The sequence below is a fragment of the Scyliorhinus torazame genome, chromosome 20, assembly GCF_047496885.1.
Source record: "Scyliorhinus torazame isolate Kashiwa2021f chromosome 20, sScyTor2.1, whole genome shotgun sequence".
Taxonomy (NCBI): domain Eukaryota; kingdom Metazoa; phylum Chordata; class Chondrichthyes; order Carcharhiniformes; family Scyliorhinidae; genus Scyliorhinus; species Scyliorhinus torazame.
Window position 1 is genome coordinate 39867030 of NC_092726.1, and position 66673 is coordinate 39933702.

Genomic DNA, 66673 nt, shown 5'->3' on the forward strand with positions numbered 1-66673 from the left:
GGAGGCAGATTGGGTGAGAGAAAGGGAAGCAGAGAGTGGAGACTGAGCGGGTGTGGGTGAGGGAGGCAGATTGGGTGAAAGAAAGGGAAGCAGAGAATGGAGAGCGAGCGGGTGTGGGTGGGGAATGCAGATTGGGTGAGAAAAAGGTAAGCAGAGAGTGGAGAGCGAGCGTTTGTAGGTGATGGAGGCAGATTGTCTGAGAGAAATGGAAGCAGAGAGTGGAGAGCGAGCGGGTGTAGGCGAGGGATGCAGATTGGGTGAGAGAAAGGGAAGCAGAGAGTCGAGACCGAGCGGGTATGTGTGAAGGAGGCAGATTGGGTGAGAGAATCGGAAGCAGATAGTGGAGAGCGAGCGGGTGTGGGTGAGGGAGGCAGATTGTCGGAGAGAAAGGGAAGCAGAGAGTGGATTCCGAGCGGGTGTGGGTGTGGGAGGCAGATTGGGTGAGAGAAAGGGAAGAAGAGAGTGGAGAGCGAGCGGGTGTGGGTGAGGGAGGCAGATTGTCTGAGATAAAGGGAAGCAGAGAGTGGAGAGCGAGCGGGTGTGAGTGAGGGAGGTAGATTGTGTGAGAGAAAGCGAAGCAGGTAGAGGAGTCGGAGCGGGTGTGTGTGAGGGATGCAGATTGGGTGAGAGAAAGGGAAGCAGAGAGTGGAGAGCGAGCGGGTGAGGGTGAGGGAGGCAGATTGTCTGAGAGAAAGGGAAGCAGAGTGTGGAGAGCGAGCGGGTGTGGGTGAGGGAGGCAGATTGGGTGAGAGAAAGCGAAGCAGAGAGTGGAGTCCGAGCTGGTGTGTGAGGGATGCAGATTGGGTGAGAGAAAGGGAAGCAGAGAGTGGAGAACGAGCGGGTGAGGGTGAGGGAGGCAGATTGTCTGAGAGAAAGGGAAGCAGAGTGTGGAGAGCGAGCGGGTGTGGGTGAGGGAGGCAGATGGTCTGAGATAAAGGGAAGCAGAGAGTGGCGACGGAACGGTTGTGGGTGAGGGAGGCAGATTGTCTGAGGGAAAGGGAAGCAGAGAGTGCTGTCCGAGCGGGTCTGGGTGAGGGATGCAGATTGTCTGAGGGAATGGGAAGCAGAGAGTGCTGTCCGAGCGGGTGTGGGTGAGGGATGCAGATTTTCTGAGTGAAAGGGAAGCAGAGAGTGGAGAGCGAGCGGGTGTGGGTGAGGGAGGCAGATTGGGTGAGAGAAAGGGAAGAAGAGAGTGGAGAGCGAGCGGGTATGGGTGAGGGATGCAGATTGGTTGAGAGAAAGGGAAGCAGAGAGTGGAGAGCGAGCGGGTGAGGGTGAGGGAGGCAGATTGTCTGAGAGAAAGGGAAGAAGAGAGTGGAGAGCGAGCGGGTGTGGGTGAGGGAGGCAGATTGTCTGAGATAAAGGGAAGCAGAGAGGAGCGACCGAGCAGGTGTGAGTGAGGGAGGCAGATTGTCTGAAGAAAGGGAAGCGGAGAGTGGAGAGCGAGCGGGTGTGGGTGGGGGATGCAGATTGGGTGAGAAAAAGGTAAGCAGAGAGTGGAGAGCGAGCGGGTGTAGGTGAGGGAGGCAGATTGTCTGAGGGAAAGGGAAGCAGAGAGTGCTGTCCGAGCGGGTGTGGGTGAGGGATGCAGATTGTCTGAGGGAAAGGGAAGCAGAGAGTGCTGTCCGAGCGGGTGTGGGTGAGGGATGCAGATTTTCTGAGTGAAAGGGAAGCAGAGAGTGGAGAGCGAGCGGGTGTGGGTGAGGGAGGCAGATTGGGTGAGAGAAAGGGAAGAAGAGAGTGGAGAGCGAGCGGGTATGGGTGAGGGATGCAGATTGGTTCAGAGAAAGGGAAGCAGAGAGTGGAGAGCGAGCGGGTGAGGGTGAGGGAGGCAGATTGTCTGAGAGAAAGGGAAGAAGAGAGTGGAGAGCGAGCGGGTGTGGGTGAGGGAGGCAGATTGTCTGAGATAAAGGGAAGCAGAGAGGAGCGACCGAGCAGGTGTGAGTGAGGGAGGCAGATTGTCTGAAGAAAGGGAAGCGGAGAGTGGAGAGCGAGCGGGTGTGGGTGGGGGATGCAGATTGGGTGAGAAAAAGGTAAGCAGAGAGTGGAGAGCGAGCGGGTGTAGGTGAGGGAGGCAGATTGTCTGAGAGAAAGGGAAGAAGAGGGTGGTGTCCGAGCGGGTGTGGGTGAGGGAGGCAGATTGTCTGAGATAAAGGAAAGCAGAGAGTGGCGACCGAACGGGTGTGGGTGAGGGAGGCTGCTTGTCTGAGATAAAGGGAAGCAGAGAGTGGCGACCGAACGGATGTGGGTGAGGGATGCAGATTGGGTGAGGGAAAGGGAAGCAGAGAGTGGAGAGCGAGCTGGTGTGGGTGAGGGAGGCAGATTGGATGACAGAAAGGGAAGCAGAGAGTGGAGACCGAACGATTGGGGGTGAGGGGGTGGCAGATTGGGTGACAGAAAGGGAAGCAGAGACTGGAGAGCGAACCCGTGTGGGTGAGGGAGGCAGATTGACTGAGAGAAAGGGAAGCAGAGAGAGGAGTCCGAGCGGGTGTGGGTGGGGGGATGCAGGTTGGGTGAGAGAAAGGGAAGCAGAGAGTGGAGAGCGAGCGGGTGTGAGTGAGGGAGGTAGATTATGTGAGAGAAAGGGAAGCAGAGAGTGCAGACCGAGCGGGTGTGGGTGAGGGAGGCAGATTGGGTGAGAGAAAGGGAAGCAGAGAGTGGAGAGCGAGCGGGTGTGGGTGAGGGAGGCAGATTGTCTGAGAGATAGGGAAGCAGAGAGTGGAGTCCGAGCGGGTATGTGAGGGATGCAGATTGGGTGAGAGAAAGGGAAGCAGAGAGTGGGGAGCGAGTGGGTGTGGGTGAGGGAGGCAGATAGTCTGAGAGAACGGGAAGCAGAGAGTGGCGACCGAGCGGGTATGTGAGGGATGCAGATTGTCTGAGAGAAAGGGAAGCAGAGAGTGGAGTCCGAGCGGGTGTGGGTGAGGGATGCAGATTGGGGGAGCGAAAGAAAAGCAGAGAGTGGAGCCCGAGCGGGTGTGGGTGAAGGAGGCAGATTGGGTGAGAGAAAGGGAAGCAGAGAGTGGAGAGCGAGCGGGTGTGAGTGAGGGAGGTAGATTATGTGAGAGAAAGGGAAGCAGAGAGTGTAGACCGAGCGGGTGTATGTGAGGGAGGCAGATTGGGTGAGAGAAAGGGAAGCAGAGAGTGGAGAGCGAGCGGGTGAGGGTGAGGGAGGCAGATTGTCTGAGAGAAAGGGAAGCAGAGAGTGGCGACCGAGCGGGTGTGAGTGAGGGAGGCAGATTGTCTGAGAGAAATGGAAGCAGAGAGTGGAGTCCGGCGGGTGTGGGTGAGGGATGCAGATTGGGTGAGGGAAAGGGAAGCAGAGAGTGGAGAGCGAACGGGTGTGGGTGAGGGAGGAAGTTTGGATAACAGAAAGGGAAGCAGAGAGTGGAGACTGAGCGGGTGTGGGTGAGGGAGGCAGATTGGGTGAGAAAAAGGTAAGCAGAGAGTGGAGAGCGAGCGTTTGTAGGTGATGGAGGCAGATTGTCTGAGAGAAATGGAAGCAGAGAGTGGAGAGCGAGCGGGTGTAGGCGAGGGATGCAGATTGGGTGAGAGAAAGGGAAGCAGAGAGTCGAGACCGAGCGGGTGTGTGTGAAGGAGGCAGATTGGGTGAGAGAATCGGAAGCAGATAGTGGAGAGCGAGTGGGTGATGGTGAGGGAGGCAGATTGTCTGAGAGATAGGAAAGCAGAGTGTGGAGAGCGAGCGGGTGTGGGTGAGGGAGGCAGATTGGGTGAGAGAAAGCGAAGCAGAGAGTGGAGTCCGAGCTGGTGTGTGAGGGATGCAGATTGGGTGAGAGAAAGGGAAGCAGAGAGTGGAGAACGAGTGGGTGAGGGTGAGGGAGGCAGATTGTCTGGGAGAAAGGGAAGCAGAGTGTGGAGAGCGAGCGGGTGTGGGTGAGGGAGGCAGATGGCCTGAGATAAAGGGAAACAGAGAGTGGCGACGGAACGGTTGTGGGTGAGGGAGGCAGATTGTCTGAGGGAAAGGGAAGCAGAGAGTGCTGTCCGAGCGGGTGTGGGTGAGGGATGCAGATTGTCTGAGGGAAAGGGAAGCAGAGAGTGCTGTCCGAGCGGGTGAGGGTGAGGGATGCAGATTTTCTGAGTGAAAGGGAAGAAGAGAGTGGAGAGCGAGCGGGTGTGGGTGAGGGAGGCAGGTTGTCTGAGATAAAGGGAAGCAGAGAGTAGCGACCGAGCGGGTGTGAGTGAGGGAGGCAGATTGTCTGAGAGAAAGGGAAGCGGAGAGTGGAGAGCGAGCGGGTGTGGGTGGGAGATGCAGATTGGGTGAGAAAAAGATAAGCAGAGAGTGGAGAGCGAGCGGGTGAAGGTGAGGGACGCAGATTGTCTGAGAGAACGGCAAGCAGAGAGTGGAGAGCGAGCGGGTGTGGTTGAGGGAGGCAGATTGTCTGAGAGAAAGGGAAGCAGAGGGTGGAGTCCGAGAGGGTGTGGGTTAGGGAGGCAGATTTGGTGAGAGAAAGGGAAGCAGAGAGTGGTGAGTGGGCGCGTGTGGGTGAGGGAGGCAGATTGTCTGAGAGAAAGGTAAGCAGAGAGTGCTGTCCGAGCGGGTGTGTGTGAGGGAGGCAGATTGGGTGAGAGAAAGGGAAGCAGAGAGTGGAGAGCGATCGGGTGTAGGTGAGGGAGGCAGATTGTCTGAGAGAAAGGGAAGCAGAGAGTGGGGTCCGAGCGGGTGTGGGTGGGGGGATGCAGATTGGGTGAGAAAAAGTGAAGCAGAGAGTGGGGAGCGAGCGGGTGTGGGTGAGGGAGGCAGATTGTCTGAGAGAACGGGAAGCAGAGAGTGGAGAGCGAGCGGGTGTGGGTGAGGGAGGCAGATTGTCTGAGATAAAGGGAAGCAGAGAGTGGCGAACGAGCGGGTGTAGGTGAGGGATGCAGATTGGGTGTGAGAAAGGGAAGGAGAGAGTCGAGAGCGAGCGGGTGTGGGTGAGGGAGGCAGATTGGGTGAGAGAAATGGAAGCAGAGAGTGGAGTCCGAGCGGGTGTGGGTGGAGGAGGCAGATTGGGTGAGAGAATCGGAAGCAGAGAGTGGAGTGCGAGCGGGTGTGGGTGAGGGAGGCAGATTGTCAGAGAGAAAGGGAAGCAGAGAGTGGAATCCGAGCGGGTGTGGGTGAGGGAGGCAGATTGGGTGAGAGAAAGGGAAGAAGAGAGAGGAGAGCAAGCGGGTGTGGGTGAGGGAGGCAGATTGTCTGAGATAAAGGGAAGAAGAGAGTGGAGAGCGAGCGGGTGTGAGTGAGGGAGGCAGATTGTGTGAGAAAAAGGGAAGCAGAGAGTGGAGTCCGAGCGGGTGTGGGTGAAGGAGGCAGATTGGGTGAGAGAATCGGAAGCAGATAGTGGAGAGCGAGCGGGTGTGGGTGAGGGAGGCAGATTGGAAGAGAGAAAGGGAAGCAGATAGTGGAGAGCGAGCGGGTGTGGGTGAGGGAGGCAGATTGGATGAGAGAAAGGGAAGCAGAGAGTGGAGACCGAGCGGGGGTGGGTGAGGGAGGCAGATTGGGTGAGAGAAAGGGAAGAAGAGAGTGGAGAACGAGCGGGTGTGGGTGAGGGATGCAGATTGGTTGAGAGAAAGGGAAGCAGAGAGTGGAGAGCGAGCGGGTGAGGGTGAGGGAGGCAGATTGTCTGAGAGAAAGGGAAGAAGAGAGTGGAGAGCGAGCGTGTGTGGGTGAGGGAGGCAGATTGTCTGAGATAAAGGGAAGCAGAGAGTAGCGACCGAGCAGGTGTGAGTGAGGGAGGCAGATTGTCTGAAGAAAGGGAAGCGGAGAGTGGAGAGCGAGCGGGTGTGGGTGGGGGATGCAGATTGGGTGAGAAAAAGGTAAGCAGAGAGTGGAGTCCGAGCGTGTGTGGGTGAGGGAGGCAGATTGGGTGAGAGAAAGGGAAGCAGAGAGTGGAGAGCGAGCGGGTGTAGGTGAGGAAGGCAGATTGTCTGAGAGAAAGGGAAGCAGAGAGTGGCGACCGAACGGGTGTGGGTGAGGGAGGCTGCTTGTCTGAGATAAAGGGAAGCAGAGAGTGGCGACCGAACGGGTGTGGGTGAGGGATGCAGATTGGGTGAGGGAAAGGGAAGCCGAGAGTGGAGAGCGAGCGGGTGTGGGTGAGGGAGGCAGATTGGATGACAGAAAGGGAAGCAGAGAGTGGAGACCGAACGATTGTGGGTGAGGGGGTGGCAGATTGGGTGACAGAAAGGGAAGCAGAGACTGGAGAGCGAACCCGTGTGGGTGAGGGAGGCAGATTGACTGAGAGAAAGGGAAGCAGAGAGAGGAGTCCGAGCGGGTGTGGGTGGGGGGATGCAGGTTGGGTGAGAGAAAGGGAAGCAGAGAGTGGAGAGCGAGCGGGTGTGAGTGATGGAGGTAGATTATGTGAGAGAAAGGGAAGCAGAGAGTGCAAACCGAGCGGGTGTGGGTGAGGGAGGCAGATTGGGTGAGAGAAAGGGAAGCAGAGAGTGGAGAGCGAGCGGGTGTGGGTGAGGAAGGCAGATTGTCTGAGAGAAAGGGAAGCAGAGAGTGGAGTCCGAGCGGGTATGTGAGGGATGCAGATTGGGTGAGAGAAAGGGAAGCAGAGAGTGGGGAGCGAGTGGGTGTGGGTGAGGGAGGCAGATAGTCTGAGAGAACGGGAAGCAGAGAGTGGAGAGCGAGCGGGTGTGGGTGAGGGAGGCAGATTGTCTGAGATAAAGGGAAGCAGAGAGTGGCGACCGAGCGGGTGTTGGAGAGGGAGGCAGATTGTCTGAGAGAAAGGGAAGCAGAGAGTGGAGTCCGAGCGGGTGTGGGTGAGGGATGCAGATTGGGGGAGCGAAAGGGAAGCAGAGAGTGGAGCCCGAGCGGGTGTGGGTGAAGGAGGCAGGTTGGGTGAGAGAAAGGGAAGCAGAGAGTGGAGAGCGAGCGGGTGTGAGTGAGGGAGGTAGATTATGTGAGAGAAAGGGAAGCAGAGAGTGGAGAGCGAGCGGGTGAGGGTGAGGGAGGCAGATTGTCTGAGAGAAAGGGAAGAAGAGAGTGGAGAGCGAGCGGGTGTGGGTGAGGGAGGCAGATTGTCTGAGATAAAGGGAAGCAGAGAGGAGCGACCGAGCAGGTGTGAGTGAGGGAGGCAGATTGTCTGAAGAAAGGGAAGCGGAGAGTGGAGAGCGAGCGGGTGTGGGTGGGGGATGCAGATTGGGTGAGAAAAAGGTAAGCAGAGAGTGGAGAGCGAGCGGGTGTAGGTGAGGGAGGCAGATTGTCTGAGAGAAAGGGAAGAAGAGGGTGGTGTCCGAGCGGGTGTGGGTGAGGGAGGCAGATTGTCTGAGATAAAGGAAAGCAGAGAGTGGCGACCGAACGGGTGTGGGTGAGGGAGGCTGCTTGTCTGAGATAAAGGGAAGCAGAGAGTGGCGACCGAACGGGTGTGGGTGAGGGATGCAGATTGGGTGAGGGAAAGGGAAGCAGAGAGTGGAGAGCGAGCTGGTGTGGGTGAGGGAGGCAGATTGGATGACAGAAAGGGAAGCAGAGAGTGGAGACCGAACGATTGGGGGTGAGGGGGTGGCAGATTGGGTGACAGAAAGGGAAGCAGAGACTGGAGAGCGAACCCGTGTGGGTGAGGGAGGCAGATTGACTGAGAGAAAGGGAAGCAGAGAGAGGAGTCCGAGCGGGTGTGGGTGGGGGGATGCAGGTTGGGTGAGAGAAAGGGAAGCAGAGAGTGGAGAGCGAGCGGGTGTGAGTGAGGGAGGTAGATTATGTGAGAGAAAGGGAAGCAGAGAGTGCAGACCGAGCGGGTGTGGGTGAGGGAGGCAGATTGGGTGAGAGAAAGGGAAGCAGAGAGTGGAGAGCGAGCGGGTGTGGGTGAGGGAGGCAGATTGTCTGAGAGATAGGGAAGCAGAGAGTGGAGTCCGAGCGGGTATGTGAGGGATGCAGATTGGGTGAGAGAAAGGGAAGCAGAGAGTGGGGAGCGAGTGGGTGTGGGTGAGGGAGGCAGATAGTCTGAGAGAACGGGAAGCAGAGAGTGGCGACCGAGCGGGTGTTGGAGAGGGAGGCAGATTGTCTGAGAGAAAGGGAAGCAGAGAGTGGAGTCCGAGCGGGTGTGGGTGAGGGATGCAGATTGGGGGAGCGAAAGAAAAGCAGAGAGTGGAGCCCGAGCGGGTGTGGGTGAAGGAGGCAGATTGGGTGAGAGAAAGGGAAGCAGAGAGTGGAGAGCGAGCGGGTGTGAGTGAGGGAGGTAGATTATGTGAGAGAAAGGGAAGCAGAGAGTGGCGACCGAGCGGGTGTGAGTGAGGGAGGCAGATTGTCTGAGAGAAATGGAAGCAGAGAGTGGAGTCCGGCGGGTGTGGGTGAGGGATGCAGATTGGGTGAGGGAAAGGGAAGCAGAGAGTGGAGAGCGAACGGGTGTGGGTGAGGGAGGAAGTTTGGAGAACAGAAAGGGAAGCAGAGAGTGGAGACTGAGCGGGTGTGGGTGAGGGAGGCAGATTGGGTGAGAAAAAGGTAAGCAGAGAGTGGAGAGCGAGCGTTTGTAGGTGATGGAGGCAGATTGTCTGAGAGAAATGGAAGCAGAGAGTGGAGAGCGAGCGGGTGTAGGCGAGGGATGCAGATTGGGTGAGAGAAAGGGAAGCAGAGAGTCGAGACCGAGCGGGTGTGTGTGAAGGAGGCAGATTGGGTGAGAGAATCGGAAGCAGATAGTGGAGAGCGAGTGGGTGATGGTGAGGGAGGCAGATTGTCTGAGAGAAAGGGAAGCAGAGTGTGGAGAGCGAGCGGGTGTGGGTGAGGGAGGCAGATTGGGTGAGAGAAAGCGAAGCAGAGAGTGGAGTCCGAGCTGGTGTGTGAGGGATGCAGATTGGGTGAGAGAAAGGGAAGCAGAGAGTGGAGAACGAGTGGGTGAGGGTGAGGGAGGCAGATTGTCTGGGAGAAAGGGAAGCAGAGTGTGGAGAGCGAGCGGGTGTGGGTGAGGGAGGCAGATGGCCTGAGATAATGGGAAACAGAGAGTGGCGACGGAACGGTTGTGGGTGAGGGAGGCAGATTGTCTGAGGGAAAGGGAAGCAGAGAGTGCTGTCCGAGCGGGTGTGGGTGAGGGATGCAGATTGTCTGAGGGAAAGGGAAGCAGAGAGTGCTGTCCGAGCGGGTGAGGGTGAGGGATGCAGATTTTCTGAGTGAAAGGGAAGAAGAGAGTGGAGAGCGAGCGGGTGTGGGTGAGGGAGGCAGGTTGTCTGAGATAAAGGGAAGCAGAGAGTAGCGACCGAGCGGGTGTGAGTGAGGGAGGCAGATTGTCTGAGAGAAAGGGAAGCGGAGAGTGGAGAGCGAGCGGGTGTGGGTGGGAGATGCAGATTGGGTGAGAAAAAGATAAGCAGAGAGTGGAGAGCGAGCGGGTGAAGGTGAGGGAGGCAGATTGTCTGAGAGAACGGCAAGCAGAGAGTGGAGAGCGAGCGGGTGTGGTTGAGGGAGGCAGATTGTCTGAGAGAAAGGGAAGCAGAGGGTGGAGTCCGAGAGGGTGTGGGTTAGGGAGGCAGATTGGGTGAGAGAAAGGGAAGCAGAGAGTGGTGAGTGGGCGCGTGTGGGTGAGGGAGGCAGATTGTCTGAGAGAAAGGTAAGCAGAGAGTGCTGTCCGAACGGGTGTGTGTGAGGGAGGCAGATTGGGTGAGAGAAAGGGAAGCAGAGAGTGGAGAGCGAGCGGGTGTAGGTGAGGGAGGCAGATTGTCTGAGAGAAAGGGAAGCAGAGAGTGGAGTCCGAGCGGGTGTGGGTGGGGGGATGCAGATTGTGTGAGAAAAAGTGAAGCAGAGAGTGGGGAGCGAGCGGGTGTGGGTGAGGGAGGCAGATTGTCTGAGAGAACGGGAAGCAGAGAGTGGAGAGCGAGCGGGTGTGGGTGAGGGAGGCAGATTGTCTGAGATAAAGGGAAGCAGAGAGTGGCGAACGAGCGGGTGTAGGTGAGGGATGCAGATTGGGTGTGAGAAAGGGAAGGAGAGAGTCGAGAGCGAGCGGGTGTGGGTGAGGGAGGCAGATTGGGTGAGAGAAAGGGAAGCAGAGAGTGGAGTCCGAGCGGGTGTGGGTGGAGGAGGCAGATTGGGTGAGAGAATCGGAAGCAGAGAGTGGAGTGCGAGCGGGTGTGGGTGAGGGAGGCAGATTGTCAGAGAGAAAGGGAAGCAGAGAGTGGAATCCGAGCGGGTGTGGGTGAGGGAGGCAGATTGGGTGAGAGAAAGGGAAGAAGAGAGAGGAGAGCAAGCGGGTGTGGGTGAGGGAGGCAGATTGTCTGAGATAAAGGGAAGAAGAGAGTGGAGAGCGAGCGGGTGTGAGTGAGGGAGGCAGATTGGGTGAGAGAATCGGAAGCAGATAGTGGAGAGCGAGCGGGTGTGGGTGAGGGAGGCAGATTGGAAGAGAGAAAGGGAAGCAGATAGTGGAGAGCGAGCGGGTGTGGGTGAGGGAGGCAGATTGGATGAGAGAAAGGGAAGCAGAGAGTGGAGACCGAGCGGGTGTGGGTGAGGGAGGCAGATTGGGTGAGAGAATCGGAAGCAGATAGTGGAGAGCGAGCGGGTGTGGGTGAGGGAGGCAGATTGGAAGAGAGAAAGGGAAGCAGATAGTGGAGAGCGAGCGGGTGTGGGTGAGGGAGGCAGATTGGATGAGAGAAAGGGAAGCAGAGAGTGGAGACCGAGCGGGTGTGGGTGAGGGAGGCAGATTGGGTGAGAGAAAGGGAAGAAGAGAGTGGAGAACGAGCGGGTGTGGGTGAGGGATGCAGATTGGTTGAGAGAAAGGGAAGCAGAGAGTGGAGAGCGAGCGGGTGAGGGTGAGGGAGGCAGATTGTCTGAGAGAAAGGGAAGAAGAGAGTGGAGAGCGAGCGTGTGTGGGTGAGGGAGGCAGATTGTCTGAGATAAAGGGAAGCAGAGAGTAGCGACCGAGCAGGTGTGAGTGAGGGAGGCAGATTGTCTGAAGAAAGGGAAGCGGAGAGTGGAGAGCGAGCGGGTGTGGGTGGGGGATGCAGATTGGGTGAGAAAAAGGTAAGCAGAGAGTGGAGTCCGAGCGTGTGTGGGTGAGGGAGGCAGATTGGGTGAGAGAAAGGGAAGCAGAGAGTGGAGAGCGAGCGGGTGTAGGTGAGGGAGGCAGATTGTCTGAGAGAAAGGGAAGAAGAGAGTGGAGTCCGAGCGGGTGTGGGTGAGGGAGGCAGATTGTGTGAGATAAAGGGAAGCAGAGAGTGGCGACCGAACGGGTGTGGGTGAGGGAGGCTGCTTGTCTGAGATAAAGGGAAGCAGAGAGTGGCGACCGAACGGGTGTGGGTGAGGGATGCAGATTGGGTGAGGGAAAGGGAAGCCGAGAGTGGAGAGCGAGCGGGTGTGGGTGAGGGAGGCAGATTGGATGACAGAAAGGGAAGCAGAGAGTGGAGACCGAACGATTGTGGGTGAGGGGGTGGCAGATTGGGTGACAGAAAGGGAAGCAGAGACTGGAGAGCGAACCCGTGTGGGTGAGGGAGGCAGATTGACTGAGAGAAAGGGAAGCAGAGAGAGGAGTCCGAGCGGGTGTGGGTGGGGGGATGCAGGTTGGGTGAGAGAAAGGGAAGCAGAGAGTGGAGAGCGAGCGGGTGTGAGTGATGGAGGTAGATTATGTGAGAGAAAGGGAAGCAGAGAGTGCAAACCGAGCGGGTGTGGGTGAGGGAGGCAGATTGGGTGAGAGAAAGGGAAGCAGAGAGTGGAGAGCGAGCGGGTGTGGGTGAGGAAGGCAGATTGTCTGAGAGAAAGGGAAGCAGAGAGTGGAGTCCGAGCGGGTATGTGAGGGATGCAGATTGGGTGAGAGAAAGGGAAGCAGAGAGTGGGGAGCGAGTGGGTGTGAGTGAGGGAGGCAGATAGGCTGAGAGAAAAGGAAGCAGAGAGTGGAGCCCGAGCGGGTATGTGAGGGATGCAGATTGGGTGAGAGAAAGGGAAGCAGAGAGTGGAGTCCGAGCGGGTGTGGGTGAGGGATGCAGATTGGGGGAGCGAAAGGGAAGCAGAGAGTGGAGCCCGAGCGGGTGTGGGTGAAGGAGGCAGGTTGGGTGAGAGAAAGGGAAGCAGAGAGTGGAGAGCGAGCGGGTGTGAGTGAGGGAGGTAGATTATGTGAGAGAAAGGGAAGCAGAGAGAGTAGACCGAGCGGGTGTATGTGAGGGAGGCAGATTGGGTGAGAGAAAGGGAAGCAGAGAGTGGAGAGCGAGCGGGTGAGGGTGAGGGAGGCAGATTGTCTGAGAGAAAGGGAAGCAGAGAGTGGCGACCGAGCGGGTGTGAGTGAGGGAGGCAGATTGTCTGAGAGAAATGGAAGCAGAGAGTGGAGAGCGAGCGGGTGAGGGTGTGGGAGGCAGATTGTCTGAGGGAAAGGGAAGCAGAGAGTGGAGAGCGAACGGGTGTGGGTGAGGGAGGAAGTTTGGATAACAGAAAGGGAAGCAGAGAGTGGAGACTGAGCGGGCGTGGGTGAGGGAGGCAGATTGGGTGAGAGAAAGGGAAGCAGAGAATGGAGAGCGAGCGGGTGTGGGTGGGGAATGCAGATTGTCTGAGAGAAATGGAAGCAGAGAGTGGAGAGCGAGCGGGTGTAGGCGAGGGATGCAGATTGGGTGAGAGAAAGGGAAGCAGAGAGTCGAGACCGAGCGGGTGTGTGTGAAGGAGGCAGATTGGGTGAGAGAATCGGAAGCAGTTAGTGGAGAGCGAGCGGGTGTGGGTGAGGGAGGCAGATTGTCGGAGAGAAAGGGAAGCAGAGAGTGGATTCCGAGCGGGTGTGGGTGAGGGAGGCAGATTGGGTGAGAGAAAGGGAAGAAGAGAGTGGAGAGCGAGCGGGTGTGGGTGAGGGAGGCAGATTGTCTGAGATAAAGGGAAGCAGAGAGTGGAGAGCGAGCGGGTGTGAGTGAGGGAGGCAGATTGGGTGAGAGAAAGCGAAGCAGAGAGTGGAGTCCGAGCTGGTGTGTGAGGGATGCAGATTGGGTGAGAGAAAGGGAAGCAGAGAGTGGAGAACGAGCGGGTGAGGGTGAGGGAGGCAGATTGTCTGAGAGAAAGGGAAGCAGAGTGTGGAGAGCGAGCGGGTGTGGGTGAGGGAGGCAGATGGTCTGAGATAAAGGGAAGCAGAGAGTGGCGACGGAACGGTTGTGGGTGAGGGAGGCAGATTGTCTGAGGGAAAGGGAAGCAGAGAGTGCTGTCCGAGCGGGTGTGGGTGAGGGATGCAGATTGTCTGAGGGAAAGGGAAGCAGAGAGTGCTGTCCGAGCGGGTGTGGGTGAGGGATGCAGATTTTCTGAGTGAAAGGGAAGCAGAGAGTGGAGAGCGAGCGGGTGTGGGTGAGGGAGGCAGATTGGGTGAGAGAAAGGGAAGAAGAGAGTGGAGAGCGAGCGGGTGTGGGTGAGGGATGCAGATTGGTTGAGAGAAAGGGAAGCAGAGAGTGGAGAGCGAGCGGGTGTGGGTGAGGGAGGCAGATTGTCTGAGAGAACGGGAAGCAGAGAGTGGAGAGCGAGCGGGTGTGGGTGAGGGAGGCAGATTGTCTGAGGTAAAGGGACGCAGAGAGTGGCGAACGAGCGGGTGTAGGTGAGGGATGCAGATTGGGTGAGAGAAAGGGAAGGAGAGAGTCGAGAGCGAGCGGGTGTGGGTGAGGGAGGCAGATTGTCTGAGAGAAAGGGAAGCAGAGAGTCGAGTTAGAGCGGATGTAGGTGAGGGATGCTGATTGGGTGAGAGAAAGGGAAGCAGAGAGTGGAGTCCGAGCGGGTGTGGGTGGAGGAGGCAGATTGGGTGAGAGAATCGGAAGCAGAGAGTGGAGTGCGAGCGGGTGTGGGTGAGGGAGGCAGATTGTCAGAGAGAAAGGGAAGAAGAGAGTGGAGAGCGAGCGGGTGTTCGTGAGGGAGGCAGATTGTCTGAGATAAAGGGAAGCAGAGAGTGGAGTAGGAGCGGGTGTGTATGAGGGATGCAGATTGGGTGAGAGAAAGGGAAGCAGAGAGTGGAGAGCGAGCGGGTGAGGGTGAGGGAGGCAGATTGTCTGAGAGAAAGGGAAGCAGAGAGTGAAGAGCGAGCGGGTGTGGGTGAGGGAGGCAGATTGGGTGAGAGAAAGCGAAGCAGAGAGTGGAGTCCGAGCGGGTGTGTGAGGGATGCAGATTGGGTGAGAGAAAGGGAAGCAGAGAGTGGAGAGCGAGCGGGTGAGGGTGAGGGAGGCAGATTGCCTGAGAGAAAGGGAAGCAGAGTGTAGAGAGCGAGCGGGTGTGGGTGAGGGAGGCAGATTGTCTGAGATAAAGGGAAGCAGAGAGTGGCGACGGAACGGTTGTGGGTGAGGGAGGCAGATTGTCTGAGAGAAAGGGAAGAAGAGAGTGCTGTCCGAGCGGGTGTGGGTGAGGGATGCAGATTTTTTGATTGAAAGGGAAGAAGAGAGTGGAGAGCGAGCGGGTGTGGGTGAAGGAGGCAGATTGTCTGAGATAACGGGAAGCAGAGAGTAGCGACCGAGCGGGTGTGAGTGAGGGAGGCAGATTGTCTGAGAGAAAGGGAAGCGGAGATTGGAGAGCGAGCGGGTGTGGGTGGGGGATGCAGATTGAGTGAGAAAAAGATAAGCAGAGAGTGGAGAGCGAGCGGGTGTAGGTGAGGGAGGCAGATTGTCTGAGATAAAAGGAAGCGGAGAGTGGAAAGCGTGCGGGTGTGGGTGGGGGAGGCAGATTGTCTGAGAGAACGGCAAGCAGAGAGTGGAGTCCGAGCGGGTGTGGGTGAGGGAGGCAGATTGGGTGAGAGAAAGGGAAGCAGAGAGTGGTGAGCGAGCGCGTGTGAGTGAGGGAGGTAGGTTGGGTGAGAGAATGTGAAGCAGAGAGTGGAGAGCGAGCGGGTGTGGGTGAGGGAGGCAGATTGTCTGAGAGAAAGGGAAGCAGACAGTGGAGACTGGGCGGGTGTGGCTGTGGGAGGCAGATTGTCTGAGAGAAAGGGAAGCAGAGAGTGGAGACTGAGCGGGTGTGGGCGAGGGAGGCAGATTGGATGAGAGAAAGGGAAGCAGAGAGTGGAGAGCGAGCGGGTGTGGGTGGGGGATGCAGATTGGGTGAGAGAAAGGGAAGCAGAGACTGGAGAGCGAACGCGTGTGGGTGAGGGAGGCAGATTGGGCAAGAGAAAGGGAGGCAGGGAGTGGAGACCGAGCGGGTGAGGGTGAGGGAGGCAGATTGTCTGAGAGAAAGGGAAGCAGACAGTGGAGACTGAGCGGGTATGGGTGTGGGAGGCAGATTGTCTGAGATAAAGGGAAGCAGAGAGAGGCGACCGAACGGGTGTGGGTGAGGGAGGCAGATTGTCTGAGAGAAAGGAAGCAGAGAGTGCTGTCCGAGCGGGTGTGGGCGAGGGAGGCAGATTGGGTGAGGGAAAGGGAAGCAGAGAGTGGAGAGCGAACGGGTGTGGGTGAGGGAGGCAGAGTGGATAACAGAAAGGGAAGCAGAGAGTGGAGCCTGAGCGGGTGTGGGCGAGGGAGGCAGATTGGGTGAGAGAAAGGGAAGCAGAGAGTGGAGAGCGAGCGGGTGTGGGTGGGGGATGCAGATTGGGTGAGAGAAAAGGAAGCAGAGAGTGGAGAGCGAGCGTGTGTGGGTGAAGGATGCAGATTGGGTGAGAGAAAGGGAAGCAGAGAGTGGTGACCGAGCGATTGTGGGTGAGAGGGGCAGATCAGGTGAGAGAAAGGGAAGCAGAGACTGGAGAGCGAACGCGTGTGGGTGAGGGAGGCAGATTGGGCAAGAGAAAGGGAAGCAGAGAGTGGAGACCGAGCGGGTGTGGGTGAGGGAGGCAGATAGTCTGAGAGAAAGGGAAGCAGAGAGTGGAGGGCGAGCGGGTGTGGGTGAGGAAGGCAGATTGGGTGAGAGAAAGGGAAGCAGAGAGTGGAGGGCGAGCGGGTGTGGGTGAGGGAGGCAGATTGGGTGAGAGAAAGGGAAGCAGAGAGTGGAGAGCGAGCGGGTGTGGGTGAGGGAGGCAGATTGTCTGAGAGAAAGGGAAGCAGAGGGTGGAGTCCGAGCGGGTGTGGGTGGGGAATGCAGATTGGGTGAGAAAAAGTGAGGCAGAGAATGGAGAGCGAGCGGGTGTAGGTGTCGGAAGCAGATTGTCTGACAGAACGGGATGCAGAGAGTGGAGAGCGAGCGGGTGTGGGTGAGGGAGGCAGATTGTCTGAGAGAAAGGGAAGCAGAGGATGGAGTCCGAGCGGGTGGGGGTGAGGGAGGCAGATTGTGTGAGAGAAAGGGAAGCAGAGAGTGGAGAGCGAGCGGGTGTGGGTGAGGGAAGCAGATTGGGTGAGAGAAAGGGAAGCAGAGATTGGAGAGCGAGCGGGTGTGGGTGAGGGAGGCACATTGTCTGAGAGAAAGGGAAGCAGATAGTGGAGTCCGTGCGGGTGAGGGAGGCAGATTGGGTGAGAGAGAGGGAAGCAGAGAGAGGAGTCCGAGCGAGTGTGGGTGAGGGAGGTATATTGGGTGAGAGAAAGGGAAGCAGAGAGTGGAGACCGAGCGGATGTGGGTGAGGGATGCAGATTGTCTGAGAAAAAGGGAAGGAGAGAGAGACGACTGAGCTTGTGTGGGTGAGGGAGGCAGATTGTCTGAGATAAAGGGAAGCAGAGAGTGGAGTGTGTGCGGGTGTGGGTGAGGAAGGCAGATTGTCTGAGAGAATGGGATGCAGAGAGTAGAGACCTAGCGGGTGTGGGGGAGGGAGGAAGATTGGGTGAGAGAAAGAGAAGCAGAGAGTGTAGTCCGAGCGGGAGTGGGTGAGGGAGTCAGATTGGGTGAGAGAAAGGGAAGCAGAGAGTGGAGAGCGAGCGGGTGTGGGTGAGGGAGGCAGATTGTCTGAGATAAACGGAAGCAGAGAGTGGCGACCGAGTGGGTGTGGGTGAGGGAGGCAGATTGGACAACAGAAAGGGAAGCAGAGAGTGGAGAGCGAGCGGGTGTGGGTGAGGGAGGCAGATTGTCTGAGAGAAAGTGAAGCAGAGATGGAGTCCGAGCGGGTGTGGGTGAGGGAGGCAGATTGGGTGAGAGAAAGCGAAGCAGAGAGTGGAGTCCGAGCGGGTGTGTGTGAGGGATGCAGATTGGGTGAGAGAAAGGGAAGCAGAGAGTGGAGAGCGAGCGGGTGAGGGTGAGGGAGGCAGATTGCCTGAGAGAAAGGGAAGCAGAGAGTGGATGGCGAGCGGGTGTGGGTGAGGGAGGCAGATTGTCTGAGATCAAGGGAAGCAGAGAGTGGCGAACGAACGGGTATGGGTGAGGGAGGCAGATTGTCTGAGAGAAAGTGAAGCAGAGATGGAGTCCGAGCGGGTGTGGGTGAGGGAGGCAGATTGGGTGAGAGAAAGGGAAGCAGAGAGTGGAGTCCGAGCGGGTGTGTGTGAGGGAGGCAGATTGGGTGAGAGAAAGCGAAGCAGAGAGTGGAGTCCGAGCGGGTGTGTGTGAGGGATGCAGATTGGGTGAGAGAAAGGGAAGCAGAGAGTGGAGAGCGAGCGGGTGAGGGTGAGGGAGGCAGATTGCCTGAGAGAAATGGAAGCAGAGAGTGGATGGCGAGCGGGTGTGGGTGAGGGAGGCAGATTGTCTGAGATCAAGGGAAGCAGAGAGTGGCGAACGAACGGGTGTGGGTGAGGGAGGCAGATTGTCTGAGAGAAAGGGAAGCAGAGAGTGGAGTCCGAGCGGGTGTGGGTGAGGGATGCAGATTGGGTGAGGGAAAGGGAAGCAGAGAGTGGAGAGCGAGCGGGTGTGGGTGAGGGAGGCAGATTGGTGACAGAAAGGGAAGCAGAGAGTGGAGACCGAGCGATTGTGGGTGAGGGGGGCAGATTGGGTGAGAGAAAGGGAAGCAGATACTGGAGAGCGAACGGTTGTGGGTGAGGGAGGCAGATTGTCTGAGAGAAAGGGAAGCAGAGAGTGGGGAGCGAGCGGGTGTGGGTGAGGGAGGCAGATTGTCTGAGAGAACGGGAAGCAGAGAGTGTAGAGCGAGCGGGTGTGGGTGACAGAGGCAGATTGTCTGAGAGAAAGGGAAGCAGAGAGTGGAGTCCGAGCGGGTGTGGGTGAGGGATGCAGATAGGGGGAGAGAAAGGGAAGCAGAGAGTGGAGAGCGAGCGGGTGTAGGTGAGGGAGGCAGATTGTCTGAGAGAAAGGGAAGCAGAGAGTGGAGTCCGAGCGGGTGTGGGTGGGGGGATGCAGATTGGGTGAGAAAAAGTGAAGCAGAGAGTGGGGAGCGAGCGGGTGTGGGTGAGGGAGGCAGATTGTCTGAGAGAACGGGAAGCAGAGAGTGGAGAGCGAGCGGGTGTGGGTGAGGGAGGCAGATTGGGTGAGATAAAGGGAAGGAGAGAGTCGAGAGCGAGCGGGTGTGGGTGAGGGAGGCAGATTGTCTGAGAGAAAGGGAAGCAGAGAGTCGAGTTAGAGCGGATGTAGGTGAGGGATGCTGATTGGGTGAGACAAAGGGAAGCAGAGAGTGGAGTCCGAGCGGGTGTGGGTGGAGGAGGCAGATTGGGTGAGAGAATCGGAAGCAGAGAGTGGAGTGCGAGCGGTTGTGGGTGAGGGAGGCAGATTGTCAGAGAGAAAGGGAAGCAGAGAGTGGAGTCCGAGCGGGTGTGGGTGAGGGATGCAGATTGGGTGAGGGAAAGGGAAGCAGAGAGTGGAGAGCGAGCGGGTGTGGGTGAGGGAGGCAGATTGGTGACAGAAAGGGAAGCAGAGAGTGGAGACCGAGCGATTGTGGGTGAGGGGGGCAGATTGGGTGAGAGAAAGGGAAGCAGATACTGGAGAGCGAACGGTTGTGGGTGAGGGAGGCAGATTGTCTGAGAGAAAGGGAAGCAGAGAGTGGGGAGCGAGCGGGTGTGGGTGAGGGAGGCAGATTGTCTGAGAGAACGGGAAGCAGAGAGTGTAGAGCGAGCGGGTGTGGGTGACAGAGGCAGATTGTCTGAGAGAAAGGGAAGCAGAGAGTGGAATCCGAGCGGGTGTGGGTGAGGGATGCAGATAGGGGGAGAGAAAGGGAAGCAGAGAGTGGAGAGCGAGCGGGTGTAGGTGAGGGAGGCAGATTGTCTGAGAGGAAGGGAAGCAGACAGTGGAGTCCGAGCGGGTGTGGGTGGGGGGATGCAGATTGGGTGAGAAAAAGTGAAGCAGAGAATGGGGAGCCAGCGGGTGTGGGTGAGGGAGGCAGATTGTCTGAGAGAACGGGAAGCAGAGAGTGGAGAGCGAGCGGGTGTGGGTGAGGGAGGCAGATTGGGTGAGATAAAGGGAAGGAGAGAGTCGAGAGCGAGCGGGTGTGGGTGAGGGAGGCAGATTGTCTGAGAGAAAGGGAAGCAGAGAGTCGAGTTAGAGCGGATGTAGGTGAGGGATGCTGATTGGGTGAGAGAAAGGGAAGCAGAGAGTGGAGTCCGAGCGGGTGTGGGTGGAGGAGGCAGATTGGGTGAGAGAATCGGAAGCAGAGAGTGGAGTGCGAGCGGTTGTGGGTGAGGGAGGCAGATTGTCAGAGAGAAAGGGAAGCAGAGAGTGGAGTCCGAGCGGGTGTGGGTGAGGGAGGCAGATTGGGTGAGAGATAGGGAAGAAGAGAGAGGAGAGCAAGCGGGTGTGGGTGAGGGAGGCAGATTGTCTGAGATAAAGGGAAGAAGAGAGTGGAGAGCGAGCGGGTGTTCGTGAGGGAGGCAGATTGTCTGAGATAAAGGGAAGCAGAGAGTGGAGTGCGAGCGGGTGTGTGTGAGGGAGGCAGATTGTGTGAGAAAAAGCGAAGCAGAGAGTGGAGTCGGAGCGGGTGTGTGTGAGGGATGCAGATTGGGTGAGAGAATGGGAAGCAGAGAGTGGAGAGCGAGCGGGTGAGGGTGAGGGAGGCAGATTGTCTGCGAGAAAGTGAAGCAGAGAATGAAGAGCGAGCGGGTGTGGGTGAGGGAGGCAGATTGGGTGAGAGAAAGCGAAGCAGAGAGTGGAGTCCGAGCGGGTGTGTGAGGGATGCAGATTGGGTGAGAGAAAGGGAAGCAGAGAGTGGAGAGCGAGCGGGTGAGGGTGAGGGAGGCAGATTGCCTGAGAGAAAGGGAAGCAGAGAGTGGCGACGGAACGGTTGTGGGTGAGGGAGGCAGATTGTCTGAGAGAAAGGGAAGAAGAGAGTGCTGTCCGAGCGGGTGTGGGTGAGGGATGCAGATTATTTTGATTGAAAGGGAAGAAGAGAGTGGAGAGCGAGCGGGTGTGGGTGAAGGAGGCAGATTGTCTGAGATAAAGGGAAGCAGAGAGTGGCGACGGAACGGTTGTGGGTGAGGGAGGCAGATTGTCTGAGAGAAAGGGAAGAAGAGAGTGCTGTCCGAGCGGGTGTGGGTGAGGGATGCAGATGTTTTGATTGAAAGGGAAGAAGAGAGTGGAGAGCGAGCGGGTGTGGGTGAAGGAGGCAGATTGTCTGAGATAACGGGAAGCAGAGATTAGCGACCGAGCGGGTGTGGGTGAGGGAGGCAGATTGAGTGAGAAAAAGATAAGCAGAGAGTGGAGAGCGAGCGGGTGTAGGTGAGGGAGGCAGATTGTCTGAGATAAAGGGAAGCAGAGAGTAGCGACCGAGCGGGTGTGAGTGAGGGAGGCAGATTGTCTGAGAGAAAGGGAAGCGGAGAGTGGAAAGCGTGCGGGTGTGGGTGGGGGAGGCAGATTGTCTGAGAGAACGGCAAGCAGAGAGTGGAGTCCGAGCGTGTGTGGGTGAGGGAGGCAGATTGGGTGAGAGAAAGGGAAGCAGAGAGTGGAGAGCGAACGGGTGTGGGTGAGGGAGGCAGAGTGGATAACAGAAAGGGAAGCAGAGAGTGGAGCCTGAGCGGGTGTGGGCGAGGGAGGCAGATTGGATGAGAGAAAGGGAAGCAGAGAGTGGAGAGCGAGCGGGTGTGGGTGGGGGATGCAGATTGGGTGAGAGAAAAGGAAGTAGAGAGTGGAGAGCGAGCGTGTGTGGGTGAAGGATGCAGATTGGGTGAGAGAAAGGGAAGCAGAGAGTGGTGACCGAGCGATTGTGGGTGAGAGGGGCAGATCTGGTGAGAGAAAGGGAAGCAGAGACTGGAGGACGAACGCGTGTGGGTGAGGGAGGCAGATTGGGCAAGAGAAAGGGAAGCAGGGAGTGGAGACCGAGCGGGTGGGGTTGAGGGAGGCTGATTGGGTGAGATAAAGGGAAGCAGACAGTGGAGAGCGAGCTGGTGTGGGTGAGGGAGGCAGATAGTCTGAGAGAAAGGGAAGCAGAGAGTGTAGAGCGAGCGGGTGTGGGGGAGGGAGGCAGATTGTCTGAGAGAAAGGGAAGCAGAGAGTGGAGGGCGAGCGGGTGTGGGTGAGGGAGGCAGATTGTCTGATAGAACGGGAAGCAGAGAGTGGAGAGCGAGCGGGTGTGGGTGAGGGAGGCAGATTGTCTGAGAGAAAGGGAAGCAGAGGGTGGAGTCCGAGCGGGTGTGGGTGGGGAATGCAGATTGGGTGAGAAAAAGTGAGGCAGAGAATGGAGAGCGAGCGGGTGTAGGTGTCGGAAGCAGATTGTCTGACAGAACGGGATGCAGAGAGTGGAGAGCGAGCGGGTGTGGGTGAGGGAGGCAGATTGTCTGAGAGAAAGGGAAGCAGAGGGTGGAGTCCGAGCGGGTGGGGGTGAGGGAGGCAGATTGTGTAAGAGAAAGGGAAGCAGAGAGTGGAGAGCGAGCGGGTGTGGGTGAGGGAAGCAGATTGGGTGAGAGAAAGGGAAGCAGAGAGTGGAGAGCGAGCGGGTGTGGGTGAGGGAGGCACATTGTCTGAGAGAAAGGGAAGCAGAGAGTGGAGTCCGTGCGGGTGAGGGAGGCAGATTGGGTGAGAGTGAGGGAAGCAGAGAGAGGAGTCCGAGCGAGTGTGGGTGAGGGAGGTATATTGGGTGAGAGAAAGGGAAGCAGAGAGTGGAGACTGAGCGGATGTGGGTGAGGGATGCAGATTGTCTGAGAAAAAGGGAAGGAGAGAGAGACGACTGAGCTTGTGTGGGTGAGGGAGGCAGATTGTCTGAGATAAAGGGAAGCAGAGAGTGGAGTGTGTGCGGGTGTGGGTGAGGAAGGCAGATTGTCTGAGAGAATGGGATGCAGAGAGTAGAGACCTAGCGGGTGTGGGGGAGGGAGGAAGATTGGGTGAGAGAAAGAGAAGCAGAGAGTGTCGTCCGAGCGGGAGTGGGTGAGGGAGGCAGATTGTCTGAGATAAACGGAAGCAGAGAGTGGCGACCGAGTGGGTGTGGGTGAGGGAGGCAGATTGGACAACAGAAAGGGAAGCAGAGAGTGGAGAGCGAGCGGGTGTGGGTGAGGGAGGCAGATTGTCTGAGATCAAGGGAAGCAGAGAGTGGCGAACGAACGGGTGTGGGTGAGGGAGGCAGATTGTCTGAGAGAAAGGGAAGCAGAGAGTGGAGTCCGAGCGGGTGTGGGTGAGGGATGCAGATTGGGTGAGGGAAAGGGAAGCAGAGAGTGGAGAGCGAGCGGGTGTGGGTGAGGGAGGCAGATTGGTGACAGAAAGGGAAGCAGAGAGTGGAGACCGAGCGATTGTGGGTGAGGGGGGCAGATTGGGTGAGAGAAAGGGAAGCAGATACTGGAGAGCGAACGGGTGTGGGTGAGGGAGGCAGATTGTCTGAGAGAAAGGGAAGCAGAGAATGGGGAGCGAGCGGGTGTGGGTGAGGGAGGTAGATTGTCTGAGAGAAAGGGAAGCAGAGTGGAGTCCGAGCGGGTGTGGGTGAGGGATGCAGATAGGGGGAGAGAAAGGGATGCAGAGAGTGGAGCCCGAGCGGGTGTTGGTGCGGGAGGCAGATTGTCTGAGAGAAAGGGAAGCAGAGAGTGGAGTCCGAGCGGGTGTGGGTGAGGGATTCAGATAGGGTGAGAGAAAGGGATGCAGAGAGTGGAGCCCGAGCGGGTGTGGGTGAAGGAGGCAGATTGGGTGAGAGAAAGGGAAGCAGAGAGTGGAGAGCGAGCGGGTGTGAGTGAGGGAGGTAGATTGGGAGAGAGAAAGGGAAGCAGAGAGTGGAGTCCGAGTGGGTGTGGGTGGGGGAGGCAGATTGGACAACAGAAAGGGAAGCAGAGACTGGAGAGCGAGCGGGTGTGGGTGAGGGAGGCAGATTGTCTGAGAGAAAGTGAAGCAGAGATGGAGTCCGAGCGGGTGAGGGTGAGGGAGGCAGATTGCCTGAGAGAAATGGAAGCAGAGAGTGGATGGCGAGCGGGTGTGGGTGAGGGAGGCAGATTGTCTGAGATCAAGGGAAGCAGAGAGTGGCGAACGAACGGGTGTGGGTAAGGGAGGCAGATTGTCTGAGAGAAAGGGAAGCAGAGAGTGGAGTCCGAGCGGGTGTGGGTAAGGGATGCAGATTGTCTGAGAGAAAGGGAAGCAGAGAGTGGAGTCCGAGCGGGTGTGGGTGAGGGAGGCAGATTGTCTGAGAGAAAGGGAAGCAGAGAGTGGGGAGCGAGCGGGTGTGGGTGAGGGAGGCAGATTGTCTGAGAGAACGGGAAGCAGAGAGTGTAGAGCGAGCGGGTGTGGGTGACAGAGGCAGATTGTCTGAGAGAAAGGGAAGCAGAGAGTGGAGAGCGAGCGGGTGTAGGTGAGGGAGGCAGATTGTCTGAGAGAAAGGGAAGCAGAGAGTGGAGTCCGAGCGGGTGTGGGTGGGGGGATGCAGATTGGGTGAGAAAAAGTGAAGGAGAGAGTGGGGAGCGAGCGGGTGTGGGTGAGGGAGGCAGATTGTCTGAGAGAACGGGAAGCAGAGAGTGGAGAGCGAGCGGGTTTGGGTGAGGGAGGCAGATTGTCTGAGATAAAGGGAAGCAGAGAGTGGCGAACGAGCGGGTGTAGGTGAGGGTGGAGATTGGGTGAGAGAAAGGGGAGGAGAGAGTCGAGAGCGAGCGGGTGTGGGTGAGGGAGGCAGATTGTCTGAGAGAAAGGGAAGCAGAGAGTCGAGTTAGAGCGGATGTAGGTGAGGGATGCTGATTGGGTGAGAAAAAGGGAAGCAGAGAGTGGAGTCCGAGCGGGTGTGGGTGGAGGAGGCAGATTGGGTGAGAGAATCGGAAGCAGAGAGTGGAGTGCGAGCGGGTGTGGGTGAGACAGGCAGATTGTCAGAGAGAAAGGGAAGCAGAGAGTGGAGTCCGAGCGGGTGTGGGTGAGGGAGGCAGATTGGGTGAGAGAAAGGGAAGAAGAGAGAGGAGAGCAAGCGGGTGTGGGTGAGGGACGCAGATTGTCTGAGATAAAGGGAAGCAGAGAGTGGAGTGCGAGCGGGTGTGAGTGAGGGAGGCAGATTGTGTGAGAAAAAGCGAAGCAGAGAGTGGAGTCGGAGCGGGTGTGTGTGAGGGATGCAGATTGGGTGAGAGAAAGGGAAGCAGAGAGTGGAGAGTGAGCGGGTGAGGGTGAGGGAGGCAGATTGTCTGAGAGAAAGGGAAGCAGAGAGTGAAGAGCGAGCGGGTGTGGGTGAGGGAGGCAGATTGGGTGAGAGAAAGCGAAGCAGAGAGTGGAGTCCGAGCGGGTGTGTGAGGGATGCAGATTGGGTGAGAGAAAGGGAAGCAGAGAGTGGAGAGCGAGCGAGTGAGGGTGAGGGAGGCAGATTGCCTGAGAGAAAGGGAAGCAGAGTGTAGAGAGCGAGCGGGTGTGGGTGAGGGAGGCAGATTGTCTGAGATAAAGGGAAGCAGAGAGTGGCGACGGAACGGTTGTGGGTGAGGGAGGCAGATTGTCTGAGAGAAAGGGAAGAAGAGAGTGCTGTCCGAGCGGGTGTGGGTGAGGGATGCAGATTTTTTGATTGAAAGGGAAGAAGAGAGTGGAGAGCGAGCGGGTGTGGGTGAAGGAGGCAGATTGTCTGAGATAACGGGAAGCAGAGAGTAGCGACCGAGCGGGTGTGAGTGAGGGAGGCAGATTGTCTGAGAGAAAGGGAAGCGGAGATTGGAGAGCGAGCGGGTGTGGGTGGGGGATGCAGATTGAGTGAGAAAAAGATAAGCAGAGAGTGGAGAGCGAGCGGGTGTAGGTGAGGGAGGCAGATTGTCTGAGATAAAGGGAAGCAGAGAGTAGCGACCGAGCGGGTGTGAGTGAGGGAGGCAGATTGTCTGAGAGAAAGGGAAGCGGAGAGTGGAAAGCGTGCGGGTGTGGGTGGGGGAGGCAGATTGTCTGAGAGAACGGCAAGCAGAGAGTGGAGTCCGAGCGGGTGTGGGTGAGGGAGGCAGATTGTGTGAGAGAAAGGGGAGCAGAGAGTGGTGAGCGAGCGCGTGTGAGTGAGGGAGGCAGATTGTCTGAGAGAAAGGGAAGCAAAGAGTGGAGAGCGACAGGGTGTGAGTGAGGGAGGCAGATTGGGTGAGAGAATGTGAAGCAGAGAGTGGAGAGCGAGGGGGTGTGGGTGAGGGAGGCAGATTGTCTGAGAGAAAGGGAAGCAGACAGTGGAGACTGGGCGGGTGTGGCTGTGGGAGGCAGATTGTCTGAGAGAAAGGAAGCAGAGAGTCCTCTCCGAGCGTATGTGGGCGAGGGAGGCAGATTGGGTGAGGGAAAGGGAAGCAGAGAGTGGAGATCGAACGGGTGTGGTTGAGGGAGGCAGAGTGGATAACAGAAAGGGAAGCAGAGAGTGGAGACTGAGCGGGTGTGGGCGAGGGAGGCAGATTGGATGAGAGAAAGGGAAGCAGAGAGTGGAGAGCGAGCGGGTGTGGGTGGGGGATGCAGATTGGGTGAGAGAAAGGGAAGCAGAGAGTGGTGACCGAGCGATTGTGGGTGAGAGGGGCAGATTTGGTGAGAGAAAGGGAAGCAGAGACTGGAGAGCGAACGGGTGTGGGTGAGGGAGGCAGAGTGGATAACAGAAAGGGAAGCAGAGAGTGGAGCCTGAGCGGGTGTGGGCGAGGGAGGCAGATTGGATGAGAGAAAGGGAAGCAGAGAGTGGTGACCGAGCGATTGTGGGTGAGAGGGGCAGATCTGGTGAGAGAAAGGGAAGCAGAGACTGGAGAGCGAACGCGTGTGGGTGAGGGAGGCAGATTGGGCAAGAGAAAGGGAAGCAGGGAGTGGAGACCGAGCGGGTGGGGTTGAGGGAGGCTGATTGGGTGAGATAAAGGGAAGCAGACAGTGGAGAGCGAGCTGGTGTGGGTGAGGGAGGCAGTTTGTCTGATAGAAAGGGAAGCAGAGAGTGGAGACCGAGCGGGTGTGGGTGAGGGAGGCAGATAGTCTGAGAGAAAGGGAAGCAGAGAGTGTAGAGCGAGCGGGTGTGGGGGAGGGAGGCAGATTGTCTGAGAGAAAGGGAAGCAGAGAGTGGAGGGCGAGCGGGTGCGGGTGAGGGAGGCAGATTGTCTGAGAGAACGGGAAGCAGAGAGTGGAGAGCGAGCGGGTGTGGATGAGGGAGGCAGATTGTCTGAGAGAAAGGGAAGCAGAGGGTGGAGTCCGAGCGGGTGTGGGTGGGGAATGCAGATTGGGTGAGAAAAAGTGAGGCAGAGAATGGAGAGCGAGCGGATGTAGGTGTCGGAAGCAGATTGTCTGACAGAACGGGATGCAGAGAGTGGAGAGCGAGCGGGTGTGGGTGAGGGAGGCAGATTGTCTGAGAGAAAGGGAAGCAGAGGGTGGAGTCCGAGCGGGTGGGGGTGAGGGAGGCAGATTGTGTGAGAGAAAGGGAAGCAGAGAGTGGAGAGCGAGCGGGTGTGGGTGAGGGAAGCAGATTGGGTGAGAGAAAGGGAAGCAGAGAGTGGAGAGCGAGCGGGTGTGGGTGAGGGAGGCACATTGTCTGAGAGAAAGGGAAGCAGAGAGTGGAGTCCGTGCGGGTGAGGGAGGCAGATTGGGTGAGAGAGAGGGAAGCAGAGAGAGGAGTCCGAGCGAGTGTGGGTGAGGGAGGTATATTGGGTGAGAGAAAGGGAAGCAGAGAGTGGAGACCGAGCGGATGTGGGTGAGGGATGCAGATTGTTTGAGAAAAAGGGAAGGAGAGAGAGACGACTGAGCTTGTGTGGGTGAGGGAGGCAGATTGTCTGAGATAAAGGGAAGCAGAGAGTGGAGTGTGTGCGGGTGTGGGTGAGGAAGGCAGATTGTCTGAGAGAATGGGATGCAGAGAGTAGAGACCTAGCGGGTGTGGGGGAGGGAGGAAGATTGGGTGAGAGAAAGAGAAGCAGAGAGTGTAGTCCGAGCGGGAGTGGGTGAGGGAGTCAGATTGGGTGAGAGAAAGGGAAGCAGAGAGTGGAGAGCGAGCGGGTGTGGGTGAGGGAGGCAGATTGTCTGAGATAAACGGAAGCAGAGAGTGGCGACCGAGTGGGTGTGGGTGAGGGAGGCAGATTGGACAACAGAAAGGGAAGCAGAGAGTGGAGAGCGAGCGGGTGTGGGTGAGGGAGGCAGATTGTCTGAGAGAAAGTGAAGCAGAGATGGCGTCCGAGCGGGTGTGGGTGAGGGAGGCAGATTGGGTGAGAGAAACGGAAGCAGAGAGTGGTCAGCGAGCGCGTGTGGGTGAGGGACGCAGATTGTCTGAGAGAAAGGGAAGCAGAGAGTGGAGAGCGAGCGGGTGTGAGAGAGGGAGGCAGATTGGGTGAGAGAAAGCGAAGCAGAGAGTGGAGTCCGAGCGGGTGTGTGTGAGGGATGCAGATTGGGTGAGAGAAAGGGAAGCAGAGAGTGGAGAGCGAGCGGGTGAGGGTGAGGGAGGCAGATTGTCTGAGATAAACGGAAGCAGAGAGTGGAGTGTGTGCGGGTGTGGGTGAGGAAGGCAGATTGTCTGAGAGAATGGGATGCAGAGAGTAGAGACCTAGCGGGTGTGGGGGAGGGAGGAAGATTGGGTGAGAGAAAGAGAAGCAGAGAGTGTAGTCCGAGCGCGTGTGAGTGAGGGAGGCAGATTGTCTGAGAGAAAGGGAAGCAAAGAGTGGAGAGCGACAGGGTGTGAGTGAGGGAGGCAGATTGGGTGAGAGAATGTGAAGCAGAGAGTGGAGAGCGAGGGGGTGTGGGTGAGGGAGGCAGATTGTCTGAGAGAAAGGGAAGCAGACAGTGGAGACTGGGCGGGTGTGGCTGTGGGAGGCAGATTGTCTGAGAGAAAGGAAGCAGAGAGTCCTCTCCGAGCGTATGTGGGCGAGGGAGGCAGATTGGGTGAGGGAAAGGGAAGCAGAGAGTGGAGATCGAACGGGTGTGGTTGAGGGAGGCAGAGTGGATAACAGAAAGGGAAGCAGAGAGTGGAGACTGAGCGGGTGTGGGCGAGGGAGGCAGATTGGATGAGAGAAAGGGAAGCAGAGAGTGGAGAGCGAGCGGGTGTGGGTGGGGGATGCAGATTGGGTGAGAGAAAGGGAAGCAGAGAGTGGTGACCGAGCGATTGTGGGTGAGAGGGGCAGATTTGGTGAGAGAAAGGGAAGCAGAGACTGGAGAGCGAACGGGTGTGGGTGAGGGAGGCAGAGTGGATAACAGAAAGGGAAGCAGAGAGTGGAGCCTGAGCGGGTGTGGGCGAGGGAGGCAGATTGGATGAGAGAAAGGGAAGCAGAGAGTGGTGACCGAGCGATTGTGGGTGAGAGGGGCAGATCTGGTGAGAGAAAGGGAAGCAGAGACTGGAGAGCGAACGCGTGTGGGTGAGGGAGGCAGATTGGGCAAGAGAAAGGGAAGCAGGGAGTGGAGACCGAGCGGGTGGGGTTGAGGGAGGCTGATTGGGTGAGATAAAGGGAAGCAGACAGTGGAGAGCGAGCTGGTGTGGGTGAGGGAGGCAGTTTGTCTGATAGAAAGGGAAGCAGAGAGTGGAGACCGAGCGGGTGTGGGTGAGGGAGGCAGATAGTCTGAGAGAAAGGGAAGCAGAGAGTGTAGAGCGAGCGGGTGTGGGGGAGGGAGGCAGATTGTCTGAGAGAAAGGGAAGCAGAGAGTGGAGGGCGAGCGGGTGCGGGTGAGGGAGGCAGATTGTCTGAGAGAACGGGAAGCAGAGAGTGGAGAGCGAGCGGGTGTGGATGAGGGAGGCAGATTGTCTGAGAGAAAGGGAAGCAGAGGGTGGAGTCCGAGCGGGTGTGGGTGGGGAATGCAGATTGGGTGAGAAAAAGTGAGGCAGAGAATGGAGAGCGAGCGGGTGTAGGTGTCGGAAGCAGATTGTCTGACAGAACGGGATGCAGAGAGTGGAGAGCGAGCGGGTGTGGGTGAGGGAGGCAGATTGTCTGAGAGAAAGGGAAGCAGAGGGTGGAGTCCGAGCGGGTGGGGGTGAGGGAGGCAGATTGTGTGAGAGAAAGGGAAGCAGAGAGTGGAGAGCGAGCGGCTGTGGGTGAGGGAAGCAGATTGGGTGAGAGAAAGGGAAGCAGAGAGTGGAGAGCGAGCGGGTGTGGGTGAGGGAGGCACATTGTCTGAGAGAAAGGGAAGCAGAGAGTGGAGTCCGTGCGGGTGAGGGAGGCAGATTGGGTGAGAGAGAGGGAAGCAGAGAGAGGAGTCCGAGCGAGTGTGGGTGAGGGAGGTATATTGGGTGAGAGAAAGGGAAGCAGAGAGTGGAGACCGAGCGGATGTGGGTGAGGGATGCAGATTGTTTGAGAAAAAGGGAAGGAGAGAGAGACGACTGAGCTTGTGTGGGTGAGGGAGGCAGATTGTCTGAGATAAAGGGAAGCAGAGAGTGGAGTGTGTGCGGGTGTGGGTGAGGAAGGCAGATTGTCTGAGAGAATGGGATGCAGAGAGTAGAGACCTAGCGGGTGTGGGGGAGGGAGGAAGATTGGGTGAGAGAAAGAGAAGCAGAGAGTGTAGTCCGAGCGGGAGTGGGTGAGGGAGTCAGATTGGGTGAGAGAAAGGGAAGCAGAGAGTGGAGAGCGAGCGGGTGTGGGTGAGGGAGGCAGATTGTCTGAGATAAACGGAAGCAGAGAGTGGCGACCGAGTGGGTGTGGGTGAGGGAGGCAGATTGGACAACAGAAAGGGAAGCAGAGAGTGGAGAGCGAGCGGGTGTGGGTGAGGGAGGCAGATTGTCTGAGAGAAAGTGAAGCAGAGATGGCGTCCGAGCGGGTGTGGGTGAGGGAGGCAGATTGGGTGAGAGAAACGGAAGCAGAGAGTGGTCAGCGAGCGCGTGTGGGTGAGGGACGCAGATTGTCTGAGAGAAAGGGAAGCAGAGAGTGGAGAGCGAGCGGGTGTGAGAGAGGGAGGCAGATTGGGTGAGAGAAAGCGAAGCAGAGAGTGGAGTCCGAGCGGGTGTGTGTGAGGGATGCAGATTGGGTGAGAGAAAGGGAAGCAGAGAGTGGAGAGCGAGCGGGTGAGGGTGAGGGAGGCAGATTGTCTGAGATAAACGGAAGCAGAGAGTGGAGTGTGTGCGGGTGTGGGTGAGGAAGGCAGATTGTCTGAGAGAATGGGATGCAGAGAGTAGAGACCTAGCGGGTGTGGGGGAGGGAGGAAGATTGGGTGAGAGAAAGAGAAGCAGAGAGTGTAGTCCGAGCGGGAGTGGGTGAGGGAGTCAGATTGGGTGAGAGAAAGGGAAGCAGAGAGTGGAGAGCGAGCGGGTGTGGGTGAGGGAGGCAGATTGTCTGAGATAAACGGAAGCAGAGAGTGGCGACCGAGTGGGTGTGGGTGAGGGAGGCAGATTGGACAACAGAAAGGGAAGCAGAGAGTGGAGAGCGAGCGGGTGTGGGTGAGGGAGGCAGATTGTCTGAGAGAAAGTGAAGCAGAGATGGCGTCCGAGCGGGTGTGGGTGAGGGAGGCAGATTGGGTGAGAGAAACGGAAGCAGAGAGTGGTCAGCGAGCGCGTGTGGGTGAGGGACGCAGATTGTCTGAGAGAAAGGGAAGCAGAGAGTGGAGAGCGAGCGGGTGTGAGAGAGGGAGGCAGATTGTCTGAGATAAACGGAAGCAGAGAGTGGCGACCGAGTGGGTGTGGCTGAGGGAGGCAGATTGGACAACAGAAAGGGAAGCAGAGAGTGGAGAGCGAGCGGGTGTGGGTGAGGGAGGCAGATTGTCTGAGAGAAAGTGAAGCAGAGATGGCGTCCGAGCGGGTGTGGGTGAGGGAGGCAGATTGGGTGAGAGAAACGGAAGCAGAGAGTGGTCAGCGAGCGCGTGTGGGTGAGGGACGCAGATTGTCTGAGAGAAAGGGAAGCAGAGAGTGGAGAGCGAGCGGGTATGAGAGAGGGAGGCAGATTGGGTGAGAGAAAGCGAAGCAGAGAGTGGAGTCCGAGCGGGTGTGTGTGAGGGATGCAGATTGGGTGAGAGAAAGGGAAGCAGAGAGTGGAGAGCGAGCGGGTGAGGGTGAGGGAGGCAGATTGTCTGAGATAAACGGAAGCAGAGAGTGGAGTGTGTGCGGGTGTGGGTGAGGAAGGCAGATTGTCTGAGAGAATGGGATGCAGAGAGTAGAGACCTAGCGGGTGTGGGGGAGGGAGGAAGATTGGGTGAGAGAAAGAGAAGCAGAGAGTGTAGTCCGAGCGGGAGTGGGTGAGGGAGTCAGATTGGGTGAGAGAAAGGGAAGCAGAGAGTGGAGAGCGAGCGGGTGTGGGTGAGGGAGGCAGATTGTCTGAGATAAACGGAAGCAGAGAGTGGCGACCGAGTGGGTGTGGGTGAGGGAGGCAGATTGGACAACAGAAAGGGAAGCAGAGAGTGGAGAGCGAGCGGGTGTGGGTGAGGGAGGCAGATTGTCTGAGAGAAAGTGAAGCAGAGATGGCGTCCGAGCGGGTGTGGGTGAGGGAGGCAGATTGGGTGAGAGAAACGGAAGCAGAGAGTGGTCAGCGAGCGCGTGTGGGTGAGGGACGCAGATTGTCTGAGAGAAAGGGAAGCAGAGAGTGGAGAGCGAGCGGGTGTGAGAGAGGGAGGCAGATTGGGTGAGAGAAAGCGAAGCAGAGAGTGGAGTCCGAGCGGGTGTGTATGAGGGATGCAGATTGGGTGAGGGAAAGGGAAGCAGAGAGTGGAGAGCGAGCGGGTGTGGGTGAGGGAGGCAGATTGTCTGAGAGAAAGTGAAGCAGAGATGGCGTCCGAGCGGGTGTGGGTGAGGGAGGCAGATTGGGTGAGAGAAAGGGAAGCAGAGAGTGGAGAGCGAGCGGGTGAGGGTGAGGGAGGCAGATTGCCTGAGAGAAAGGGAAGCAGAGAGTGGATGGCGAGCGGGTGTGGGTGAGGGAGGCAGATTGTCTGAGAGAAAGGGAAGCAGAGAGTGGAGTCCGAGCGGGTGTGGGTGAGGGATGCAGATTGGGTGAGGGAAAGGGAAGCAGAGAGTGGAGAGCGAGCGGGTGTGGGTGAGGGAGGCAGATTGGTGACAGAAAGGGAAGCAGAGAGTGGAGACCGAGCGATTGTGGGTTAGGGGGGCAGATTGGGTGAGAGAAAGGGAAGCAGATACTGGAGAGCGAACGGGTGTGGGTGAGGGAGGCAGATTGAGAGAAAGGGAAGCAGAGAGTGGGGAGCGAGCGGGTGTGGGTGACAGAGGCAGATTGTCTGAGAGAAAGGGAAGCAGAGTGGAGTCCGAGCGGGTGTGGGTGAAGGAGGCAGATTGGGTGAGAGAAAGGGAAGCAGAGAGTGGAGAGCGAGTGGGTGTGGGTGAGGGAGGCAGATTGGACAACAGAAAGGGAAGCAGAGAGTGGAGAGCGAGCGGGTGTGGGTGAGGGAGGCAGATTGTCTGAGAGAAAGTGAAGCAGAGATGGAGTCCGAGCGGGTGTGGGTGAGGGAGGCAGATTGTCTGAGAGAAAGGGAAGCAGAGAGTGGAGAGCGAGCGGGTGTGGATGAGGGAGGCAGATTGTCTGAGAGAAAGGGAAGCAGAGGGTGGAGTCCGAGCGGGTATGGGTGGGGAATGCAGATTGGGTGAGAAAAAGTGAGGCAGAGAATGGAGAGCGAGCGGGTGTGGGTGAGGGAGGCAGATTGTCTGAGAGAAAGGGAAGCAGAGAGTGGAGTCCGAGCGGGTGGGGGTGAGGGAGGCAGATTGGATGAGAGAAAGGGAAGCAGAGAGTGGAGAGCGAGCGGGTGTGGGTGGGGGATGCAGATTGGGTGAGAGAAAGGGAAGCAGAGAGTGGAAACCGAGCGATTGTGGGTGAGAGGGGCAGATTTGGTGAGAGAAAGGGAAGCAGAGACTGGAGAGCGAACCCGTGTGGGTGAGGGAGGCAGATTGTCTGAGATAAAGGGAAGCAGAGAGTAGCGACCGAGCGGGTGTGGGTGAGGGAGGCAGATAGTCTGAGAGAAAGGGAAGCAGGGAGTGGAGACCGAGCGGGTGAGGGTGAGGGAGGCAGATTGTCTGAGAGAAAGGGAAGCAGACAGTGGAGACTGAGCGGGTGTGGGTGTGGGAGGCAGATTGTCTGAGATAAAGGGAAGCAGAGAGAGGCGACCGAACGGGTGTGGGAGAGGGAGGCAGATTGTCTGAGAGAAAGGAAGCAGAGAGTGCTGTCCGAGCGGGTGTGGGCGAGGGAGGCAGATTGGGTGAGGGAAAGGGAAGCAGAGAGTGGAGAGCGAACGGGTGTGGGTGAGGGAGGCAGAGTGGATAACAGAAAGGGAAGCAGAGAGTGGAGCCTGAGCGGGTGTGGGCGAGGGAGGCAGATTGGATGAGAGAAAGGGAAGCAGAGAGTGGTGACCGAGCGATTGTGGGTGAGAGGGGCAGATCTGGTGAGAGAAAGGGAAGCAGAGACTGGAGAGCGAACGCGTGTGGGTGATGGAGGCAGATTGTCTGAGAGAAAGGGAAGCAGAGAGTGGAGTCCGAGCGGGTGTGGGTGAGGGATGCAGATTGGGTGAGGGAAAGGGAAGCAGAGAGTGGAGAGCGAGCGGGTGTTGGTGAGGGAGGCAGATTGTCTGAGAGAAAGGGAAGCAGAGAGTGGGGAGCGAGCGGGTGTGGGTGAGGGAGGCAGATTGTCTGAGAGAACTTGAAGCAGAGAGTGTAGAGCGAGCGGGTGTGGGTGACAGAGGCAGATTGTCTGAGAGAAAGGGAAGCAGAGTGGTGTCCGAGCGGGTGTGGGTGAGGGATGCAGATAGGGGGAGAGAAAGGGAAGCAGAGAGTGGAGTCGGAGCGGGTGTGGGTGAGGGATTCAGATAGGGTGAGAGAAAGGGATGCAGAGAGTGGAGCCCGAGCGTGTGTGGGTGAGGGAGGCAGATTGGACAACAGAAAGGGAAGCAGAGAGTGGAGAGCGAGCGGGTGTGGGTGAGGGAGGCAGATTGTCTGAGAGAAAGGGAAGCAGAGAGTGGACAGCGAGCGGGTGTGAGTGAGGGAGGCAGATTGGGTGAGAGAAAGCGAAGCAGAGAGTGGAGTCCGAGCGGGTGTGAGTGAGGGAGGCAGATTGGGTGAGAGAAAGGGAAGCAGAGAGTGGAGGGCGAGCGGGTGCGGGTGAGGGAGGCAGATTGTCTGAGGGAACGGGAAGCAGAGGGTGGAGTCCGAGCGGGTGTGGGTGGGGAATGCAGATTGGGTGAGAAAAAGTGAGGCAGAGAATGGAGAGCGAGCGGGTGTAGGTGTCGGAAGCAGATTGTCTGACAGAACGGGATGCAGAGAGTGGAGAGCGAGCGGGTGTGGGTGAGGGAGGCAGATTGTCTGAGAGAAAGGGAAGCAGAGGGTGGAGTCCGAGCGGGTGGGGGTGAGGGAGGCAGATTGTGTGAGAGAAAGGGAAGCAGAGAGTGGAGAGCGAGCGGGTGTGGGTGAGGGAAGCAGATTGGGTGAGAGAAAGGGAAGCAGAGAGTGGAGAGCGAGCGGGTGTGGGTGAGGGAGGCACATTGTCTGAGAGAAAGGGAAGCAGAGAGTGGAGTCCGTGCGGGTGAGGGAGGCAGATTGGGTGAGAGAGAGGGAAGCAGAGAGAGGAGTCCGAGCGAGTGTGGGTGAGGGAAGTATATTGGTTGAGAGAAAGGGAAGCAGAGAGTGGAGACCGAGCGGATGTGGGTGAGGGATGCAGATTGTCTGAGAAAAAGGGAAGGAGAGAGAGACGACTGAGCTTGTGTGGGTGAGGGAGGCAGATTGTCTGAGATAAAGGGAAGCAGAGAGTGGAGTGTGTGCGGGTGTGGGTGAGGAAGGCAGATTGTCTGAGAGAATGGGATGCAGAGAGTAGAGACCTAGCGGGTGTGGGGGAGGGAGGAAGATTGGGTGAGAGAAAGAGAAGCAGAGAGTGTAGTCCGAGCGGGAGTGGGTGAGGGAGTCAGATTTGGTGAGAGAAAGGGAAGCAGAGAGTGGAGAGCGAGCGGGTGTGGGTGAGGGAGGCAGATTGTCTGAGATAAACGGAAGCAGAGAGTGGCGACCGAGTGGGTGTGGGTGAGGGAGGCAGATTGGACAACAGAAAGGGAAGCAGAGAGTGGAGAGCGAGCGGGTGTGGGTGAGGGAGGCAGATTGTCTGAGAGAAAGTGAAGCAGAGATGGCGTCCGAGCGGGTGTGGGTGAGGGAGGCAGATTGGGTGAGAGAAAGGGAAGCAGAGAGTGGAGTCCGAGCGGGTGTGTGTGAGGGATGCAGATTGGGTGAGAGAAAGGGAAGCAGAGAGTGGAGAGCGAGCGGGTGAGGGTGAGGGAGGCAGAATGCCTGAGAGAAAGGGAAGCAGAGAGTGGATGGCGAGCGGGTGTGGGTGAGGGAGGCAGATTGTCTGACATCAAGGGAAGCAGAGAGTGGCGAACGAACGGGTGTGGGTGACGGAGGCAGATTGTCTGAGAGAAAGGGAAGCAGAGAGTGGAGTCCGAGCGGGTGTGGGTGAGGGATGCAGATTGGGTGAGGGAAAGGGAAGCAGAGAGTGGAGAGCGAGCGGGTGTGGGTGAGGGAGGCAGATTGGTGACAGAAAGGGAAGCAGAGAGTGGAGACCGAGCGATTGTGGGTGAGGGGGGCAGATTGGGTGAGAGAAAGGGAAGCAGATACTGGAGAGCGAACGGGTGTGGGTGAGGGAGGCAGATTGTCTGAGAGAAAGGGAAGCAGAGAGTGGGGAGCGAGCGGGTGTGGGTGAGGGAGGCAGATTGTCTGAGAGAACTTGAAGCAGAGAGTGTAGAGCGAGCGGGTGTGGGTGACAGAGGCAGACTGTCTGAGAGAAAGGGAAGCAGAGTGGAGTCCGAGCGGGTGTGGGTGAGGGATGCAGATAGGGGGAGAGAAAGGGATGCAGAGAGTGGAGCCCGAGCGGGTGTTGGTGCGGGAGGCAGATTGTCTGAGAGAAAGGGAAGCAGAGAGTGGAGTCCGAGCGGGTGTGGGTGAGGGATTCAGATAGGGTGAGAGAAAGGGATGCAGAGAGTGGAGCCCGAGCGGGTGTGGGTGAAGGAGGCAGATTGGGTGAGAGAAAGGGAAGCAGAGAGTGGAGAGCGAGCGGGTGTGGGTGAGGGAGGCAGATTGTCTGAGAGAAAGTGAAGCAGAGATGGAGTCCGAGCGGGTGTGGGTGAGGGAGGCAGATTGGGTGAGAGAAACGGAAGCAGAGAGTGGTCAGCGAGCGCGTGTGGGTGAGGGAGGCAGATTGTCTGAGAGAAAGGGAAGCAGAGAGTGGAGAGCGAGCGGGTGTGAGTGAGGGAGGCAGATTGGGTGAGAGAAAGCGAAGCAGAGAGTGGAGTCCGAGCGGGTGTGAGTGAGGGAGGCAGATTGGGTGAGAGAAAGGGAAGCAGAGAGTGGAGAGCGAGCGGGTGAGGGTGAGGGAGGCAGATTGCCTGAGAGAAATGGAAGCAGAGAGTGGATGGCGAGCGGGTGTGGGTGAGGGAGGCAGATTGTCTGGGAGAAAGGGAAGCAGAGAGTGGCGAACGAACGGGTGTGGGTGAGGGAGGCAGATTGTCTGAGAGAAAGGGAAGCAGAGAGTGGAGAGCGAGCGGGTGTGGGTGAGGGAGGCAGATTGTCTGAGAGAAAGGGAAGCAGAGAGTGGGGAGCGAGCGGGTGTGGGTGAGGGAGGCAGATTGTCTGAGAGAAAGGGAAGCAGAGAGCGGAGTCCGAGCGGGTGTGGGTGAAGATGGCAGATTGGGTGAGGGAAAGGGAAGCAGAGAGTGGAGAGCGAGCGGGTGTGGGTGAGGGAGGCAGATTGGTGACAGAAAGGGAAGCAGAGAGTGGAGACCGAGCGATTGTGGGTGAGGGGGGCAGATTGGGTGGGAGAAAGGGAAGCAGATACTGGAGAGCGAACGGGTGTGGGTGAGGGAGGCAGATTGTCTGAGAGAAAGGGAAGCAGAGAGTGGGGAGCGAGCGGGTGTGGGTGAGGGAGGCAGATTGTCTGAGAGAACGGGAAGCAGAGAGTGTAGAGCGAGCGGGTGTGGGTGACAGAGGCAGATTGTCTGAGAGAAAGGGAAGCAGAGAGTGGAGTCCGATCGGGTGTGGGTGAGGGATGCAGATAGGGGGAGAGAAAGGGATGCAGAGAGTGGAGCCCGAGCGGGTGTTGGTGCGGGAGGCAGATTGTCTGATAGAAAGGGAAGCAGAGAGTGGAGTCCGAGCGGGTGTGGGTGAGGGATTCAGATAGGGTGAGAGAAAGGGATGCAGAGAGTGGAGCCCGAGCGGGTGTGGGTGAAGGAGGCAGATTGGGTGAGAGAAAGGGAAGCAGAGAGTGGAGAGCGAGCGGGTGTGAGTGAGGGAGGTAGATTGGGTGAGACAAAGGGAAGCAGAGAGTGGAGTCCGAGTGGGTGTGGGTGAGGGATGCAGATTGTCTGAGAGAAAGGGAAGCAGGGAGTGGTGACGAGCGGGTGTGGGTGAGGGAGGCAGATTGTCTGAGAGAAAGTGAAGCAGAGAGTGGAGGGCGAGCGGGTGCGGGTGAGGGAGGCAGATTGTCTGAGAGAACGGGAAGCAGAGAGTGGAGAGCGAGCGGGTGTGGTTGAGGGAGGCAGATTGTCTGAGAGAACGGGAAGCAGAGAGTGGAGAGCGAGCGGGTGTGGTTGAGGGAGGCAGATTGTCTGAGAGAAAGGGAAGCAGAGAGTGGAGTCCGAGCGGGTGTGGGTGAGGGAGGCAGATTGGGTGAGAGAAAGGGAAGCAGAGAGTGGAGGGCGAGCGGGTGCGGGTGAGGGAGGCAGATTGTCTGAGAGAACGGGAAGCAGAGAGTGGAGAGCGAGCGGGTGTGGTTGAGGGAGGCAGATTGTCTGAGAGAAAGGGAAGCAGAGGGTGGAGTCCGAGCGGGTGTGGGTGGGGAATGCAGATTGGGTGAGAAAAAGTGAGGCAGGGAATGGAGAGCGAGCGGGTGTAGGTGTCGGAAGCAGATTGTCTGACAGAACGGGATGCAGAGAGTGGAGAGCGAGCGGTTGTGGGTGAGGGAGGCAGATTGTCTGAGAGAAAGGGAAGCAGAGGGTGGAGTCCGAGCGGGTGCAGCTGTATAGAACCTTAGTTAGGCCACACTTGGAGTATAGTGTTCAATTCTGGTCGCCACACTACCAGAAGGATGTGGAGGCTTTAGAGAGGGTGCAGAAGAGATTTACCAGAATGTTGCCTGGTATGGAGGGCATAAGCTATGAGGAGCGATTGAATAAACTCGGTTTGTTCTCTCTGGAACGAAGGAGGTTGAGGGGCGACCTGATAGAGGTCTACAAAATTATGAGGGGCATAGACAGAGTGGATAGTCAGAGGCTTTTCCCCAGGGTAGAGGGGTCAATTACTAGGGGGCATAGGTTTAAGGTGAGAGGGGCAAGGTTTAGAGTAGATGTACGAGGCAAGTTTTTTACGCAGAGGGTAGTGGGTGCCTGGAACTCGCTACCGGAGGAGGTAGTGGAAGCAGGGACGATAGGGACATTTAAGGGGCATCTTGACAAATATATGAATAGGATGGGAATAGAAGGATACGGATCCAGGAAGTGTAGAAGATTGTAGTTTAGTCGGGCAGTATGGTCGGCGCGGGCTTGGAGGGCCGAAGGGCCTGTTCCTGTGCTGTACATTTCTTTGTTCTTTGTTCTTTGTGGGTGAGGAAGGCAGATTGTCTGAGAGAATGGGATGCAGAGAGTAGAGACCGAGCGGGTGTGGGGGAGGGAGGAAGATTGGGTGAGAGAAAGAGAAGCAGAGAGTGTAGTCCGAGCGGGAGTGGGTGAGGGAGTCAGATTGGGTGAGAGAAAGGGAAGCAGAGAGTGGAGAGCGAGCGGGTGTGGGTGAGGGAGGCAGATTGTCTGAGATAAACGGAAGCAGAGAGTGGCGACCGAGTGGGTGTGGGTGAGGGAGGCAGATTGGACAACAGAAAGGGAAGCAGAGAGTGGAGAGCGAGCGGGTGTGGGTGAGGGAGGCAGATTGTCTGAGAGAAAGTGAAGCAGAGATGGCGTCCGAGCGGGTGTGGGTGAGGGAGGCAGATTGGGTGAGAGAAAGGGAAGCAGAGAGTGGAGTCCGAGCGGGTGTGTGTGAGGGATGCAGATTGGGTGAGAGAAAGGGAAGCAGAGAGTGGAGAGCGAGCGGGTGAGGGTGAGGGAGGCAGAATGCCTGAGAGAAAGGGAAGCAGAGAGTGGATGGCGAGCGGGTGTGGGTGAGGGAGGCAGATTGTCTGACATCAAGGGAAGCAGAGAGTGGCGAACGAACGGGTGTGGGTGACGGAGGCAGATTGTCTGAGAGAAAGGGAAGCAGAGAGTGGAGTCCGAGCGGGTGTGGGTGAGGGATGCAGATTGGGTGAGGGAAAGGGAAGCAGAGAGTGGAGAGCGAGCGGGTGTGGGTGAGGGAGGCAGATTGGTGACAGAAAGGGAAGCAGAGAGTGGAGACCGAGCGATTGTGGGTGAGGGGGGCAGATTGGGTGAGAGAAAGGAAAGCAGATACTGGAGAGCGAACGGGTGTGGGTGAGGGAGGCAGATTGTCTGAGAGAAAGGGAAGCAGAGAGTGGGGAGCGAGCGGGTGTGGGTGAGGGAGGCAGATTGTCTGAGAGAAATTGAAGCAGAGAGTGTAGAGCGAGCGGGTGTGGGTGACAGAGGCAGATTGTCTGAGAGAAAGGGAAGCAGAGTGGAGTCCGAGCGGGTGTGGGTGAGGGATGCAGATAGGGGGAGAGAAAGGGATGCAGAGAGTGGAGCCCGAGCGGGTGTTGGTGCGGGAGGCAGATTGTCTGAGAGAAAGGGAAGCAGAGAGTGGAGTCCGAGCGGGTGTGGGTGAGGGATTCAGATAGGGTGAGAGAAAGGGATGCAGAGAGTGGAGCCCGAGCGGGTGTGGGTGAAGGAGGCAGATTGGGTGAGAGAAAGGGAAGCAGAGAGTGGAGAGCGAGCGGGTGTGAGTGAGGGAGGTAGATTGGGTGAGAGAAAGGGAAGCAGAGAGTGGAGTCCGAGTGGGTATGGGTGAGGGAGGCAGATTGGACAACAGAAAGGGAAGCAGAGAGTGGAGAGCGAGCGGGTGTGGGTGAGGGAGGCAGATTGTCTGAGAGAAAGTGAAGCAGAGATGGAGTCCGAGCGGGTGTGGGTGAGGGAGGCAGATTGGGTGAGAGAAACGGAAGCAGAGAGTGGTCAGCGAGCGCGTGTGGGTGAGGGAGGCAGATTGTCTGAGAGAAAGGGAAGCAGAGAGTGGAGAGCGAGCGGGTGTGAGTGAGGGAGGCAGATTGGGTGAGAGAAAGCGAAGCAGAGAGTGGAGTCCGAGCGGGTGTGAGTGAAGGAGGCAGATTGGGTGAGAGAAAGGGAAGCAGAGAGTGGAGAGCGAGCGGGTGAGGGTGAGGGAGGCAGATTGCCTGAGAGAAATGGAAGCAGAGAGTGGATGGCGAGCGGGTGTGGGTGAGGGAGGCAGATTGTCTGGGAGAAAGGGAAGCAGAGAGTGGCGAACGAACGGGTGTGGGTGAGGGAGGCAGATTGTCTGAGAGAAAGGAAGCAGAGAGTGCTGCCCGAGCGGGTGTGGGCGAGGGAGGCAGATTGGGTGAGGGAAAGGGAAGCAGAGAGTGGAGAGCGAACGGGTGTGGTTGAGGGAGGCAGAGTGGATAACAGAAAGGGAAGCAGAGAGTGGAGACTGAGCGGGTGTGGGTGAGGGAGGCAGATTGGATGAGAGAAAGGGAAGCAGAGAGTGGAGAGCGAGCGGGTGTGGGTGGGGGATGCAGATTGGGTGAGAGAAAGGGAAGCAGAGAGTGGAGAGCGACCGTGTGTGGGTGAGGGATGCAGATTGGGTGAGAGCAAGGGAAGCAGAGAGTGGTGACCGAGCGATTGTGGGTGAGAGGGGCAGATTTGGTGAGAGAAAGGGAAGCAGATACTGGAGAGCGAACGCGTGTGGGTGAGGGAGGCAGATTGGGCAAGAGAAAGGGAAGCAGGGAGTGGAGACCGAGCGGGTGAGGGTGAGGGAGGCAGATTGTCTGAGAGAAAGGGAAGCAGACAGTGGAGACTGAGCGGGTGTGGGTGTGGGAGGCAGATTGCCTGAGATAAAGGGAAGCAGAGAGAGACGACCGAACGGGTGTGGGTGAGGGAGGCAGATTGTCTGAGAGAAAGGAAGCAGAGAGTGCTGTCCGAGCGGGTGTGGGCGAGGGAGGCAGATTGGGTGAGGGAAAGGGAAGCAGAGAGTGGAGAGCGAACGGGTGTGGGTGAGGGAGGCAGAGTGGATAACAGAAAGGGAAGCAGAGAGTGGAGCCTGAGCGGGTGTGGGTGAGGGAGGCAGATTGTCTGAGAGAAAGGGAAGCAGAGAGTGGAGAGCGAGCGGGTGTGGGTGGGGGATGCAGATTGGGTGAGAGAAAGGGAAGCAGAGAGTGGAGAGCGAGCGTGTGTGGGTGAAGGATGCAGATTGGGTGAGAGAAAGGGAAGCAGAGACTGGAGAGCGAGCGGGTGGGGTTGAGGAAGGCGGATTGGGTGAGATAAAGGGAAGCAGACAGTGGAGAGCGAGCTGGTGTGGGTGAGGGAGGCAGTTTGTCTGAGAGAAAGGGAAGCAGAGAGTGGAGACCGAGCGGGTGTGGGTGAGGGAGGCAGATAGTCAGAGAGAAAGGGAAGCAGAGAGTGTAGAGCGTGCGGGTGTGGGTGAGGGAGGCAGATTGTCTGAGAGAATGGGATGCAGAGAGTAGAGACCTAGCGGGTGTGGGGGAGGGAGGAAGATTGGGTGAGAGAAAGAGAAGCAGAGAGTGTAGTCCGAGCGCGTGTGAGTGAGGGAGGCAGATTGTCTGAGAGAAAGGGAAGCAAAGAGTGGAGAGCGACAGGGTGTGAGTGAGGGAGGCAGATTGGGTGAGAGAATGTGAAGCAGAGAGTGGAGAGCGAGGGGGTGTGGGTGAGGGAGGCAGATTGTCTGAGAGAAAGGGAAGCAGACAGTGGAGACTGGGCGGGTGTGGCTGTGGGAGGCAGATTGTCTGAGAGAAAGGAAGCAGAGAGTCCTCTCCGAGCGTATGTGGGCGAGGGAGGCAGATTGGGTGAGGGAAAGGGAAGCAGAGAGTGGAGATCGAACGGGTGTGGTTGAGGGAGGCAGAGTGGATAACAGAAAGGGAAGCAGAGAGTGGAGACTGAGCGGGTGTGGGCGAGGGAGGCAGATTGGATGAGAGAAAGGGAAGCAGAGAGTGGAGAGCGAGCGGGTGTGGGTGGGGGATGCAGATTGGGTGAGAGAAAGGGAAGCAGAGAGTGGTGACCGAGCGATTGTGGGTGAGAGGGGCAGATTTGGTGAGAGAAAGGGAAGCAGAGACTGGAGAGCGAACGGGTGTGGGTGAGGGAGGCAGAGTGGATAACAGAAAGGGAAGCAGAGAGTGGAGCCTGAGCGGGTGTGGGCGAGGGAGGCAGATTGGATGAGAGAAAGGGAAGCAGAGAGTGGTGACCGAGCGATTGTGGGTGAGAGGGGCAGATCTGGTGAGAGAAAGGGAAGCAGAGACTGGAGAGCGAACGCGTGTGGGTGAGGGAGGCAGATTGGGCAAGAGAAAGGGAAGCAGGGAGTGGAGACCGAGCGGGTGGGGTTGAGGGAGGCTGATTGGGTGAGATAAAGGGAAGCAGACAGTGGAGAGCGAGCTGGTGTGGGTGAGGGAGGCAGTTTGTCTGATAGAAAGGGAAGCAGAGAGTGGAGACCGAGCGGGTGTGGGTGAGGGAGGCAGATAGTCTGAGAGAAAGGGAAGCAGAGAGTGTAGAGCGAGCGGGTGTGGGGGAGGGAGGCAGATTGTCTGAGAGAAAGGGAAGCAGAGAGTGGAGGGCGAGCGGGTGCGGGTGAGGGAGGCAGATTGTCTGAGAGAACGGGAAGCAGAGAGTGGAGAGCGAGCGGGTGTGGATGAGGGAGGCAGATTGTCTGAGAGAAAGGGAAGCAGAGGGTGGAGTCCGAGCGGGTGTGGGTGGGGAATGCAGATTGGGTGAGAAAAAGTGAGGCAGAGAATGGAGAGCGAGCGGGTGTAGGTGTCGGAAGCAGATTGTCTGACAGAACGGGATGCAGAGAGTGGAGAGCGAGCGGGTGTGGGTGAGGGAGGCAGATTGTCTGAGAGAAAGGGAAGCAGAGGGTGGAGTCCGAGCGGGTGGGGGTGAGGGAGGCAGATTGTGTGAGAGAAAGGGAAGCAGAGAGTGGAGAGCGAGCGGGTGTGGGTGAGGGAAGCAGATTGGGTGAGAGAAAGGGAAGCAGAGAGTGGAGAGCGAGCGGGTGTGGGTGAGGGAGGCACATTGTCTGAGAGAAAGGGAAGCAGAGAGTGGAGTCCGTGCGGGTGAGGGAGGCAGATTGGGTGAGAGAGAGGGAAGCAGAGAGAGGAGTCCGAGCGAGTGTGGGTGAGGGAGGTATATTGGGTGAGAGAAAGGGAAGCAGAGAGTGGAGACCGAGCGGATGTGGGTGAGGGATGCAGATTGTTTGAGAAAAAGGGAAGGAGAGAGAGACGACTGAGCTTGTGTGGGTGAGGGAGGCAGATTGTCTGAGATAAAGGGAAGCAGAGAGTGGAGTGTGTGCGGGTGTGGGTGAGGAAGGCAGATTGTCTGAGAGAATGGGATGCAGAGAGTAGAGACCTAGCGGGTGTGGGGGAGGGAGGAAGATTGGGTGAGAGAAAGAGAAGCAGAGAGTGTAGTCCGAGCGGGAGTGGGTGAGGGAGTCAGATTGGGTGAGAGAAAGGGAAGCAGAGAGTGGAGAGCGAGCGGGTGTGGGTGAGGGAGGCAGATTGTCTGAGATAAACGGAAGCAGAGAGTGGCGACCGAGTGGGTGTGGGTGAGGGAGGCAGATTGGACAACAGAAAGGGAAGCAGAGAGTGGAGAGCGAGCGGGTGTGGGTGAGGGAGGCAGATTGTCTGAGAGAAAGTGAAGCAGAGATGGCGTCCGAGCGGGTGTGGGTGAGGGAGGCAGATTGGGTGAGAGAAACGGAAGCAGAGAGTGGTCAGCGAGCGCGTGTGGGTGAGGGACGCAGATTGTCTGAGAGAAAGGGAAGCAGAGAGTGGAGAGCGAGCGGGTGTGAGAGAGGGAGGCAGATTGGGTGAGAGAAAGCGAAGCAGAGAGTGGAGTCCGAGCGGGTGTGTGTGAGGGATGCAGATTGGGTGAGAGAAAGGGAAGCAGAGAGTGGAGAGCGAGCGGGTGAGGGTGAGGGAGGCAGATTGTCTGAGATAAACGGAAGCAGAGAGTGGAGTGTGTGCGGGTGTGGGTGAGGAAGGCAGATTGTCTGAGAGAATGGGATGCAGAGAGTAGAGACCTAGCGGGTGTGGGGGAGGGAGGAAGATTGGGTGAGAGAAAGAGAAGCAGAGAGTGTAGTCCGAGCGGGAGTGGGTGAGGGAGTCAGATTGGGTGAGAGAAAGGGAAGCAGAGAGTGGAGAGCGAGCGGGTGTGGGTGAGGGAGGCAGATTGTCTGAGATAAACGGAAGCAGAGAGTGGCGACCGAGTGGGTGTGGGTGAGGGAGGCAGATTGGACAACAGAAAGGGAAGCAGAGAGTGGAGAGCGAGCGGGTGTGGGTGAGGGAGGCAGATTGTCTGAGAGAAAGTGAAGCAGAGATGGCGTCCGAGCGGGTGTGGGTGAGGGAGGCAGATTGGGTGAGAGAAACGGAAGCAGAGAGTGGTCAGCGAGCGCGTGTGGGTGAGGGACGCAGATTGTCTGAGAGAAAGGGAAGCAGAGAGTGGAGAGCGAGCGGGTGTGAGAGAGGGAGGCAGATTGGGTGAGAGAAAGCGAAGCAGAGAGTGGAGTCCGAGCGGGTGTGTATGAGGGATGCAGATTGGGTGAGGGAAAGGGAAGCAGAGAGTGGAGAGCGAGCGGGTGTGGGTGAGGGAGGCAGATTGTCTGAGAGAAAGTGAAGCAGAGATGGCGTCCGAGCGGGTGTGGGTGAGGGAGGCAGATTGGGTGAGAGAAAGGGAAGCAGAGAGTGGAGAGCGAGCGGGTGAGGGTGAGGGAGGCAGATTGCCTGAGAGAAAGGGAAGCAGAGAGTGGATGGCGAGCGGGTGTGGGTGAGGGAGGCAGATTGTCTGAGAGAAAGGGAAGCAGAGAGTGGAGTCCGAGCGGGTGTGGGTGAGGGATGCAGATTGGGTGAGGGAAAGGGAAGCAGAGAGTGGAGAGCGAGCGGGTGTGGGTGAGGGAGGCAGATTGGTGACAGAAAGGGAAGCAGAGAGTGGAGACCGAGCGATTGTGGGTTAGGGGGGCAGATTGGGTGAGAGAAAGGGAAGCAGATACTGGAGAGCGAACGGGTGTGGGTGAGGGAGGCAGATTGTCTGAGAGAAAGGGAAGCAGAGAGTGGGGAGCGAGCGGGTGTGGGTGACAGAGGCAGATTGTCTGAGAGAAAGGGAAGCAGAGTGGAGTCCGAGCGGGTGTGGGTGAAGGAGGCAGATTGGGTGAGAGAAAGGGAAGCAGAGAGTGGAGAGCGAGTGGGTGTGGGTGAGGGAGGCAGATTGGACAACAGAAAGGGAAGCAGAGAGTGGAGAGCGAGCGGGTGTGGGTGAGGGAGGCAGATTGTCTGAGAGAAAGTGAAGCAGAGATGGAGTCCGAGCGGGTGTGGGTGAGGGAGGCAGATTGTCTGAGAGAAAGGGAAGCAGAGAGTGGAGAGCGAGCGGGTGTGGATGAGGGAGGCAGATTGTCTGAGAGAAAGGGAAGCAGAGGGTGGAGTCCGAGCGGGTATGGGTGGGGAATGCAGATTGGGTGAGAAAAAGTGAGGCAGAGAATGGAGAGCGAGCGGGTGTGGGTGAGGGAGGCAGATTGTCTGAGAGAAAGGGAAGCAGAGGGTGGAGTCCGAGCGGGTGGGGGTGAGGGAGGCAGATTGGATGAGAGAAAGGGAAGCAGAGAGTGGAGAGCGAGCGGGTGTGGGTGAGGGAGGCAGATTGTCTGAGATAAACGGAAGCAGAGAGTGGCGACCGAGTGGGTGTGGGTGAGGGAGGCAGATTGGACAACAGAAAGGGAAGCAGAGAGTGGAGAGCGAGCGGGTGTGGGTGAGGGAGGCAGATTGTCTGAGAGAAAGTGAAGCAGAGATGGCGTCCGAGCGGGTGTGGGTGAGGGAGGCAGATTGGGTGAGAGAAACGGAAGCAGAGAGTGGTCAGCGAGCGCGTGTGGGTGAGGGACGCAGATTGTCTGAGAGAAAGGGAAGCAGAGAGTGGAGAGCGAGCGGGTGTGAGAGAGGGAGGCAGATTGTCTGAGATAAACGGAAGCAGAGAGTGGCGACCGAGTGGGTGTGGGTGAGGGAGGCAGATTGGACAACAGAAAGGGAAGCAGAGAGTGGAGAGCGAGCGGGTGTGGGTGAGGGAGGCAGATTGTCTGAGAGAAAGTGAAGCAGAGATGGCGTCCGAGCGGGTGTGGGTGAGGGAGGCAGATTGGGTGAGAGAAACGGAAGCAGAGAGTGGTCAGCGAGCGCGTGTGGGTGAGGGACGCAGATTGTCTGAGAGAAAGGGAAGCAGAGAGTGGAGAGCGAGCGGGTGTGAGAGAGGGAGGCAGATTGGGTGAGAGAAAGCGAAGCAGAGAGTGGAGTCCGAGCGGGTGTGTGTGAGGGATGCAGATTGGGTGAGAGAAAGGGAAGCAGAGAGTGGAGAGCGAGCGGGTGAGGGTGAGGGAGGCAGATTGTCTGAGATAAACGGAAGCAGAGAGTGGAGTGTGTGCGGGTGTGGGTGAGGAAGGCAGATTGTCTGAGAGAATGGGATGCAGAGAGTAGAGACCTAGCGGGTGTGGGGGAGGGAGGAAGATTGGGTGAGAGAAAGAGAAGCAGAGAGTGTAGTCCGAGCGGGAGTGGGTGAGGGAGTCAGATTGGGTGAGAGAAAGGGAAGCAGAGAGTGGAGAGCGAGCGGGTGTGGGTGAGGGAGGCAGATTGTCTGAGATAAACGGAAGCAGAGAGTGGCGACCGAGTGGGTGTGGGTGAGGGAGGCAGATTGGACAACAGAAAGGGAAGCAGAGAGTGGAGAGCGAGCGGGTGTGGGTGAGGGAGGCAGATTGTCTGAGAGAAAGTGAAGCAGAGATGGCGTCCGAGCGGGTGTGGGTGAGGGAGGCAGATTGGGTGAGAGAAACGGAAGCAGAGAGTGGTCAGCGAGCGCGTGTGGGTGAGGGACGCAGATTGTCTGAGAGAAAGGGAAGCAGAGAGTGGAGAGCGAGCGGGTGTGAGAGAGGGAGGCAGATTGGGTGAGAGAAAGCGAAGCAGAGAGTGGAGTCCGAGCGGGTGTGTATGAGGGATGCAGATTGGGTGAGGGAAAGGGAAGCAGAGAGTGGAGAGCGAGCGGGTGTGGGTGAGGGAGGCAGATTGTCTGAGAGAAAGTGAAGCAGAGATGGCGTCCGAGCGGGTGTGGGTGAGGGAGGCAGATTGGGTGAGAGAAAGGGAAGCAGAGAGTGGAGAGCGAGCGGGTGAGGGTGAGGGAGGCAGATTGCCTGAGAGAAAGGGAAGCAGAGAGTGGATGGCGAGCGGGTGTGGGTGAGGGAGGCAGATTGTCTGAGAGAAAGGGAAGCAGAGAGTGGAGTCCGAGCGGGTGTGGGTGAGGGATGCAGATTGGGTGAGGGAAAGGGAAGCAGAGAGTGGAGAGCGAGCGGGTGTGGGTGAGGGAGGCAGATTGGTGACAGAAAGGGAAGCAGAGAGTGGAGACCGAGCGATTGTGGGTTAGGGGGGCAGATTGGGTGAGAGAAAGGGAAGCAGATACTGGAGAGCGAACGGGTGTGGGTGAGGGAGGCAGATTGTCTGAGAGAAAGGGAAGCAGAGAGTGGGGAGCGAGCGGGTGTGGGTGACAGAGGCAGATTGTCTGAGAGAAAGGGAAGCAGAGTGGAGTCCGAGCGGGTGTGGGTGAAGGAGGCAGATTGGGTGAGAGAAAGGGAAGCAGAGAGTGGAGAGCGAGTGGGTGTGGGTGAGGGAGGCAGATTGGACAACAGAAAGGGAAGCAGAGAGTGGAGAGCGAGCGGGTGTGGGTGAGGGAGGCAGATTGTCTGAGAGAAAGTGAAGCAGAGATGGAGTCCGAGCGGGTGTGGGTGAGGGAGGCAGATTGTCTGAGAGAAAGGGAAGCAGAGAGTGGAGAGCGAGCGGGTGTGGATGAGGGAGGCAGATTGTCTGAGAGAAAGGGAAGCAGAGGGTGGAGTCCGAGCGGGTATGGGTGGGGAATGCAGATTGGGTGAGAAAAAGTGAGGCAGAGAATGGAGAGCGAGCGGGTGTGGGTGAGGGAGGCAGATTGTCTGAGAGAAAGGGAAGCAGAGGGTGGAGTCCGAGCGGGTGGGGGTGAGGGAGGCAGATTGGATGAGAGAAAGGGAAGCAGAGAGTGGAGAGCGAGCGGGTGTGGGTGGGGGATGCAGATTGGGTGAGAGAAAGGGAAGCAGAGAGTGGAAACCGAGCGATTGTGGGTGAGAGGGGCAGATTTGGTGAGAGAAAGGGAAGCAGAGACTGGAGAGCGAACCCGTGTGGGTGAGGGAGGCAGATTGTCTGAGATAAAGGGAAGCAGAGAGTAGCGACCGAGCGGGTGTGGGTGAGGGAGGCAGATAGTCTGAGAGAAAGGGAAGCAGGGAGTGGAGACCGAGCGGGTGAGGGTGAGGGAGGCAGATTGTCTGAGAGAAAGGGAAGCAGACAGTGGAGACTGAGCGGGTGTGGGTGTGGGAGGCAGATTGTCTGAGATAAAGGGAAGCAGAGAGAGGCGACCGAACGGGTGTGGGAGAGGGAGGCAGATTGTCTGAGAGAAAGGAAGCAGAGAGTGCTGTCCGAGCGGGTGTGGGCGAGGGAGGCAGATTGGGTGAGGGAAAGGGAAGCAGAGAGTGGAGAGCGAACGGGTGTGGGTGAGGGAGGCAGAGTGGATAACAGAAAGGGAAGCAGAGAGTGGAGCCTGAGCGGGTGTGGGCGAGGGAGGCAGATTGGATGAGAGAAAGGGAAGCAGAGAGTGGTGACCGAGCGATTGTGGGTGAGAGGGGCAGATCTGGTGAGAGAAAGGGAAGCAGAGACTGGAGAGCGAACGCGTGTGGGTGATGGAGGCAGATTGTCTGAGAGAAAGGGAAGCAGAGAGTGGAGTCCGAGCGGGTGTGGGTGAGGGATGCAGATTGGGTGAGGGAAAGGGAAGCAGAGAGTGGAGAGCGAGCGGGTGTTGGTGAGGGAGGCAGATTGTCTGAGAGAAAGGGAAGCAGAGAGTGGGGAGCGAGCGGGTGTGGGTGAGGGAGGCAGATTGTCTGAGAGAACTTGAAGCAGAGAGTGTAGAGCGAGCGGGTGTGGGTGACAGAGGCAGATTGTCTGAGAGAAAGGGAAGCAGAGTGGTGTCCGAGCGGGTGTGGGTGAGGGATGCAGATAGGGGGAGAGAAAGGGAAGCAGAGAGTGGAGTCGGAGCGGGTGTGGGTGAGGGATTCAGATAGGGTGAGAGAAAGGGATGCAGAGAGTGGAGCCCGAGCGTGTGTGGGTGAGGGAGGCAGATTGGACAACAGAAAGGGAAGCAGAGAGTGGAGAGCGAGCGGGTGTGGGTGAGGGAGGCAGATTGTCTGAGAGAAAGGGAAGCAGAGAGTGGACAGCGAGCGGGTGTGAGTGAGGGAGGCAGATTGGGTGAGAGAAAGCGAAGCAGAGAGTGGAGTCCGAGCGGGTGTGAGTGAGGGAGGCAGATTGGGTGAGAGAAAGGGAAGCAGAGAGTGGAGGGCGAGCGGGTGCGGGTGAGGGAGGCAGATTGTCTGAGGGAACGGGAAGCAGAGGGTGGAGTCCGAGCGGGTGTGGGTGGGGAATGCAGATTGGGTGAGAAAAAGTGAGGCAGAGAATGGAGAGCGAGCGGGTGTAGGTGTCGGAAGCAGATTGTCTGACAGAACGGGATGCAGAGAGTGGAGAGCGAGCGGGTGTGGGTGAGGGAGGCAGATTGTCTGAGAGAAAGGGAAGCAGAGGGTGGAGTCCGAGCGGGTGGGGGTGAGGGAGGCAGATTGTGTGAGAGAAAGGGAAGCAGAGAGTGGAGAGCGAGCGGGTGTGGGTGAGGGAAGCAGATTGGGTGAGAGAAAGGGAAGCAGAGAGTGGAGAGCGAGCGGGTGTGGGTGAGGGAGGCACATTGTCTGAGAGAAAGGGAAGCAGAGAGTGGAGTCCGTGCGGGTGAGGGAGGCAGATTGGGTGAGAGAGAGGGAAGCAGAGAGAGGAGTCCGAGCGAGTGTGGGTGAGGGAAGTACATTGGTTGAGAGAAAGGGAAGCAGAGAGTGGAGACCGAGCGGATGTGGGTGAGGGATGCAGATTGTCTGAGAAAAAGGGAAGGAGAGAGAGACGACTGAGCTTGTGTGGGTGAGGGAGGCAGATTGTCTGAGATAAAGGGAAGCAGAGAGTGGAGTGTGTGCGGGTGTGGGTGAGGAAGGCAGATTGTCTGAGAGAATGGGATGCAGAGAGTAGAGACCTAGCGGGTGTGGGGGAGGGAGGAAGATTGGGTGAGAGAAAGAGAAGCAGAGAGTGTAGTCCGAGCGGGAGTGGGTGAGGGAGTCAGATTTGGTGAGAGAAAGGGAAGCAGAGAGTGGAGAGCGAGCGGGTGTGGGTGAGGGAGGCAGATTGTCTGAGATAAACGGAAGCAGAGAGTGGCGACCGAGTGGGTGTGGGTGAGGGAGGCAGATTGGACAACAGAAAGGGAAGCAGAGAGTGGAGAGCGAGCGTGTTTGGGTGAGGGAGGTAGATTGTCTGAGAGAAAGTGAAGCAGAGATGGCGTCCGAGCGGGTGTGGGTGAGGGAGGCAGATTGGGTGAGAGAAAGGGAAGCAGAGAGTGGAGTCCGAGCGGGTGTGTGTGAGGGATGCAGATTGGGTGAGAGAAAGGGAAGCAGAGAGTGGAGAGCGAGCGGGTGAGGGTGAGGGAGGCAGAATGCCTGAGAGAAAGGGAAGCAGAGAGTGGATGGCGAGCGGGTGTGGGTGAGGGAGGCAGATTGTCTGACATCAAGGGAAGCAGAGAGTGGCGAACGAACGGGTGTGGGTGACGGAGGCAGATTGTCTGAGAGAAAGGGAAGCAGAGAGTGGAGTCCGAGCGGGTGTGGGTGAGGGATGCAGATTGGGTGAGGGAAAGGGAAGCAGAGAGTGGAGAGCGAGCGGGTGTGGGTGAGGGAGGCAGATTGGTGACAGAAAGGGAAGCAGAGAGTGGAGACCGAGCGATTGTGGGTGAGGGGGGCAGATTGGGTGAGAGAAAGGGAAGCAGATACTGGAGAGCGAACGGGTGTGGGTGAGGGAGGCAGATTGTCTGAGAGAAAGGGAAGCAGAGAGTGGGGAGCGAGCGGGTGTGGGTGAGGGAGGCAGATTGTCTGAGAGAACTTGAAGCAGAGAGTGTAGAGCGAGCGGGTGTGGGTGACAGAGGCAGACTGTCTGAGAGAAAGGGAAGCAGAGTGGAGTCCGAGCGGGTGTGGGTGAGGGATGCAGATAGGGGGAGAGAAAGGGATGCAGAGAGTGGAGCCCGAGCGGGTGTTGGTGCGGGAGGCAGATTGTCTGAGAGAAAGGGAAGCAGAGAGTGGAGTCCGAGCGGGTGTGGGTGAGGGATTCAGATAGGGTGAGAGAAAGGGATGCAGAGAGTGGAGCCCGAGCGGGTGTGGGTGAAGGAGGCAGATTGGGTGAGAGAAAGGGAAGCAGAGAGTGGAGAGCGAGCGGGTGTGGGTGAGGGAGGCAGATTGTCTGAGAGAAAGTGAAGCAGAGATGGAGTCCGAGCGGGTGTGGGTGAGGGAGGCAGATTGGGTGAGAGAAACGGAAGCAGAGAGTGGTCAGCGAGCGCGTGTGGGTGAGGGAGGCAGATTGTCTGAGAGAAAGGGAAGCAGAGAGTGGAGAGCGAGCGGGTGTGAGTGAGGGAGGCAGATTGGGTGAGAGAAAGCGAAGCAGAGAGTGGAGTCCGAGCGGGTGTGAGTGAGGGATGCAGATTGGGTGAGAGAAAGGGAAGCAGAGAGTGGAGAGCGAGCGGGTGAGGGTGAGGGAGGCAGATTGCCTGAGAGAAATGGAAGCAGAGAGTGGATGGCGAGCGGGTGTGGGTGAGGGAGGCAGATTGTCTGGGAGAAAGGGAAGCAGAGAGTGGCGAACGAACGGGTGTGGGTGAGGGAGGCAGATTGTCTGAGAGAAAGGGAAGCAGAGAGTGGAGAGCGAGCGGGTGTGGGTGAGGGAGGCAGATTGTCTGAGAGAAAGGGAAGCAGAGAGTGGGGAGCGAGCGGGTGTGGGTGAGGGAGGCAGATTGTCTGAGAGAAAGGGAAGCAGAGAGCGGAGTCCGAGCGGGTGTGGGTGAAGATGGCAGATTGGGTGAGGGAAAGGGAAGCAGAGAGTGGAGAGCGAGCGGGTGTGGGTGAGGGAGGCAGATTGGTGACAGAAAGGGAAGCAGAGAGTGGAGACCGAGCGATTGTGGGTGAGGGGGGCAGATTGGGTGGGAGAAAGGGAAGCAGATACTGGAGAGCGAACGGGTGTGGGTGAGGGAGGCAGATTGTCTGAGAGAAAGGGAAGCAGAGAGTGGGGAGCGAGCGGGTGTGGGTGAGGGAGGCAGATTGTCTGAGAGAACGGGAAGCAGAGAGTGTAGAGCGAGCGGGTGTGGGTGACAGAGGCAGATTGTCTGAGAGAAAGGGAAGCAGAGAGTGGAGTCCGAGCGGGTGTGGGTGAGGGATGCAGATAGGGGGAGAGAAAGGGATGCAGAGAGTGGAGCCCGAGCGGGTGTTGGTGCGGGAGGCAGATTGTCTGATAGAAAGGGAAGCAGAGAGTGGAGTCCGAGCGGGTGTGGGTGAGGGATTCAGATAGGGTGAGAGAAAGGGATGCAGAGAGTGGAGCCCGAGCGGGTGTGGGTGAAGGAGGCAGATTGGGTGAGAGAAAGGGAAGCAGAGAGTGGAGAGCGAGCGGGTGTGAGTGAGGGAGGTAGATTGGGTGAGACAAAGGGAAGCAGAGAGTGGAGTCCGAGTGGGTGTGGGTGAGGGATGCAGATTGTCTGAGAGAAAGGGAAGCAGAGAGTGGTGAGCGAGCGGGTGTGGGTGAGGGAGGCAGATTGTCTGAGAGAAAGTGAAGCAGAGAGTGGAGGGCGAGCGGGTGCGGGTGAGGGAGGCAGATTGTCTGAGAGAACGGGAAGCAGAGAGTGGAGAGCGAGCGGGTGTGGTTGAGGGAGGCAGATTGTCTGAGAGAACGGGAAGCAGAGAGTGGAGAGCGAGCGGGTGTGGTTGAGGGAGGCAGATTGTCTGAGAGAAAGGGAAGCAGAGAGTGGAGTCCGAGCGGGTGTGGGTGAGGGAGGCAGATTGGGTGAGAGAAAGGGAAGCAGAGAGTGGAGGGCGAGCGGGTGCGGGTGAGGGAGGCAGATTGTCTGAGAGAACGGGAAGCAGAGAGTGGAGAGCGAGCGGGTGTGGTTGAGGGAGGCAGATTGTCTGAGAGAAAGGGAAGCAGAGGGTGGAGTCCGAGCGGGTGTGGGTGGGGAATGCAGATTGGGTGAGAAAAAGTGAGGCAGGGAATGGAGAGCGAGCGGGTGTAGGTGTCGGAAGCAGATTGTCTGACAGAACGGGATGCAGAGAGTGGAGAGCGAGCGGTTGTGGGTGAGGGAGGCAGATTGTCTGAGAGAAAGGGAAGCAGAGGGTGGAGTCCGAGCGGGTGCAGCTGTATAGAACCTTAGTTAGGCCACACTTGGAGTATAGTGTTCAATTCTGGTCGCCACACTACCAGAAGGATGTGGAGGCTTTAGAGAGGGTGCAGAAGAGATTTACCAGAATGTTGCCTGGTATGGAGGGCATAAGCTATGAGGAGCGATTGAATAAACTCGGTTTGTTCTCTCTGGAACGAAGGAGGTTGAGGGGCGACCTGATAGAGGTCTACAAAATTATGAGGGGCATAGACAGAGTGGATAGTCAGAGGCTTTTCCCCAGGGTAGAGGGGTCAATTACTAGGGGGCATAGGTTTAAGGTGAGAGGGGCAAGGTTTAGAGTAGATGTACGAGGCAAGTTTTTTACGCAGAGGGTAGTGGGTGCCTGGAACTCGCTACCGGAGGAGGTAGTGGAAGCAGGGACGATAGGGACATTTAAGGGGCATCTTGACAAATATATGAATAGGATGGGAATAGAAGGATACGGATCCAGGAAGTGTAGAAGATTGTAGTTTAGTCGGGCAGTATGGTCGGCGCGGGCTTGGAGGGCCGAAGGGCCTGTTCCTGTGCTGTACATTTCTTTGTTCTTTGTTCTTTGTGGGTGAGGAAGGCAGATTGTCTGAGAGAATGGGATGCAGAGAGTAGAGACCGAGCGGGTGTGGGGGAGGGAGGAAGATTGGGTGAGAGAAAGAGAAGCAGAGAGTGTAGTCCGAGCGGGAGTGGGTGAGGGAGTCAGATTGGGTGAGAGAAAGGGAAGCAGAGAGTGGAGAGCGAGCGGGTGTGGGTGAGGGAGGCAGATTGTCTGAGATAAACGGAAGCAGAGAGTGGCGACCGAGTGGGTGTGGGTGAGGGAGGCAGATTGGACAACAGAAAGGGAAGCAGAGAGTGGAGAGCGAGCGGGTGTGGGTGAGGGAGGCAGATTGTCTGAGAGAAAGTGAAGCAGAGATGGCGTCCGAGCGGGTGTGGGTGAGGGAGGCAGATTGGGTGAGAGAAAGGGAAGCAGAGAGTGGAGTCCGAGCGGGTGTGTGTGAGGGATGCAGATTGGGTGAGAGAAAGGGAAGCAGAGAGTGGAGAGCGAGCGGGTGAGGGTGAGGGAGGCAGAATGCCTGAGAGAAAGGGAAGCAGAGAGTGGATGGCGAGCGGGTGTGGGTGAGGGAGGCAGATTGTCTGACATCAAGGGAAGCAGAGAGTGGCGAACGAACGGGTGTGGGTGACGGAGGCAGATTGTCTGAGAGAAAGGGAAGCAGAGAGTGGAGTCTGTGCGGGTGTGGGTGAGGGATGCAGATTGGGTGAGGGAAAGGGAAGCAGAGAGTGGAGAGCGAGCGGGTGTGGGTGAGGGAGGCAGATTGGTGACAGAAAGGGAAGCAGAGAGTGGAGACCGAGCGATTGTGGGTGAGGGGGGCAGATTGGGTGAGAGAAAGGAAAGCAGATACTGGAGAGCGAACGGGTGTGGGTGAGGGAGGCAGATTGTCTGAGAGAAAGGGAAGCAGAGAGTGGGGAGCGAGCGGGTGTGGGTGAGGGAGGCAGATTGTCTGAGAGAACTTGAAGCAGAGAGTGTAGAGCGAGCGGGTGTGGGTGACAGAGGCAGATTGTCTGAGAGAAAGGGAAGCAGAGTGGAGTCCGAGCGGGTGTGGGTGAGGGATGCAGATAGGGGGAGAGAAAGGGATGCAGAGAGTGGAGCCCGAGCGGGTGTTGGTGCGGGAGGCAGATTGTCTGAGAGAAAGGGAAGCAGAGAGTGGAGTCCGAGCGGGTGTGGGTGAGGGATTCAGATAGGGTGAGAGAAAGGGATGCAGAGAGTGGAGCCCGAGCGGGTGTGGGTGAAGGAGGCAGATTGGGTGAGAGAAAGGGAAGCAGAGAGTGGAGAGCGAGCGGGTGTGAGTGAGGGAGGTAGATTGGGTGAGAGAAAGGGAAGCAGAGAGTGGAGTCCGAGTGGGTATGGGTGAGGGAGGCAGATTGGACAACAGAAAGGGAAGCAGAGAGTGGAGAGCGAGCGGGTGTGGGTGAGGGAGGCAGATTGTCTGAGAGAAAGTGAAGCAGAGATGGAGTCCGAGCGGGTGTGGGTGAGGGAGGCAGATTGGGTGAGAGAAACGGAAGCAGAGAGTGGTCAGCGAGCGCGTGTGGGTGAGGGAGGCAGATTGTCTGAGAGAAAGGGAAGCAGAGAGTGGAGAGCGAGCGGGTGTGAGTGAGGGAGGCAGATTGGGTGAGAGAAAGCGAAGCAGAGAGTGGAGTCCGAGCGGGTGTGAGTGAAGGAGGCAGATTGGGTGAGAGAAAGGGAAGCAGAGAGTGGAGAGCGAGCGGGTGAGGGTGAGGGAGGCAGATTGCCTGAGAGAAATGGAAGCAGAGAGTGGATGGCGAGCGGGTGTGGGTGAGGGAGGCAGATTGTCTGGGAGAAAGGGAAGCAGAGAGTGGCGAACGAACGGGTGTGGGTGAGGGAGGCAGATTGTCTGAGAGAAAGGAAGCAGAGAGTGCTGCCCGAGCGGGTGTGGGCGAGGGAGGCAGATTGGGTGAGGGAAAGGGAAGCAGAGAGTGGAGAGCGAACGGGTGTGGTTGAGGGAGGCAGAGTGGATAACAGAAAGGGAAGCAGAGAGTGGAGACTGAGCGGGTGTGGGTGAGGGAGGCAGATTGGATGAGAGAAAGGGAAGCAGAGAGTGGAGAGCGAGCGGGTGTGGGTGGGGGATGCAGATTGGGTGAGAGAAAGGGAAGCAGAGAGTGGAGAGCGACCGTGTGTGGGTGAGGGATGCAGATTGGGTGAGAGCAAGGGAAGCAGAGAGTGGTGACCGAGCGATTGTGGGTGAGAGGGGCAGATTTGGTGAGAGAAAGGGAAGCAGATACTGGAGAGCGAACGCGTGTGGGTGAGGGAGGCAGATTGGGCAAGAGAAAGGGAAGCAGGGAGTGGAGACCGAGCGGGTGAGGGTGAGGGAGGCAGATTGTCTGAGAGAAAGGGAAGCAGACAGTGGAGACTGAGCGGGTGTGGGTGTGGGAGGCAGATTGCCTGAGATAAAGGGAAGCAGAGAGAGACGACCGAACGGGTGTGGGTGAGGGAGGCAGATTGTCTGAGAGAAAGGAAGCAGAGAGTGCTGTCCGAGCGGGTGTGGGCGAGGGAGGCAGATTGGGTGAGGGAAAGGGAAGCAGAGAGTGGAGAGCGAACGGGTGTGGGTGAGGGAGGCAGAGTGGATAACAGAAAGGGAAGCAGAGAGTGGAGCCTGAGCGGGTGTGGGTGAGGGAGGCAGATTGTCTGAGAGAAAGGGAAGCAGAGAGTGGAGAGCGAGCGGGTGTGGGTGGGGGATGCAGATTGGGTGAGAGAAAGGGAAGCAGAGAGTGGAGAGCGAGCGTGTGTGGGTGAAGGATGCAGATTGGGTGAGAGAAAGGGAAGCAGAGACTGGAGAGCGAGCGGGTGGGGTTGAGGAAGGCGGATTGGGTGAGATAAAGGGAAGCAGACAGTGGAGAGCGAGCTGGTGTGGGTGAGGGAGGCAGTTTGTCTGAGAGAAAGGGAAGCAGAGAGTGGAGACCGAGCGGGTGTGGGTGAGGGAGGCAGATAGTCAGAGAGAAAGGGAAGCAGAGAGTGTAGAGCGAGCGGGTGTGGGGGAGGGAGGCAGATTGTCTGAGAGAAAGGGAAGAAGAGAGTGGAGGGCGAGCGGGTGTGGGTGAGGGAGGCAGATTGTCTGAGAGAACGGGAAGCAGAGAGTGGAGAGCGAGCGGATGTGGGTGAGGGAGGCAGATTGTCTGAGAGAAAGGGAAGCAGAGAGTGGAGTCCGTGCGGGTGTGGGTGAGGGAGGCAGATTGGGTGAGAGAGAGGGAAGCAGAGAGAGGAGTCCGAGCGAGTGTGGGTGAGGGAGGTATATTAGGTGAGAGAAAGGGAAGCAGAGAGTGGAAACCGAGCGGATGTGGGTGAGGGATGCAGATTGTCTGAGAAAAAGGGAAGGAGAGAGAGACGACTGAGCTTGTGTGGGTGAGGGAGGCAGATTGTCTGAGATAAAGGGAAGCAGAGAGTGGAGTGTGTGCGGGTGTGGGTGAGGAAGGCAGATTGTCTGAGAGAATGGGATGCAGAGAGTAGAGACCTAGCGTGTGTGGGGGAGGGAGGAAGATTGGGTGAGAGAAAGGGAAGCAGAGAGTGTAGTCCGAGCGGGAGTGGGTGAGGGAGTCAGATTGGGTGAGAGAAAGGGAAGCAGAGAGTGGAGAGCGAGCGGGTGTGGGTGAGGGAGGCAGATTGTCTGAGATCAAGGGAAGCAGAGAGAGGCGACCGAGTGGGTGTGGGTGAGGGAGGCAGATTGGACAACAGAAAGGGAAGCAGAGAGTGGAGAGCGAGCGGGTGTGGGTGAGGGAGGCAGATTGGATGAGAGTAAGCGAAGCAGAGAGTGGAGTCCGAGCGGGTGTGTGTGAGGGATGCAGATTGGGTGAGAGAAAGGGAAGCAGAGAGTGGAGAGCGAGCGGGTGAGGGTGAGGGAGGCAGATTGCCTGAGAGAAATGGAAGCAGAGAGTGGATGGCGAGCGGGTGTGGGTGAGGGAGGCAGATTGTCTGAGATGAAGGGAAGCAGAGAGTGGAGAGCGAGCGGGTGTGGGTGAGGGAGGCAGATTGTCTGAGATAAAGAGAAGCAGAGAGTGGCGACCGAGCGGGTGTTGGTGAGGGAGGCAGATTGTCTGAGAGAAAGGGAAGCAGAGAGTGGAGTCCGAGCCGGTGTGGGTGAGGGATGCAGATTGGTTGAGAGAAAGGGAAGCAGAGAGTGGAGTCCGAGCGGGTGGAAGTGAGGGAGGTAGATTGGGTGAGAGAAAGGGAAGCAGAGAGTGGTGTCCGAGCGTGTGTGGCTGAGGGAGGCAGATTGGGTGAGAGAAAGGGAAGCAGAGAGAGGAGAGCGAGCGGATGCGGGTGAGGAAGGCAGATAGTCTGAGAGAAAGGGAAGAAGAGAGTGGAGAGCGAGCGGGTGTTGGTGAGGGAGGCAGATTGTCGGAGATAAAGGGAAGCAGAGAGTGGCGACCGAGCGGGTGTAGTGAGGGAGGCATATTGTCTTAGAGAAAGGGAAGCAGAGAGTGGAGTCCGAGCGGGTGTGGGTGAGGGATGCAGATTGGGTGAGGGAAAGGGAAGCAGAGAGTGGAGAGCGAACGGGTGTGGGTGAGGGAGGCAGATTGGGTGAGGTAAAGGGAAGCAGAGTGTGGAGAGCGAGTGGGTGTGGGTGGGGAATGCAGATTGGGTGAGAAAAAGGTAATCAGAAAGTGGAGAGCGAGCGGGTGTGGGTGAGGGAGGCAGATTGTCTGAGAGAACGGGAAGCAGAGAGTGGAGATCGAGCGGGTGTGGGTGAGGGAGGCAGATTTTCTGAGAGAAAGTGAAGCAGAGAGTGGAGTCCGAGCGGGTGTGGGTGAGGGAGGCAGATTGGGCGAGAGAAAGGGAAGCAGAGAGTGGAGAGCGAGCGCGTGTGGGTGAGGTAGGCAGATTATCTGAGAGAAAGGGAAGCAGAGAGTGGAGAGCGAGCGGGTGTGAGTGAGGGAGGCAGATTGGGTGAGAGAAAGCGAAGCAGAGAGTGGAGTTCGAGCGGGTGAGGGTGAGGGAGGCAGATTGTCTGAGAGAAAGGGAAGCAGAGAGTGGAGACCGAACGGGTGTGGGTGAGGGAGGCAGATTGTCCGAGATCAAGGGAAGCAGAGAGTGCTGTCCGAGCGGGTGTGGGTGAGGAAGGCAGATTGGGTGAGAGAAAGGGAAGCAGAGAGTGGAGATCGAGCGGGTGTGGGTGAGGGAGGCAGATGGTCTGAGAGAAAGGGAAGCAGAGAGTGGAGTCCGAGCGGGTGTGGTTGGGGGGGATGCAGTCTGGGTGAGAAAAAGGGAAGCAGAGAGTGGGGAGCGAGCGGGTGAGGGTGAGGGAGGCAGATTGTCTGAGAGAACGGGAAGCAGAGAGTGGAGAGCGAGCGGGTGTGGGTGAGGGAGGCAAATTGGATGACAGAAAGCGAAGCAGAGAGTGGAGACCGAGCGATTGTGGGTGCGCGGGGCAGATAGGGCGAGAGAAAGGGAAGCAGAGACTGGAGACCGAACGCGTGTGGGTGAGGGAGGCAGATGGTCTGAGAGAAAGGGAAGCAGAGAGTGGAGTCCGAGCGGGTGTGGGTGGGGGGATGCAGTCTGGGTGAGAAAAAGGGAAGCAGAGAGTGGGGAGCGAGCGGGTGAGGGTGAGGGAGGCAGATTGTCTGAGAGAACGGGAAGCAGAGAGTGGAGAGCGAGCGGGTGTGGGTGAGGGAGGCAGATTGGATGAGAGAAAGGGAAGCAGAGAGTGGGGACGAGCGGGTGTGGGTGAGGGAGGCAGATTGTCTGAGAGAACGGGAAGCAGAGAGTGGAGAGCGAGCGGGTGTGGGTGAGGGAGGCAGATTGTCTGAGAGAAAGGGAAGCAGAGAGTGGAGCCCGAGCGGGTGTGGGTGAGGGATGCAGATAGGGGGAGAGAAAGGGAAGCAGAGAGTGGAGCCCGAGCGGGTGTTGGTGCGTGAGGCAGATTTTCTGAGAGAAAGGGAAGCAGAGAGTGGAGTCCGAGCGGGTGTGGGTGAGGGATGCAGATAGGGTGAGAGAAAGGGATGCAGAGAGTGGAGCCCGAGCGGGTGTGGGTGAAGGAGGCAGATTGGGTGAGAGAAAGGGAAGCAGAGAGTGGAGAGCGAGCGGGTGTGAGTGAGGGAGGTAGATTGGGTGAGAGAAAAGTAAGCAGAGAGTGGAGTCCGAGTGGGTGTGGTTGAGGGATGCAGATTGTCTGAGAGAAAGGGAAGCAGAGAGTGGTGAGCGAGCGGGTGTGGATGAGGGGGGCAGATAGTCTGAGAGGAAGGGCAGAAGAGAGTGGAGAGCGAGCGGGTGTGGGTGAGGGGGGCAGATTGTCTTAGATAAACGGAAGCAGAGAGTGGCGACCGATCGGGTGTGAGTAAGGGAGGCAGATGGTCTGAGAGAAAGGGAAGCAGAGAGTGGAGTCCGAGTGGGTGTGGGTGAGGGATGCAGATTGGGTGAGGGAAAGGGAAGCAGAGAGTGGAGAGCGAGCGGGTGTGGGTGAGGGAGGCAAATTGTCTGAGAGAACGCGAAGCAGAGAGTGGAGAGCGAACGGGTCTGGATGAGGGAGGCAGATTGTCTCAGATCAAGGGAAGCTGAGAGTGGCGACCGAGCGGGTGTTCATGAGGGAGCCAGATTGTCTGAGAGAAAGGGAAGCAGAGAGTGGAGTCCGAGCGTGTGTGGGTGAGGGAGGCAGATTGGGTGAGAGAAAGGAAAGCAGAGAGTGGAGTCCGAGCGGGTGTGGGTGAAGAAGGCAGATTGGGTGAGAGAAAGGGAACCAGAGAGTGGAGAGCGAGCGTGTGTGGGTGAGGGATGCAGATTGGGTGACAGAAAGGGAAGCAGAGAGTGGAGTCCGAGCGGGTGTTGATGAGGGATGCAGGTTGGGTGAGGGAAAGGGAAGCAGAGAGTGGAGAGCGAACGGGTGTGGGTGAGGGAGGCAGATTGGATAACAGAAAGGGAAGCAGAGAGTGGAGACTGAGCGGGTGTGGGTGAGGGAGGCAGATTGGATGAGAGAAAGGGAAGCAGAGAGTGGAGAGCGAGCGGGTGTGGGTGGGGGATGCAGATTGGGTTCGAAAAAGGTAAGCAGAGAGTGGAGAGCGAACGGGTGTAGGTGAGGGAGGCAGATTGTCTCAGAGAACGGGAAGCAGAGAGTGGAGAGCGAGCTGGTGTGGGTGAGGGAGGCAGATTGTCTGAGAGAAAGGGAAGCAGAGAGTGGAGTCCGAGCGGGTGTGGGTGAGTGAGGCAGATTGGGTGAGAGAAAGCGAAGCAGAGAGTGGTGAGCGAGCGCGTGTGGGTGAGGGAGGCAGATTGTCTGAGAGAAAGGGAAGCAGAGAGTAGCGACCGAACGGGTGTGGGTGAGGGAGGCAGATTGTCTGGGAGAAAGGGAAGCAGAGAGTGGCGACCGAGCGGGTGTTGGTGAGGGAGGCAGATTGTCTGAGAGAAAGGGAAGCAGAGAGTAGAGTCCGAGCGGGTGTGTGTGAGGGATGCAGATAGGGTGAGAGAAAGGGATGCAGAGAGTGGAGCCCGAGCGGGTGTGGGTGAAGGAGGCAGATTGGGTGAGAGAAAGGGAAGCAGAGAGTGGAGAGCGAGCGGGTGTGAGTGAGGGAGGTAGATTGGGTGAGAGAAAGGGAAGAAGAGAGCGGTGAGCGAACGGGTGTGGGTGAGGGGGGCAGATAGTCTGAGAGAAAGGGAAGAAGAGAGTGGAGAGCGAGCGGGTGTGGGAGAGGGAGGCAGATTGTCTGAGATAAAGGGAAGCTGAGAGTGGCGACCGATCGGGTGTGAGTAAGGGAGGCAGATTGTCTGAGAGAACTGGAAGCAGAGAGTGGAATCCGAGCGGGTGTGGGTGGGGGATGCAGATTGGGTGAGAAAAAGGTAAGCAGAGAGTGGAGAACGAGCGGGTGTAGGTGGGGGAGGCAGATTGTCTGAGAGAACGGGAAGCAGAGAGTGGAGATCGAGCGGGTGTGGGTGAGGGAGGCAAATTGTCTGAGAGAACGCGAAGCAGAGAGTGGAGAGCGAACGGGTGTGGATGAGGGAGGCAGATTGTCTGAGTGAAAGGGAAGCAGAGAGTGGCGACCGAGCGGGTGTTGGTGAGGGAGCCAGATTATCTGAGAGAAAGGGAAGCAGAGAGTGGAGTCCGAGCGGGTGTGGGTGAGGGAGGCAGATTGGATGAGAGAAAGGGAAGCAGAGAGTGGAGAGCGAGCGGGTGTGGGTGGGGGATGCAGATTGGGTGAGAAACAGGTAAGCAGAGAGTGGAGTCCGAGCGGGTGTGGGTCAGGGATGCAGATAGGGTGAGAGAAAGGGATGCAGAGAGTGGAGCCCGAGCGGGTGTGGGTGAGGGAGGCAGATTAGATAACAGAAAGGGAAGCAGAGAGTGGAGACTGAGCGGGTGTGGGTGAGGGAGGCAGATTGGATGAGAGAAAGGGAAGCAGAGAGTGGAGAGCGAGCGGGTGTGGGTGGGGGATGCAGATTGGGTGAGAAACAGGTAAGCAGAGAGTGGAGTCCGAGCGGGTGTGGGTGAGGGATGCAGATAGGGTGAGAGAAAGGGATGCAGAGAGTGGAGCCCGAGCGGGTGTGGGTGAAGGAGGCAGGTTGGGTGAGAGAAAGGGAAGCAGAGAGTGGAGAGCGAGCGGGTGTGAGTGAGGGAGGTAGATTGGGTGAGAGAAAGGGAAGCAGAGAGTGGAGTCCGAGCGGGTGTGGGTGAGGGATGCAGATTGTCTGAGAGAAAGGGAAGCAGAGAGTGGAGTCCGAGCCGGTGTGGGTGAGGGATGCAGATTGGGTGAGAGAAAGGGAAGCAGAGAGCGGTGAGCGAGCGGGTGTGGGTGAGGGGGGCAGATAGTCTGAGAGAAAGGGAAGAAGAGAGTGGAGAGCGAGCGGGTGTGGGTGAGGGAGGCAGATTGTCTGAGATAAAGGGAAGCAGAGAGTGGCGACCGATCGGGTGTGAGTGAGGGAGGCAGATTGTCTGAGAGAACTGGAAGCAGAGAGTGGAATCCGAGCGGGTGTGGGTGGGGGATGCAGATTGGGTGAGGGAAAGGGAAGCAGAGAGTGGAGGGCGAGCGGGTGTGGGTGAGGGAGGCAAATTGTCTGAGTGAACGGGAAGCAGAGAGTGGAGAGCGAGCAGGTGTGGGTGAGGGAGGCAGATTGTCTGAGATAAAGAGAAGCAGAGAGTGGCGACCGAGCGGGTGTTGGTGAGGGAGGCAGATTGTCTCAGAGAAAGGGAAGCAGAGAGTGGAGTCCGAGCCGGTGTGGGTGAGGGATGCAGATTGGGTGAGAGAAAGGGAAGCAGAGAGTGGAGTCCGAGCGGGTGTGGGTGAAGGAGGCAGATTGGGTGAGAGAAAGGGAAGCAGAGAGTGGTGAGCGAGCGGGTGTGGGTGAGGAAGGCAGATAGTCTGAGAGAAAGGGAAGAAGAGAGTGGAGAGCGAGCGGTTGTTGGTGAGGGAGGCAGATTGTCGGAGATAAAGGGAAGCAGAGAGTGGCGACCGAGCGGGTGTAGTGAGGGAGGCATATTGTCTAAGAGAAAGGGAAGCAGAGAGTGGAGTCCGAGCGGGTGTGGGTGAGGGATGCAGATTGGGTGAGGGAAAGGGAAGCAGAGAGTGGAGAGCGAACGGGTGTGGGTGAGGGAGGCAGATTGAATCACAGAAAGGGAAGCAGAGAGTGGAGACTGAGCGGGTGTTGGTGAGGGAGGCAGATTGGGTGAGAGAAAGGGAAGCAGAGTGTGGAGAGCGAGTGTGTGGGTGGGGAATGCAGATTGGGTGAGAAAAAGATAATCAGAGAGTGGAGAGCGAGCGGGTGTAGGTGAGGGAGGCAGATTGTCTGAGAGAACGGGAAGCAGAGAGTGGAGATCGAGCGGGTGTGGGTGAGAAGGCAGATTGTCTGAGAGAAAGTGAAGCAGAGAGTGGAGTCCGAGCGGGTGTGGGTGAGGGAGGCAGATTGGGCGAGAGAAAGGGAAGCAGAGAGTGGAGAGCGAGCGCGTGTGGGTGAGGTAGGCAGATTATCTGAGAGAAAGGGAAGCAGAGAGTGGAGAGCGAGCGGGTGTGAGTGAGGGAGGCAGATTGGGTGAGAGAAAGCGAAGCAGAGAGTGGAGTTCGAGCGGGTGAGGGTGAGGGAGGCAGATTGTCTGAGAGAAAGGGAAGCAGAGAGTGGAGACCGAACGGGTGTGGGTGAGGGAGGCAGATTGTCCGAGATAAAGGGAAGCAGAGAGTGCTGTCCGAGCGGGTGTGGGTGAGGAAGGCAGATTGGGTGAGAGAAAGGGAAGCAGAGAGTGGAGAGCGAGCGGGTGTGGGTGAGGGAGGCAAATTGGATGACAGAAAGCGAAGCAGAGGGTGGAGACCGAGCGATTGGGGTGCGCGGGGCAGATTGGGCGAGAGAACGGGAAGCAGAGACTGGAGAGCTAACGCGTGTGGGTGAGGGAGGCAGATGGTCTGAGAGAAAGGGAAGCAGAGAGTGGAGTCCGAGCGGGTGTGGGTGGGGGGATGTAGTCTGGGTGAGAAAAAGGGAAGCAGAGAGTGGGGAGCGAGCGGGTGAGGGTGAGGGAGGCAGATTGTCTGAGAGAACGGGAAGCAGAGAGTGGAGAGCGAGCGAGTGTGGGTGAGGGAGGCAGATTGGATGAGAGAAAGGGAAGCAGAGAGTGGAGAGCGAGCGGGTGGAAGTGAGGGAGGTAGATTGGGTGAGAGAAAGGGAAGCAGAGCGTGGTGTCCGAGCGTGTGTGGCTGAGGGAGGCAGATTGGGTGAGAGAAAGGGAAGCAGAGAGTGGTGAGCGAGCGGGTGTGGGTGAGGGAGGCAGATTGTCTGAGAGAACGGGAAGCAGAGAGTGGAGAGCGAGCGGGTGTGGGTGAGGGAGGCAGATTGTCTGAGAGAAAGGGAAGCAGAGAGTGGAGCCCGAGCGCGTGTGGGTGAGGGATGCAGATAGGGGGAGAGAAAGGGAAGCAGAGAGTGGAGCCCGAGCGGGTGTTGGTGCGTGAGGCAGATTTTCTGAGAGAAAGGGAAGCAGAGAGTGGAGTCCGAGCTGGTGTGGGTGAGGGATGCAGATAGGGTGAGAGAAAGGGATGCAGAGAGTGGAGCCCGAGCGGGTGTGGGTGAAGGAGGCAGATTGGGTGAGAGAAAGGGAAGCAGAGAGTGGAGAGCGAGCGGGTGTGAGTGAGGGAGGTAGATTGGGTGAGAGAAAAGGAAGCAGAGAGTGGAGTCCGAGTGGGTGTGGTTGAGGGATGCAGATTGTCTGAGAGAAAGGGAAGAAGAGAGTGGAGAGCGAGCGGGTGTGGGTGAGGGGGGCAGGTTGTCTTAGATAAACGGAAGCAGAGAGTGGCGACCGATCGGGTGTGAGCAAGGGAGGCAGATTGTCTGAGAGAAAGGGAAGCAGAGAGTGGAGTCCGAGTGGGTGTGGGTGAGGGATACAGATTGGGTGAGGGAAAGGGAAGCAGAGAGTGGAGATCGAACGGGTCTGGATGAGGGAGGCAGATTGTCTGAGATAAAGGGAAGCAGAGAGTGGCGACCGAGCGGGTGTTCATGAGGGAGCCAGATTGTCTGAGAGAAAGGGAAGCAGAGAGTGGAGTCCGAGCGGGTGTTGATGAGGGATGCAGATTGGGTGAGGGAAAGGGAAGCAGAGTGTGGAGAGCGAACGGGTGTGGGTGAGGGAGGCAGATTGGATAACAGAAAGGGAAGCAGAGAGTGGAGACTGAGCGGGTGTGGTTGAGGGAGGCAGATTGGATGAGAGAAAGGGAAGCAGAGAGTGGAGAGCGAGCGGGTGTGGGTGGGGGATGCAGATTGGGTTAGAAAAAGGTAAGCAGAGAGTGGAGAGCGAACGGGTGTAGGTGAGGGAGGCAGATTGTCTCAGAGAACGGGAAGCAGAGAGTGGAGAGCGAGCTGGTGTGGGTGAGGGAGGCAGATTGTCTGAGAGAAAGGGAAGCAGAGAGTGGAATCCGAGCGTGTGTCGGTGAGGGATGCAGATTGGGTGAGAGAAAGGGAAGCAGAGAGTGGCGAGCGAGCGTGTGTGGGTGAGGGATGCAGATTGGGTGACAGAAAGGGAAGCAGAGAGTGGAGTCCGAGCGTGTGTGGGTGAGGGAGGCAGATTTGGTGAGAGAAGGGGAAGCAGAGAGTGGCGACCGAGCGGGTGTAGGTGAGGGAGGCAGATTGTCTCAGAGAACGGGAAGCAGAGAGTGGAGAGCGAGCTGGTGTGGGTGAGGGAGGCAGATTGTCTAAGAGAACGGGAAGCAGAGAGTGGAGTCCGAGCGGATGTGGGTGAGTGAGGCAGATTGGGTGAGAGAAAGCGAAGCAGAGAGTGGTGAGCGAGCGCGTGTGGGTGAGGGAGGCAGATTGTCTGAGAGAAAGGGAAGCAGAGAGTAGCGACCGAACGGGTGTGGGTGAGGGAGGCAGATTGTCTGGGAGAAAGGGAAGCAGAGAGTGGCGACCGAGCGGGTGTTGGTGAGGGAGGCAGATTGTCTGAGAGAAAGGGAAGCAGAGAGTGGTGTCCGAGCGGGTGTGGGTGAGGGATGCAGATAGGGTGAGAGAAAGGGATGCAGAGAGTGGAGCCCGAGCGGGTGTGGGTGAAGGAGGCAGATTGGGTGAGAGAAAGGGAAGCAGCGAGTGGAGAGCGAGCGGGTGTGAGTGAGGGTGGTAGATTGGGTGAGAGAAAGGGAAGAAGAGAGCGATGAGCGAGCGGGTGTGGGTGAGGGGGGCAGATAGTCTGAGAGAAAGGGAAGAAGAGAGTGGAGAGCGAGCGGGTGTGGGAGAGGGAGGCAGATTGTCTGAGATAAAGGGAAGCAGAGAGTGGCGACCGATCGGGTGTGAGTAAGGGAGGCAGATTGTCTGAGAGAACTGGAAGCAGAGAGTGGAATCCGAGCGGGTGTGGGTGGGGGATGCAGATTGGGTGAGAAAAAGGTAAGCAGAGAGTGGAGAACGAGCGGGTGTAGGTGGGGGAG